At 43.7% G+C, this 72089-nt stretch overlaps 1 protein-coding gene across 2 annotated transcripts; it reads right to left on the reverse strand.

Annotated features, from left to right (window-relative positions):
• Nucleotides 1–39818: 39818 nt before the first annotated feature.
• SET (SET nuclear proto-oncogene) lies at nt 39819–56760 on the reverse strand. Of its 2 annotated transcripts, none has more exons than XM_068248522.1 (8): nt 56323–56760; nt 53354–53411; nt 51643–51785; nt 46001–46104; nt 45809–45922; nt 42722–42892; nt 42466–42625; nt 39819–40699 (listed from the first exon to the last, which is right to left on the reverse strand). In XM_068248522.1, coding segments are annotated over exons 1-8 (825 nt in total). In that variant the 5' UTR covers nt 56396–56760; the 3' UTR covers nt 39819–40697. The 2 variants fall into 2 exon arrangements, with proteins under 2 accessions (XP_068104623.1, XP_068104622.1); XM_068248521.1 differs by having other exon boundaries at nt 42470–42625; nt 56323–56759.
• Between the last annotated feature and the right edge of the window lie 15329 nt (nt 56761–72089).

The following is a 72089-nucleotide window of genomic DNA, read 5'->3' on the forward strand; positions in this document are numbered from 1 at the left end:
CGTCTAGATTTCCTATTGGTATCAAGCTCTGTGTTAAACAAAATACAATCAATAGAGATATTGGACATGATAATTTCTGATCATAGTCCGGTCCAGTTGGAATTGAGGGAAACCATACCACGGGGAACAGATATTATCTGGAGATTTCCTACTTATCTATATGGAGATGAAAATTTTGCAGCAATGCTGCGACAATGGTGGCTTGAGTATAGCGAGGATAACAGGGCACATATGTCAGACCCAGTACTATTTTGGGAAGCGGCCAAACCAGTTATGAGGGGTAGAATCATGGCATATGTAGGAGGAAAAAAAAACAGACACAGGAACAATACAAAAGCGCAGTAGAAAAAGTCAGAATAGCACTCAAAAACTATCAACAAAATCCCTCAATCAACAATCGCCAGCAGTGGCTTAAAACCAAAGCAGACGCAGACAGATGGATGAGGGCCAAGGAGGACATGACAAAATCATATACTGAGCTAAAGTACCGCAGGCATGGCAACAAAATTGGCAGACTGCTTAGTAACATCATAAGGGGGGAGAGATCTCAGACACAAATACCAGCCATAAAAGACACAAAAGGAAGCATAGTGACCGATCCCAAAAGCATTAACGCATGTTTACAGCGATTTTATGCAAGTTTATATACAGATAAGCCCACAAATGAAGACATAAAAAAAACAGACGATCTGCTGAAGGACATCTTTTTGCCTAAGCTATCAGAGGCCGATCTAGAATTGTTAAATGCTGATATCACCTTGGCCGAAATAAATGACACCATTAAGCATCTCACTAATCATAAATCCCCGGGCCCTGACGGCCTCTCAGCCAAATTCTTCAAATTACTATGCACAGAAATAGTTAAGCCACTACAGACCATGTTTAATTTTATCATCAAAAAAGGAGTACTCCCCCCCCCACTTCCCAAACAGCATACATTAAACTTCTCCCCAAGCCGGGCAAAGACCCGTTACTCCCAGAGGCATACAGGCCCATTTCCCTCATGAACCAGGACATTAAAATTCTAAATAAAATTATGGCCAGCCGATTAGCAGACATAATGCACAAATTAGTAAGTCCATCCCAATCTGGGTTCATTAGATCTAGGTCCGCAACTATGAACATAAGAAAGGTTCTCACAGTATTGGATTATGCAAAGTCATACCCAGCCACATGTCGTAATCAAGCTATACTGCTACTGGATGCTGAAAAAGCTTTTGACAATGTGCGCTGGGTATGGCTCATGCAAGTCTTAAAAAAAATGAATATCTCGGGGGCATTCATAAACCTAATACAAGCCATGCACATAAACCCTAGAGCCCATATCTACACACCAGGTTTTATATCCCCTAGCTTCCCTCTAGAAAAAGGGACATGCCAAGGGTGCCCCCTTTCACCCCTATTATTTGACTTGGCCCTGGAACCATTATTGAGGGTACTAGATAAAACAGTGGGGGGGATACAACTGGGAAGTGACGTGGTGAACCAAGCAGCTTTTGCGGACGATATACTGATATTCCTGGCCAAACCAAGAGAAGATCTCCCAAAAGTATTTCACACAATACAAGCAATAGGTGGCTTGAGTGGCTTCAGTGTCAATAGGGACAAAAGTGAACTGTTATTCCTGACAAGCGGGGCCGATGCAACTATAGTAGCAAGAGAACAGGGGATAGCAATTAAATCACAGGTTAGATACCTAGGCATAAAAATGACAAGGGACCCCCATTCCATATATACCCTCAATTACGACCCCTTACTTCAAAGTATAAAGCAGCAAATGCAAAGGTGGACCAATCTACCCTTGAACTTGATGGGAAGAGCTGGAGTCCTCAAGAGTGTAATTTTTGGGAGACTGCTGTACCCATTACAAACCATCCCTCTTTTGTTAAAACACAAAGACATACAAGAATTAGATAGGTTGACCATAAAATTCCTGTGGGCGGGTCATAAGCCGCGAATAGCCCTAGCCAAATTGAAACTACCCAAAGATCGGGCGGGCCTGAGTCTTCCAGATGTACGCCTTTATAATCTTGCATGCTTGTTCTGTCACATAAGAGACTGGGTGATGAAAACAAGCATTTATTCCAATACCCATTTGGAAGAAGCTTTCCTGGAACCATGGACCACCATGGCAGTCTTACATACCCCTTACAAACAATTACCCACACGACTTTGACTTAAAAGTAGCAAGACAATAATTGACACATGGGCAACCTGGAAGGCAGTAAGAAAACTTTTCAATAGGCCATATCACCTATCTAAATATATGCCACTCTGGGGGCACCCAGCTTTCCCAGCAAGCATAGCACATAAGGGGTTTTTAGAATGGGAAAAGCAAGGGATTGACAAAATAGGAAACTTGTGGTCCTTCAAGAATAATAGATGGCACTCATTTTCCGAAATAAGAGTCATGTACAAGATCCCCAAACACCATTTTCTTTATTATGCGCAACTGAAATCTTTCATAAACTCACAGACTACAGATGTCAAGTCCATTATGAGCGCGGACCCCTTTGATCGCTATTTACAGCCACAGGGGGGGAAGAAAACACTAGCAGAACTACACCAAACCCTGCAGGGGCTAGGAATAGAAACCAAAGCAAAAAACAACTTTCATAGCTGGCAGAAGGATGTAGAATCTATAGACTTAGGGACAGCCATAATAGAAGGTAATAAGTTATTTCGATCCCTGGTATTAAGCGAAAATTGGAGAGAATCCCATTATAAGCTTATACACCGAGCCAAATACACTTTCAATATAAAATACAGAAACCCACCATTACACTATAAAGCTGAATGTCCCAAATGCTCCACACCAAATGCATCATTATACCATTGTATGTGGTCTTGTAATGTGATCAATCGGTATTGGAAAAAGGTTAAAAACTATATACAAAGTATTTGCAACATTTCTATTGAACTATCTCCCCAACTATGTCTTTTTAATTATGTGGCCGAGACACCAACAACATCAATAACAACAATGGCTAAACCACCTTCCAAACTCTCTCACCTTATACTAATAGCAGCAAGGAAGGTAATTTACAACAAGTGGATTTATTCTAGTGCACCTACAACCTGGGACCTCAAGGAAGAACTAATGCACTTGTTTCATCTGGACAATCTGGAAACAAAGCTACATAAAGAGAAATCCTCCCAAAAATTCTTTGCAACCTGGGAAAAGTTCATTACATCCACCTTCACGAGCCAAGAGATCATTAACATAATGGACCCATACAAATATACATCATGGTATGCAATCAGAGACTTACAAGGCAATTTGGGAAAACTCAAGGTCTAAAAATTCCGCATATATACCATACACCCAAGGTGCAACAAAGGGTATACAAAAGAGTCGGTACAAAACACCAAGCATACTAGAGGGTCAACCTTTATAGACAATCTTCACGAACATTCAGAGAAACGGTGACGGGGAAGGGAGAGGGGGGGGGGAGGGAGGGGAAAAGGTTACAATGGAAAATTAGCCTCTTTATAAGTAAATCAAAAGGTGTTATTGATGTGTTCAGTATATTCTAGAACTAATAACTGTGTTTTTTTCTGAATTCATGACGTCTTGCTCAATATGAAGTGTTTGTAACCTTTAAAAAAAAAAAAGTTAAAACCCAAATAGAACATTGTTTTAAAAAAAAAAAAAGAAGATACCTCCACTCTTCCAGAGCCAACTTAATTGTCAGAAGTTCTTTGTCCCCTATGTCATAATTCTTCTCAGTTGGACTTAACTTCCTGGAAAAGAACGCGATCGGGTGAAGCAAGGCTTTGGGACCAAACCGCTGAGAAAGCACTGCCCCAGCAGCGGTTCCACTTCTAGAATATAGGGTTGGGTATGATCGGCATGTTTTAAAACAGGGGCAGAGGTAAAGAGTCTCTTGAGCTTTTCAAAAGCTATTTGGGCTTCCTGTGTCCATGAAAAGGTACAATGAGCTTTAGTTAATCGGGTGATGGGTCCCACAATGGCAGAGAAGTTCTTGATGAACCTGCGATAAAAGTTAGCGAATCCGATGAATCGCTGAACCCCTTTCTTATCTGAGGGGGCTGGCCACTCCAAGATGGCAGAAACCTTCTGAGGATTCATCGAGACTCCTTCCGAAGAAATGAAGAGACCTAGAAATTGAATATTTGCTTTTCCAAATTCACATTGTTCGGCTTTGGCAAACAGTCCATGCACCCGTAGTCTATTGAGGACCTTTCGTACATGTTTCCTATGTTCTTTGATACAGGAGGAAAAGATCAAGATGTCATCCAAGTACACAATCATGAATGAATCAATGAAATCTCTGAAAATGTCGTTGACCAGATGTTGAAAAGTAGCAGGGGCATTGCACAGCCCGAATGGCATGACTGTATATTGAAAATGGACGAATCTGGAGCGAAAGGCCGTCTTCCATTCATCTCCCTCCCGTATTCTTACTAAATTATAGGCACCACGGAGATCCAGTTTAGTAAACACCTTGGCTGAACGGAACTGTTGGAACAGATCAGGGATGAGCGGCAGAGGATAACGGTTCTTGATTGTGATTTTATTAAGGTCTCTATAATCTATGCAAGGACGGAGAGACTCATCCTTCTTATCCACAAAGAAGATGCCTGCACCCGCGGGAGAAGTTGAAGGACAGATAAAGCCTTTTTGTAGGTTATCATTGATATAGTTCTTGAGTACCTCAGTTTCAGGATTAGATAAAGGGTAGATACGACCAAATGGAATCTCAGCTCCAGGAAGAAGCTCAATAGGGCAATCATAGATGCGGTGTGGAGGAAGAGAGTCCGCCGCCTTCTCATCAAACACATCCAAGAAGTCTTGATATGCAGTAGGAATCAGGTCTTTATTAATGTGTTTAAGGGATAAGAGATGACCAACATGAGGTAGGCAGAAGCGTTGTCAGTATTTGGAGGTAAACTGCACCAAACCTGAAGTCCAGTCTATCTCAGGGTTGTGAGCTCGCAACCAGGGTATGCCAAGGATGATGGGGAATAGCGGAGATGGAAGCAAATCAAAGGTCAAGTACTCTTGATGTTCAGAGGGGGTCGAGAGTGAGACCAGCAGAGGTAAGGTTTCTTGTGTGATAGGTCCGGAGCAGATGGAGGACCCGTCAGCTAGTTGTATAGGAAGGGCCTGACTCTTGTTCCGGATGGGGAGGTTAAGTTGGTGAGCTAGCTCAGAGTCAATAAAGCAAGAGCAGGCCCCGGAATCCAGGATGGCTTTAATTCTTGTCACTCCTCTTGGGCCCTGTAGAGATAAAAACAAAGGAACATGAGAGGAGATCCCAACAGCTTTCTTAGCGAAAGATCCAGTGAGTTCGACTTCCTTACTTGATGGCCTCACAGGGCAGGTGTTGAGGAAGTGACCTGAAGCTCCACAGTATAAACACAAATTGGAGGTGCGGCGGCGCTGCCATTCTTCTGAGGACAACGAGAGTCTGGCTAACCCGATTTGCATCGGCTCTGGTTCCTCAGGATCTTGAGACATGGAGGGAACATTATGAGTTGGAGGGAGAGACGGTATGCCAGAGGGTGTACCCCAAGTGGGACGGACAATTCCCTTCTTCTCTTGTCGCCTTTCTCTGAAACGTCTGTCACTGGGTATGACCAGTTTAATTAAGTCTTTAAGCGTTGCCGGCATTCCTACTCGAGCCACTTCGTCTTTCAATTGACTACTGAGTCCCAGTCTGAATTGACTCTTAAGAGCAGCGTCATCCCACTGCGTATCCCCACACCATCGCCGGAAATCAGTGATGTATTCTTCCACCGGCCTTCTGCCTTGCTGGAGAGCACGCAAGGCAGCCTCAGCAGATTCTGCCCGACCAGGGTCGTCATACAGTTTGGCCAAAGCTGTAAAGAAACTGGTAACAGTGTTAACGGCAAGATCCTGATTTTCCCGTAACTGCAAGGCCCAGGCCAGAGGTTCCCCCTGGAGCAGGGATATGATGGTACCAACTTTAATGGTCTCAGTAGAATAGGTGCGGGGTTGAAGAGAGAAAAAGAGGAGGCAGGCCCCTTTAAACACTCTAAACTGTTGGCGGTCTCCTGAAAATCTTGCTGGCAAAGGGATCTTAGGTTCCCGTTCCGGAACAGGCAGGGTTACAACTGGTGCAGGTGGAGGAGTTGCCGCTAGGTCCCTCACCTGGGTCTGGAGCTGAAAACAGTCCTGCTGAACCCCTTGGACTGAAATACTTAGTTCAGCAATTTGCCGACAGAGTTGGTCAATCGGGGATTCATCTCCAGTGGTATTCATCTTATTTGCTGTTTGTATCTGTTAGGCTGAGTGGCTGAGATGGAGAAAGTCCAGAGACCAGTTGACCCTTCCACTAGGGACGAGGTTTTGCCCAGATGCGGGGTCTAAGTGACCACGGGTCTTCGCCAGTAACGACCCGAGGGGGTCGCCCTGGATTTCGCAGCCTAGTGCCCACTAGGTCGCAAACTGGGATAGCCTCACTAGTGGTTGAGAGAACTGATACCACAATATGGAGATGATGAGGTTATCCGGTAGACAGAGTAATCCGGGGTACTGGCCGAGGTCGAGGCAGGCAGCAGACAGAGTAATCCGAGGTACAGGCCGAGGTCGAGGCAGGCAGCAGACAGAGTAATCCGAGGTACAGGCCGAGGTCGAGGCAGGCAGCAGACAGAGTAATCCGAGGTAAGCAGGGTCAAGCCAAGGGTGTGGAGATCGAGAGGAGTCAAACAAGCCGGGTTGTCAACGGTAAACAGGATCAAGAGCAGGTACTTCCAGAGAAGGCGTTCACACTAGCTGTTAGAACAAACAGCACAGGACGTTGGCTGGGGGAGGTCTTTTATACCTGAAATTGGCGCCAAAACTTCCGTGCCTGCGCTCGCGCTCCCGTGCGTCATTTCCGGCGCACGAGTGTGACCTTACGCGCGGTCTGCACTGCGTCCCGCGCATGCGTGCGCGACACACCATGCACCCGCGCACGACCCTGCGCACACCCCTAGCCATAGACAACAATCCATAGCCGGAAGTGTGCGAGCGCGTGCGAGAACCGAGGGACACCGGGACAACAGAGCAACGTGAGTATTACAGCTGGTATGGTAACAGCTGGCGGGCTAACAGTTCCAAGCCAGCTGTCAGACACCGGGCAAGGGGGTGACTGGCAGACATTGGCTTCTTCCGCTCAAAGATTTCCTTCACGGACACCTGGCTGCTGCTGTGGGCAGAGGAGCAGGAACCGCTCAAGGTGAGAGGCGGAGTGGAGGAGGGTGGCTGTGAAGGTGCAAGGGAGAAAGCGGGTGAAGATGTTCCACCTGAAGGAGGAAGAGAAGGAGGGTGGCTTTGCTTTTGTGTGCTGCTTTTCCTCAGGTGGTCTTCCCATTGCAGTTTGTGCTTTTTCGCCATGTGTCTTCGTAAGGCAGTTGTCCCTACGCGGGTATTGGTCTTTCCATGGCTCAATTTGTGGTGGCAGAGAGTACAGATGGCATTGCTCTTATCTGAGGCAGACACACAAAAAAAAATTCCACACCGCTGAGCCCTGGGATGATGGCATTTTTATGGTGGCGTCAGCAACTGACGTTGAAGGATATGTTGGCTGGCTGTCCATAGGTGGCGATACATGCCGCCGGACACTGCCACAAGCTGTTTCTGATGACGAGCTCCCCCTGCTTCTTTCAGCAACTCGTCTCCTCCTACTCCTTTCTGACTCCCCCTCTGAACTGTCCCCCTGTTCATCATGTCTATTCGGATCCCACGTGACATCCATGGCAGTATCATCATTATCGTCAACATCATAATCATCCTCCACAGCGTCGCTTGTATCAGACACCTCATAAACTGCACCAACAGCAGGTACTCCATCATCCTCACACCTTACGTTCATAGTGACGCCTAACTCAGACATATGAGGTGGTGTAACTTGCTTAGCGCCTTCATCTTTTTGTAACAATAATAGCCGTGAATCAGTTAATTCCCCATCAAATAAATCCTGCGAAGTGTCAAATGGAGCGGATGTGGTGCTTGTAGTAGCGCTGGTGGCTGCGGAAGATGAGGTGTTCTGTGTTAAATAGTCAACTACGTCCTGACAATCTTCAATCTTGGGAGTTGATGGCACGTGCCTTCTGAACACTGTACTTTGGCCTAGGGCTGCATGAAATCACGTCAGCACGACCTCGAACAAACCTGCCGGGTGGCCTGCCTCTTGTTTTGTCCATATTGGGGGGGGGATGAAGTGAAAGGGATACACTGACTTGACTAATACAATGTGCACTCACACAGGTGCAGTGAAAAGGTATACAGTGATTGCTGGTATAACAGCGCGCGGTCCCACAGGTGCAGTGAACAGGTATACACGGACTAGTATATAAAACTGCGTGCTGTCACACAGGTGCAGTGAAAGGTATACAGTGACTGGTATTACAATACAATGTGCAGCTGTCACACACACAGGTGCAGTTAAAAGGTAGGCCCTGAATGTGCTGGGCCTGGCACAGTATTGCAATTAGCAAGGGCCATCTGCGACAGATACAGCTGTATATGCAGTGTCAGTGGGCCACACACAAAAAAAAAACAGCACAAGAACATTAGCTCTCAAAAAAGCTGTTTTGGTGGTGCTTTTCAGCAACAAATATCAGCAAGGAGCAAGTTAACAGACCACCTAACTATCATTTTCCTTATCTCTCCAATGTCTCTCCCTTCTCTCACTGCAGCACACAGAGTGAGAACATGGCCGACGCTGCTGCCTTTTATAAGGGGGTGGGAGGGGGCCTCCAGGAGGTAGTGCAGCCTGACTGGCTGCCATGTGTCTGTTGACTGTGATGTAGAGGGTCAAAGTTTAGCCCAATGATGTAGTATAGGGGGCAGGACGAACTCGTCTTAAGTTTGCGTTCCCACAATGTTCGCGTGAACAAGGTCGCCGGCGAACCGTTCAGGCCATGTCTAACCTGGAGTAACATAAAGAATGGGGAAATACTTGGGTATATACAGTACTAACCCTATTTAGGACATGTTGTTTATTCTATGCTGGCCTTACACTAGTAGACTGATCAGGCACATTTATTGCGTATGAGAGAATTTACCGCCAAGAGACTTGGGCGCAGGATGCTGCCAGTATGGCTTATCCTGCTGCTGCACAAGTCCCGGCCGTGTTAAATACTATCCCCCCCCCTCTAGGTCCAAGTGGATAGTGGGGAATGAAATAATTTCACAGGGAATGGATGTGGGGAGTTTTGCACCAGCGCTAATTCTCTGCAGTGTGATGTTGCGAGCCCTGATATTTTGGTACCAGTAGTCTCTGGTCCTTAAGGGGCCAGTGAGCATTGGTACTGAAGTGGTTAAAGTACATCTGAACTGAGATATGGTAACTGCCATATTTATTCCTTTGGAAACAAAACCAGGTGCCTGGCACCGTTGATCTATTTGGCTGCAGTAGCATCTGAAATAAACACCTGAAACAAGCATGCAGCTAATCTTGTCAGATCTGACACCAATATCAGAAACACTTGACCTGCATATGCTTGTTTAGGGTCTATGGCAGCGATGGCGAACCTATGGCACGCTTGCCAGACCCGGCACGCGTAGCCTCATCTGCAGGCACGACATCGCTGCTGCGCTATGTCCCGGGAAATTTAACTGGCCGCGGCGTCTAATAGACCCCGCTCTAGTTCATAGCACAAAGCCCCGCTCCAGCCTGCAGAGTCTTCCAGCAGGCAGAGCAAGGCTACGGGAAGATGGCGTCCGAAGCCCTGTACTGGAGACTATTTGTGTCTCCAGTAGAGGGCTTTGGGCGCTATCTTCCCGAAGCCCTGCTATTGCATTCAGCGCGGGAGACTGCAGGAGGATCATCCGGGGAGCTGCACGCCAGAGGCTGGCCGGATGAGGAGACTTCTGTCAGGTGAGTAAATTCTTTTTTCTGGTGAAATGCTGCACTCATTGCATTTATTTTCTGGTGAAATGCTGCACTCATTGCATTTATTTTCTGGTGAAATGTTGCCCACATTGCGTTTATTTTCTGGTGTCTGGGGTAACTGTTGCTGCATTTATTATTTTATGGTCATAGTTGGCTATATTTGCTGCTTTGGGGTTACAGCGGGTATACTAATAAATAGCATCACACAGTTTCTGCACACCCATAATGCGAATCCTCATTTCACCACATCATGGCAGAAACACTGCTTTCTTATGCCTCGCTGTTACATCATTACATTAGCTCCACCCATACAATGTCATGGCCATGCCCATTTTTCAGCGCACCTCACACATACACCACCAACCTTTCCAGGATCAAACATGGCGGCATACAACTAGGTTTAGCCCCACCCCCTAAACCCGGAGGACAGTCCACTACAAAAGCTTGAACCACTTCCCCCTCGCCATTCTTTTCTTCCTATCCTCGCTGGACAAGTTCACTTTTTCTTCCCCCCCAGGCCTGCTCGTTTTTTCCCCCCTACCTCTTTGAGCAGTACGCTGTGCGGGTTCAGCCTCTCCCGCACAGCCTGAGTGCACATCACAGTCTCTAAATGAGACTAAGAATGTAGCCACCGGCAGGATAAAGATAGAGCTGCAACCGGATTGGCTCTGCAACACTCGCAAGAGGCGGGCTCCGCCTGATTGGCCGCCTGGCGCTTATGGATGCGGCTTCTTCCGGCGTCTAGCGTGGAGAGCTGGAGAAGAGGCTGATCCGAGCTGGGAGTGGCAAGGGAAAAATCCGTTCGGCGTCTCCTCTGAGGTCTGATCCGAGGGAGAGGAGATACTCAAGGAGAAACTTACTAGCATTTGGGGCGAAGGTAGGATTGCATTTTCCTGATTTGCCCAGAGATTGCTGGATTGCTTACTACGTGCTGGCATGAAGTGGATACATTTACAGCCATCTGTTTATGCTTTCAGGTATTTAATATGCAAGCCAATAGTGCGTCTGAGGATCCCAGGTATGGGGTGCGCTATGCATCCTTATTTGTATATCTTTCACTGGGTGATCCCTTTGTTTATATGTGTCACTGGGGTTTTTAAAAGAGTGCAGCGACCTTTCATAGTTCTTATCAAGGTCTTTTGTGAACACATAGCCTTTTTCTTTTTTTATGTCTTCACAGTCCGCATGGAGGTTTGCAGGGACAAAGGGGGTCTTAAAGGACTCCAGTCCCTATGAACAGACTATCGATCAAGATCTAAAGAGGGCACATCTTCTTACCGACACACTACACGTGGAAGATCGCCCAGAAGACGCTCACAAGAGAGACATTCTTCAGGCAGAGATTCGTCTGTTTCCTCTTACTCAAGAGACTATTTCAGACTTAGTCCAAGGAGGATATCCTCAAAGGACTTTTACTACAGAAAAGATGCTTCTGATTATTATAGGAGAAGATCTAATAGACGTTATTTTAAAAATGATTCCCCTCAGAGATATCGTGCAAGTGAAGGTGCCTCAAGGAGGCATCATAAATCAGTATCTCCTGCTCCTGTGAGACATGTAAGGCCGGACAAGACTCTCTGTTGGTCTTGCGGGCAGCCAGCTATGCCTGATAAGATGGTTTGCGAACTATGCTTTGGGGAGTTAAGGAGAGATAAGAAGCGAACAACCGTCAGGTGTTGAGCTTCATTCAGCAGGCTGTTCAAGACACCTTTCAGAAGTTATCGACATCCCAATCGGCCTCAGCTTCTGTATTTGTCCCTCAGGGGGAAGAGGTGTCAGTGCAGGGGGCGGAAGCACATCAGATTTGATTTGACTTTGCCCTTGTTCCTGCCTTTCTCACCGCTATTAAATCCGCAATTGAGTGGGAAAAGGACAAAGAGTCGGAGGATAAACAAGACAAATATTATCCCCATCAATACACAACCAAACTCCTTTCCGTTAATGAAGGTGATAAAGGAGGTTATGATTAAGGAGTGGAAAAACGTAGACCAAAAACCTTCTCTGAGTAATCGGTTTTCCAAACTGTATCCATTGAGTGAGGAGGATTCAAAGTTAGTGGATTCCGCTCCCTTTTGTAGATGCTTCCATTATGAGGCTCGCTAAACATGTTACTTTGCCTAAGGAGAAAGCGGTATTTTTCAAAGACCCTTTAGATAGGAAAATTGATTTAGACATGAAAAAGGCTTTTCTGTCATCAGGTGCAGCCTGTAAGCCTGCAATTGCCCTAACCTCTCTTACTAAAGCTGTGAAGGTATGAGTGAATAACATCGAGACAGCTGTCAATTCCGATCTGGAGAAACAGGAAATAATAAAGGAACTAGATGAGCTTAAATTAGCAGGAGATTATATAGGGGAAGCTGCGATAGATACGATAAGTTCTTCTGCAAGAGCCATGCTGTACAATGTAACGGCGAAGAGAGCCCTATGGCTAAAACCCTGGTTGGCGGATCCGTCCTCTTGTAATAACTGGTGCAAGATTCCTTTCGACGGTATTCATCTGTTCGATCCGGAGATGGACGAAGCAATTGCCAAGGTGACGGGGGGAAAATCAGGATTGATTCCGCAGGATCAGAAACCTCGACAATCTTTTCAGCATCCTAAGAAGACGTACACAAATAGATTACAAGAAGCAAGGTCGTAAAGGCCTGGGAAACCCTTTAATCGTAATTGGACGGGCACTTAGTCTTCATTTCTCAAGGCTAGCAAGTCAAAATAAGTCTCTTAGTCTTCCCAACAAGGTCAGAAGTCCTTTTGAGGGGATATCCACCCAGGTATCTCCAGTCGGTGCCAGATTAGGTCTCTTCTGGACGGCCTGGTGGATGTTGTGAAAGATCCATGGGTAAAGAGAACCATACAAAGGAGACACTCTTGGAGTTTCAAAAGAAAACCTCCTCGTACAAGATTTGTGGCAAAAAAGATTCCTGTTCAACCCTTAAAGAGACAGGTACTCTTCAGGCAAACAATGCAATAATCCCAGTCCCGGGGCATCAACACTTCTCTGGAATCTATTCTCCATTGTTCGTGGTCCCAAAGGCCTCAGGGGGTTGGCGGACGATTCTGGATCTAAAATTCCTCAACAGGTTTGTAAATATTCGTCATTACAAGATGATACTCAAGACAACAGACAATTGTGAAGCAAGTGCAGATTCAGGATTGGATGTGTACAATCGATCTTCAAGACGCCTACCTTCATATACCAATTGCCAAAGGATTTCAAAGATATCTCAGATTTGCGGTGAATGGGCAACACTTTCAATTCCAGTGCCTTCCATTCGGCATATCCACAGCGCCACGAACCTTTTCCAAGGTACTGCTACCAGCTATTGCAGTTCTCAGGTTGAGAGGAATCCGAGTGTTTCATTAACTCGACGACGTCCTAGTGCTACACCAGAACCGGGAGATCCTTCTACAACATCAGAGTATAGTCTTGGACTTCCTCCAGTCTCTCGGATGGATTATAAATGTTTCAAAAAGCCAATTGACCCCTGCCCAGGATATGATCTACCTGGAAACAAGATTTATGACGGCACAGAACAGGTTGTGTCTACCGGATCAGAAGAGGTTATCTTTAATTCAGAAGATCAGATGGGTTCTTTCTCGCAGTTATCTGACAGCCTCACAGTGCTTGAGCATCCGGGGGTCTTTATCAACAACCATCCCCATGGTCAAGTGGGCTCACTGGAACTTTCGGGTACTATAGAATTTTTTCCTAAAGAATTGGAACAAGGCGGATATGTCACAGAGACTAATTTTACCCCAGGATGTGAAGAAGTCCTTGGCATGATGGCTCGAACCGACACATCTCGAGAACTCCCATAAGATTGTATAGGACAAGCCAGTAGTAATAACTACAGACGCCAGTCAGGAAGGATGGGGAGCCCATTGCAAGGGAGCTTGTGTGCAAAGGATCCCACTTTTTCTGCGCAATTTTTTTGTGTGCAAAGGAGATGGAATGTGCCTCAGTGCGGGGTTCCATCAAACCTGCTAGAACTTCGTGCAACCTTTCTGGCCCTGAAATCCTCTCACGAGATCCGGGACAAGATGGTACTCCTGAGCATAGACAATACTTCGGCAGTATCTTATATAAACAGGCAGGGGGGAACCAGGAGTCTGTCGAGGTTTCCATATGGCGGGATATCATTTTTCCAATAAACTGAACTGTGTACGATCAGATACACATAGACCTAATAATTTCCTTTCCTTAGGTTACAGAAGACAAAGACTTCTTAATGTAGGGTGATTATAGGTTAACATATACATTGATCATTGAGAAAGGCAGAGCATATTTTAATATGGCGATGTAATATTGCCATGCAAGGCTGACTTGTATGTGTCTCTAAAGGAAGGTCAGATGTTGAACAACAGGCAGTCAGCTGATGTGCTATTTGCAATGGGTAATCCCATTCACCTTACTGGGAACAATGATATCAGACCATTCTTTGTTTTAGGTCAAAACACTTGACAAGATAGCAAACAAGAGGAGTCTGAGTGACAATAGTGTGTTTAAAAATGGACTAATATCTGTATACAATGGCTCAAACCTGGCTACATTGAATGTGAAACCAAAACCCATGCAAGGTTTCTATGCAATATTTGTGTTTCCAAAGTCCAGACACAAACACAAGGCTTAGGAAATACCTTTATTTTTCTTATAGCTGGGCAAACCAGTAACAATATGAAAATGTTATTGAAAATGTATACGTGTTAATATAAAGATTCCCTGAATGAATATATCCAGAATGGTATAGAAATGTTATATGGTTACCAGTGTTGTATATTAAACAATGATGTTAGAGATATAAAACTCTGCAGACAGCACAATGTGTTATAATGAGAGATCCATGGTGGTTTTAAGCATGCCAATGATTTTTGGATCAAATCCAATCTATTTTAAATATGGTAGAAAAGGCCACTGTATAATAAATAATAACCAGTGATTCCAGCAAGGTCAGCTATCCATAGAGGAATTATAACATTGATTTATTCACTGTTGGGTTATAATAAAACATGATTTTTGTTTTTAGTTTGCCAAATATCCCAGTAAGTCTGTGATTAGTTAGCCAACAGCACCTACAAAGGGTGAAAGCCAGTATTACACTTGGGTTAAACATTAGTCACAGAAAGCTCCCATTGGTCACTCCCACTGCCCAGTGATAGGCTAGAAGATTTAATCTCCTGGGCAGGACCATAGGTAGTGAGGGGAATAAGATGAGAGGGGTCATTCAATGAGGAGAAGAATCAGACCATCAAGAGATCTGAGCAGACCAGGACATAGAGGATTCATGCCATCTGAACACAGCCACGCCTAAGAGGAACACGCCCAGAGGCCATCTTGGTGACTATACTTGAACCCAGTTCTGATTTTCTTGTTAGTTAGACGGCTTATTACAGCGCAGAATATCTGAACATATGATGTATTGATTGAATTTCATTGGTTGATATTTTAAAAAGGGGTGAGCTTTTCCAAAGTTGCAAGTTGGAAACAACTCACCTAAGTTCTACCATATGTTCATTGATAACTGGCTGTTTAACTCAGTCTTGGATAAAAAACTAGACCTTTCAAGCTACCTCCTCTAGATATTTTGATACTTTGCCGCAGCATGTGCAAGCCACACCTAGCCAAATTTAGGACGACTCAATAGGTATCTTATTCCAAAATTATATGTATTTTACCCGCTTGCTCTGTGTAGTATCACAGGCCAGCGGAGGTTAAAGTGTAGACAGAAGTAAAATTCCTGTCATTTATAGTTGATTGCATAGAAATTGTGGGGCAACGCCCAGTCGTCAGATCCACTGAGTCATCCTAAATTTGTTATATTGAATGGTATAGCTGACATCAGCCAGTTTATTTTGGATAGCGCATTTTTGATTTTGGACTGCACCATTTTGTTTTTGATAGCCACCATTTTGTTTTTGATAGTCACCATTTTGTTTTTGATAGCAGCCATTTTGATTTTGATAACAGCCATTTTGTTGTCGTTCAATTCATCCATTTTGTCTCCAGAGACCCTGTGGTAAATTGAGTAACAGGGCCGACGGCCATATTTGATGAGTCATAACTCTGCACTGTATTTGAGTTGACTGCTAATTGGTTTAAGCCTTTTGTATTGGTGAATAAGTATAATAACATTTTGATGTTTTACTGAAATTATTATCCAGCTCATTGCTTATTATAAGAATGACCTTATGAGTTTTGTTTTATATCAAAAGTGCAATATTATATTGTTTTGATATTGTAATATTTATTCGATATTAAATTGATATTTTTATAAATTGGTCCACATTTATTTGCATGTTTAAACCAGTACTGTAAAACCTCGGAAAACAAGCTCACACAGTTAGGCGTATGTTTGTATTTTAGCTCCTCCTATTTTCCCAGGAGCGTTACATTTACATTTTTGATTTTATATTTATTTTTAAACAAGTTATACAAACATTGACAAAACGCCCGACATAAGATTGGAGGCCCTAGTGAGATCCGTTTACTTTCCATTACTGGTTTAAACAGTGTAAAAACGTTTTATTGAGCTGGTTTTATTGCATTGGCTATTGAATCATGAGTGCTACAGGTAGTGATTCAGAACTGCATTTGGAACAGACGTTCCGAAAAATTGTGGAATTTATATTTATACAACTAAAACATAATGAGGAAGTAGATGAATGGATAGGCAGAATGAGGAAAAGTGTAAAACAGGAAGCTGATTGTATATTTCAATCTAAAGGTATGGTTGATCATTATCTTTCATGTATGACCACAATAACCTCGGATTCCGAACTGAAGAAGAGGTTGTTAGGCGCCCTACCCTCTGTGTTATATGGGTTATTAGAGGTAGATATTCTTGCACAATCTAGGAAAAAAGAGATTGTACAGTTGAGATCCCAATTGCAAGGAACAGAGGGAAACATCCAATCATTGAACTCCCAGTTACGGGATGTGGAATCAGATCTTCAAATTATAAGGGCTGATAGAGACCAATTAATGATTGATATTTCAGACAGGGAGGTAGCGATCAAAAGTCTGGAAAGAGACGCCGAACGGAATCGTGAAGCGCATCGCAGACTTAAACAGGATTTTGAAGAACTACAACAGCAGTACTTCAAAATCCAACAGGCAGGTAGACTCGATAGATCATCCAGCCCTTGCCCGCCAATACTCACTCCATATGACCTAAAATGGCAAGGCATGTTGGATCGTATGGAGACGGTATGTAAGACTATGAATACCATAATCGATGACAGTACAAGGGTCCCTAAAGATCAACATTTGGATTCCTCTCCAGAGAGAGATATGCAAATGAGGGCCCCTAGGTATGATGATTCCCATAAAGGTCACGACTCCCTTGCTGATATTGATTCAGATGAATTGGAGGCTGATGAGAGAAAGCGAGAATCCAGCCCTATCCCAAGAAGGGGGAAAGGTACGTATAGGGGGGAGTCAAATAGGGGAAATAATCAGTACTCCCAGGAAAAGCAGAGCTCGGCCAGCATCATAAAATTCTTAAACACCGCTGTGCCAAAATTCACTAAAAAGGGTTCAGCACAAATCGCATCCCACTTGGAGTTATATGAATCCACTATGGATTCTTTAAATCTGTCTGAAGCAGACAGGATCAGATTTCTCCCATGGGTTTTTGATGACAGATACCGCCACTATTTCACCTCATTTAAGGAGCGGGGTATCATTAGATGGCAAGAAGTTTCACACGAAGTGAAGCTTGAGTTTGGGCCGTATCGCACTATCTCAGAAGCAAAACGAGATGTGTATCGACTTACTTGTCGACCCGATCAGAGCCCCCGAGAATTCCTTTCCGTGCTAAAAAACTCTTACAGTTTAGCATATCGGAATCCTAACTGGGAGTCTCTTGATTTTAAACAGGCATATTACGATGCATTGCCTACCCAAATAAAGTTAAGCATGGCCAATGAGTTAGACTTCGGAAACTCCCTAGAGAAAATGGTTACCTCAGCGACACTGCTGTTCAATATCAGTGGGAGTTCCAACGTAAGTGGGAGGAACAACAGAAAGTACCCAGAGCACAGAGTAGAAGAAACCAAAGTGAAAGCGGACCTAAACCTTGAATCCCAACAGAAGAAAATACCTCCTGCAAAAGTACCTATCCAGCAGGGCCAAAGACAGCAACAAAACCCTAATCAAAACAGACCACAAAATCCTAAAGGGTCAGATAGGGATAGCTCAGGTTCTGAGAACCAGGTCTACCGTCCTCGGTTCAATCGCAGGTATCAAGGATACCAGGGTTACCAAGGAAACCAGGGTAGTCAAAGGTATAGAGGTTACCAGGGATATAGAGAACCCCAGGGGTACAGACGTCCCCAAAGATATAGACAATGGGATAACCGACCCAGGCAGCAGTGGGAAAGGAGACAGCACCCACCTAATTCACCTAGGGGTAGATCACCACCTAACTCACCTAGGAGTGGATCACCCGCAGGGAACAGATATGATCCCAGGAACCAGAACCCTCGCCGACCTAATAGGTTTGATCAGCTTGTTGATCAAGTGAACAAATTGAGTGACATGATGGGTAAGTTGGCTCAGGGATCTGCAGGAAGACAGCATGAGGATTTTTTAGCTGGGGAGGCAGGGCCCAGCTCTGCCAATTAAAGGAAACCGAGACAAATCACTATACGGAAATGGATATGGCAATACTAAATACGAGTAATGAAAATGATGTGCAATGTACCGACCTACCCCAGGTCGAGGAAGGGAAGTCTAATGTGCTTGATATTTCACCACAAATGTGTGATACTGTGTCATGTGAGCCAGAGCGTGAAGTACCCTCTGTTCAGATTGTCCCAGTGGTAGAATCCATGGGAACCCAAATGCCTTGCAGGCAGAATCAGGAGGAACAAGTTCCTAATACCCTGGCACTGCAGAGAAATCATTCTCTGAAGCAACAAATGGAAAAACATTCCAATTTTCTTTGCAATCTTGAACAGGTAGATGGCCGGTATTTTATCGATACCCATCTACAAGATGGATGTATCGGACCGATCCCAGGTTTACTGGATACCGGTTCCCAGGTTACTATTCTGTCTTTTAACTATTACCAGCAGATCTTGGATTCATTACAAAGGAAGCCAAGATTAAAAGCCTTTGACGGTGCGCTGATAAGCGTTGGTGGTAATAGTTTACAAGTAAAAGGCACATCCTGGCTGACATATAAGATCGGTAAAAAGATCATTAAACATCCAACTTTGATTGTTGATCTTCCATATGATAGATTGATCATTGGAATCGATTTGCTCAAACGACTAAATTCCATAATTGACTTCATAAATGAAGCAATATGGGCTCAAGTCAATACTCCAATTGATTTTGAGCGCTCCAGCAATGCACAATTGCAACGCAGCTGCCATATGATTGAGGAAAGGCCTAACTCTGTTGAAATCCATTTCCGGAACAGTCAGATACCAGAAGTCACGATCCTGAAAAACGGTAAACCCGAGGAAAATGCTAACACTGCTTTTCACATCATAAATATCCGAAAGGATAAGATTGAAAAGATAGTCCTTGAAGAGGATGTGTTAACTATTTCCTTTAAAGGGGGAAACCAGGAAGTGGCAGGCATAACCAAGCATACACAGGCATTGGTTGAAATCGAGAAAATCAATGATACTGTGCTGGTTCCCGTGCAGGTAGATGATATTGCTCGGGTAAAATATGCCAAGTTGGACCTCAAATCTGAGGCCAGCTACATAGGCCTAGGACTGCTGAAGCAGGTTACAGACCCTCAGGTCATCAAATTTATTTCCACACAGGAATGGATACACGATCTGGATAACGATAACCAAAGTCATAATGTGATTGCAAAATGCATTTTATCTGTGTCTCTAGGAAACAAATCTGCAAAACATGTCTTCAATGTGTTAAAGGAGCCACAGTACCAAATGTACTTAGGAAACGACATTATTCACCGATTTGCCATACAGGTTGATCTGGTCAATAATGTTCTGTGGTCCAAATTATCCGGAAACCCAGAGGAATTCCAGGATAGAGAACAAGCCCTGAGATGGGGACAGCGAATACCATATGCAGTGGATATCACTGTCGCTGAAAAAGTAAAAGTCCCTGAAGGTTGCAAATCATTTCTTTTACCCATTCAAGTAAAGAAGGGGCAAAAGATGAGAAATGCAGATGCATTGATTTGTTTATCCAATCGGATGCAACAATTGGGGTTGAAGGTAAAACCAATTCCCCTAATAAATATTCATCAGGAACCATTATACATGGTCATGCAAAACATGAGCCCTCATAGTATCACGTTACAGGAGGATACAATGATTGGCTTAGCCATTGACTCAGAATATTATACTTTTGGATTCCAAAATGAAGTCATTGGATTAATACCTGATGAATATTTGACAGAAGAACAAATAGTGGACCAACAATATTTCTCATCACCTGAAGGATTGTTCAGCATACATTCTGTTTATCCTTTCAGTTCTGAGGAAGGTACATGTCATGTCGAGGAAACATCATTGATTTTTAACCATGAAATCAATGAAAGTGAGTATCAATCACTCCAGCAGGGTAAGGATCAAGCATGTTACACCCCAAATGACTTAACTAATAGGCTTGAAGAAGCTTATGAGGTAGGTCAACCTGAGATTTTCCCAGAATTTCAGGAACGGGTAGAAGAACAACTCTCTATAGCTGATGGATGTTCTAATGAATCAGAACGACAGCAGCTAAGGCAACTATTCTGGGATTTCCAGGAGATGTTTGCCAAGGACTCTTATGACTGTGGGGAGACTAACCTGCATGTTACGAGAATCCTGACTGATCCAGATGCACCCCCTGTGTTTATCAAACAATATCGACTTCCGCTAGCAGCCTACGAGTCATTATCGGAAATTGTTAAGAACCTGGAAAAGAAAGGTATTATCCGCCCAGTACACAGTTCCTTCAATCATCCAGTACTTGGAGTTCTCAAACCGAATGGTCAGTTCCGTCTATGCTCAGACTTGAGACAGTTAAACAAACGTGTCTACATGTCGGGTTGGCCTGTACCATACATTGACCAATGCTTGGCGCAAATCCAAGGGTCTAAAATATTCACAGCCCTTGACTGCGCACAAGGATATTGGACAATTAAAGTGGATGAAAGGGATCAATACAAACTAGCCTTCACATTCGGTAATAGACAATTTGCGTGGACCCGTACGCCTTTCGGATACATCAACGCAGGCCACGAATTTGCTGTGTTCATGCACAAAGCAATGCCTGATGCAGCTGAACGAGGTACCCTAACTTACGTCGATGATATCCTTATCAAAAGTACAATCTTTGAGGAACATATTTCAGAGTTGAGATATGTATTAAATCAACTAAAAGAAGCAGGTGTTAAACTTTCCCTACAGAAAGCTCAATGGTGCCGATCTAAGGTAAATTTCCTAGGACATGAAATTACTGCAGAAGGAATTAATCCACAGAAAAAGAAAGTGGAAGCAGTCAAAAATACGAAGTCTCCCACAAATCTCAAGGAACTGAGATCATTCCTGGGGATGATTAATTATTCTCGCAAGTTCATAGATAACTATGCTGAGATTACAAAGCCGCTATTGCAGCTGCTAAAGAAAGGAGTACAATGGGAATGGAATGAGTGCCATGAACAAGCTGTATCTGAGCTTAAAACAAAACTCATACAGGCCCCATGCCTTGCTTATCCAGAAGGTGGTAAACCCTTCTATGTTGAAACAGGTTTTACCGACAAGAGTGTAAGTGCAGTTCTTTTCCAAAAGCAAGAAAGACTGAATAAAATAATTGCTTATGCCAGTAAATCACTATCACCAGTTGAAGTCAAATTTAATAATTGCGAGAAAGCATTATTAGCAACTGTGTGGGCTTTGCAATATTTCAGAAGTTTTATTCAAGGTGAAAAGATCATTGTAGAAACTGCACACCAATCACTACAATATTTACAAAGTGATCAAATAAAAGAAGGTAACCTGTCAAACAGCAGGATAACTGCATGGACAATGTCCCTAATGGGATGGCCATTGGAAATCAAATATAAACAGGATACTAAAAATCCAGTTGCTCAAGGATTAGCTGAACTCCATGATTGCTCTCATGTGGAACATAAAGATGAGCCACCAGAAAACGATTTTCTGGAAAAGCAATCTCTATCTCCATATAAATCCTATGAAGAGGAGTACTGCAAATCACTACTGTCGGGCGTTTTGTCAATGTTTGTATAACTTGTTTAAAAATAAATATAAAATCAAAAATGTAAATGTAATGCTCCTGGGAAAATAGGAGGAGCTAAAGATACAAACATACGCCTAACTGTGTGAGCTTGTTTTCCGAGGTTTTACAGTACTGGTTTAAACATGCAAATAAATGTGGACCAATTTATAAAAATATCAATTTAATATCGAATAAATATTACAATATCAAAACAATATAAAATTGCACTTTTGATATATAACAAAACTCATAAGGTCATTCTTATAATAAGCAATGAGCTGGATAATAATTTCAGTAAAACATCAAAATGTTATTATACTTAATCACCAAATACAAAAGGCTTAAACCATTCAGCAGTCAATTCAAATACAGTGCATAGATGTGACTCCTCAAATATGGCCGTCGGCCCTGTTACTCAATTTACCACAGGGTCTCTGGAGACAAAATGGATGAATTGAACGACAACAAAATGGCTGTTATCAAAATCAAAATGGCTGCTATCAAAAACAAAATGGTGGCTATCAAAAACAAAATGGTGGCTATCAAAAATCAAAATTGCGCAGTCCAAAATCAAAAATGCGCTATCCAAAATAAACTGGCTGATGTCAGCTATACCATTCAATATAACAAATTTAGGATGACTCAGTGGATCTGACGACTGGGTGTTGCCCCACAATTTCTATGCAATCAACTATAAATGACAGGAATTTTCCCACTGTCTACACTTTAACCTCCGCTGGCCTGTGTTACTACACAGAGCAGGCGGGTAAAATACATATAATTTTGGAATAAAATATCTATTGAGTCGTCCTAAATTTGGCTAGGTGTGGCTTGCACATGCTGCGGCAAAGTATCAAAATATCTAGAGGAGGTAGCTTGAAAGGTCTAGCTTTTATCCAAAAAGAAAAATAAGTTATGGATTTCACAGTCAGCGATTCTTGAACGATTGATTGTGTCAATCTAAAGAAAAATATACCCACTGAATGGGTTTTATCAAATATGCGGAATGAGTAATTCCTGTGCACTGGAAGAACGCACTCCCTTTGGCTATAAATGACTATAAACTTAAGAAAGACAATCGTCAATAAATCAAAAGTTCAGATATTCGTGCTGTGATAAGCCATATGACTAAAAAGAAAAATCAGAACTGGGTTCAAGTATAGTCACCAAGATGGCCTCTGGGCGTGTTCCTCTTAGGCGTGGCTGTGTTCAGATGGCATGAATCCTCTATGTCCTGGTCTGCTCAGATCTCCTGATGGTCTGATCTCTCTCATTGAATCCCCTCTCATCTTATTCCCCTCACTACCTATGGTCCTGCCCAGGGGATTAAATCTTCCAGCCTATCACAAGGCAGTAGGAGTGATCAGTGGGAGTGATCAGTCACTAATCTTTAACCCAAGTGTAATGTTGGATTTCACCCTCTGGAGGTGCTGTTGGCTAACTAATCACCTTATTAATGGGATATGTGGCAAAATTAAAGACATTTTGATTGTGTTTTATTATAGCCCACAGTGAATGAATCAATGTTATAAACATTTCATATCTTATGGATAGCTGATCTGGATGGGATCACTGGTTATTATTCAGGATACAGTGACCTTTTCTACCATATTTCGGATAGATTGGATTTGATCCAAAATCATAGTGACATATTGAAAACCACCATGTTTCCTTATATAAAACATTGTTTTTGTTAGCATGGTTTTATATCTCTAACATTATTGTTTAATATACAACACTGGTAACCATATAACATTTCTATACCATTCTGGATATATTCATTCAGGGAATCTTTATATTAACACGTATACATTTTCAATAACATTTTCATATTGTTACTGGTTTGCCCAGCTATAAGAAAAATAAAGGTATTTCCTAAGCCTTGTGTTTGTGTCTGGACTTTGGAAACACAAATATTGCATAGAAACCTTGCATGGGTTTTGGTTTCACATTCAATGTAGCCAGGTTTGAGCCATTGTATACAGATATTAGTCCATTTTTAAACACACTATTGTCACTCAGACTCCTCTTGTTTGCTATCTTGTCAAGTGTTTTGACCTAAAACAAAGAATGGTCTGATATCATTGTTCCCAGTAAGGTGAATGGGATTACCCATTGCAAATAGCACATCAGCTGACTGCCTATTGTTCAACATCTGACCTTCCTTTAGAGACACATACAAGTCAGCCTTGCATGGCAATATTACATCGCCATATTAAAATATGCTCTGCCTTTCTCAATGATCAATGTATATATTAACCTACAATCACCATACATTAAAAAGTCTTTGTCTCCTGTACCTTAGGGGAAGGAAATTAATTAGGTTTATTTGTATCTGATCATATGCGGTTCAGTTTATCGGAAAAACGATATTCCGCCATATGGAAATCTCGACACTACCATGTGCATATGTTGACGGCTGTTCTTTTCACACAGAAGGAGATGAAAAGATGCTGGTTGCAGGTATCGGTATCGTATGGAATAACATATTTCCAGAGATATCTGCGGGATACAAAATTGGTCCCAAAAGTAGCCAGGTCGCAGAACTCGCTGCCGTGTATAAAGCTATACAAATGGCTATCGAACATGACCTTAAGGAATTTGTTTTGATAACAGATTCTGAGTATGTTCGGAACAGTTTTGTGGAATATTTTCCCAGTTGGAAAAGGACTAGCATGACAAGGAGTAACAAAAAGCCAGTCAAACATGGTAAATTGTTTTGTAAAATTGATGAACTGGTTAATACCCACGACCTTACCATTTATTGGAAAAAGGTAAGGGGTCATTCGAAACACCCTGGCGCCGATAAAGATGGGAACGATCTAGCAGATTCCCTCGCTAAGAAAGCAGCCATTGATGGTGAAATCTTCTATATCAATGACCTCATGGGAACTATCGAAGTAAATGTCACCACTAGGGGGCAGGCCCAAAAGGAGTCTCAACCCAGTGTAGCAATGTGGAGTCAAGATTCTCCTAATGAGGATCTCATTGCGAGCCAAAAGGGGGATCCCGTTATTGGTTTGTTTTATAAACATATTGGAAGTCCACATGATTATCCCATCACCGTGGAAGACTGCAGTGACAACGAAGAATTACGTATTCTGATGAAAGGTGTGTCACAATTTTCATTACAGGATGGATTGCTGATACGAACCTCGAAAAATGGTATTACGCAATGGGTAGTACCCGCAGCATATCGGGGTTTGATGTTGCAACATGCTCATGATGCCCCGACAGCTGGTCATCGAGGAGAGAAAATAACGTATGAGTTATTAAGAGACTACGCTTACTGGCCACACATGTTACAGGATGTCAGGACATATTGTCAAGGGTGCTTGGTATGCCCTCAATTCCAGCCACAAGGTCCCACTCACAGGGCACCGCTGATGAAAAGAGGCATAGCTATGCCATGGTCAGACATCCAGATCGATTTTATTGGTCCAGTAACAACGTCCTCAAAAGGAAACCGGTATATGTTAACCGTAACATGCCTGTTCACTAAATGGGTAGAATGTCTACCAAGTAAAACATGCAGTTCCAGTGTGTGCGCATCACTGCTCATTAACCACATATTTTCCCGATTTGGTCTTCCACAGCGCATCGAATCCGATCGCGGAAGTCACTTCACCAGTGAAGTAATGACCAAAATGTGGGAAATCCTAGGGGTAAAACGGAAGCTACACATAGCTTACCGACCAGCCTCTAGTGGTGGAGTGGAGCGTTACAATCAATCCATTGTAAATATCCTGAAAAAATTTGTTAGCGAATCAGGTAAAGACTGGGATGTCAAGCTGCCACTAGTTCTTATGGCTATTAGAGCTACTCCAAGCGCAGCAACCAAACTTTCCCCATTTGAGATGCTCACTGGTAGAAAGATGGTGTTACCCCAGCATTTGCTTTACAAAACCTCAGATCATAACTTGATGAATGCAACTACTGCACATCAATATGTGGAGAACTTACGAAAGCACCTCCAGCATGCCTTTGCATTTGCTCAAAGAAACATCGAAAAAGCCGCAGTCAGTACGAAAACGTACTATGACCTCAAAACTACACAAAAGGAGTATCAGATTGACGATAAGGTTTATCTGTATAATTTTGCAAGAGACCAGGTAAAGGAGAAGAAGCTCCTACCTTCATGGAAGGGCCCATATCCAATCACCGATAAGTTGTCTCCTGTAGTGTATAAGGTTAAGATCCCTAAGGGGGATGACTTTGTTGAAAAATGGGTGCATATTAATCAGTTGCGTATATGTCACCCTAGCTCACAGCTACGGAGAATTGAGCAATCTTGAAATGTGTCCTAACAAATTATTTTTCTCCTGACAGGTATACCTAACGATGTGTTAATCTCTACTAGAATCCATATAGACACAAAGATTCCAATCCGGCGCAAAGATGTCCCACCTGACGATTGCCATCCTTTACGCAGTCCTAATCTTGGGGAAGAGTGCCGAGCCAAGTGTGGTGCCAGATCCAGCATCCATGATGTTACCGGATACAGCGGAATTCATCATGACCAGATAGATGTTCCTATCCTAGAGGGTCCAGATGAGCCTAAACCCGCGATGTGTCGTTAAATGACGAGCTGATGTATCCGAGGTCCATTTGATGGAGATGCAAGTCTGATACCTGTTCCACACCAGATACTCACAGGAGTGAGTTATTCAAATCTTGAAGCAGATCCGGAAAATCCTTTTATTTGAACCAAAGGCCAAAGCAGTTCATCGCTGTTACAGTTGCTGTTTGCTACCTTTGCAGCAAGAGGAAACCTGTTTGTTTACATCCGGAGTATCATTTGCCAAGTTTATTTTTCTTGAAGCGTGAAACATGAACTTCAATGTGATGAAGACGATGTTTTAAAGTCCATTTTTCCCTTTCATACTTGGATTACCAATACAAAACAAAGGTTATTCACAACGCGTTCCCACGGGAATGAAGCAACGAAAAACGTTTAATAATCCTTGTTGTTCTTTTGAAATGATCACACACTGGAACATTCCAAAAGAAAAGGGGGATGTGTCGAGATTTCCATATGGCGGGATATCATTTTTCCAATAAACTGAACTGTGTACGATCAGATACACATAGACCTAATAATTTCCTTTCCTTAGGTTACAGAAGACAAAGACTTCTTAATGTAGGGTGATTATAGGTTAACATATACATTGATCATTGAGAAAGGCAGAGCATATTTTAATATGGCGATGTAATATTGCCATGCAAGGCTGACTTGTATGTGTCTCTAAAGGAAGGTCAGATGTTGAACAACAGGCAGTCAGCTGATGTGCTATTTGCAATGGGTAATCCCATTCACCTTACTGGGAACAATGATATCAGACCATTCTTTGTTTTAGGTCAAAACACTTGACAAGATAGCAAACAAGAGGAGTCTGAGTGACAATAGTGTGTTTAAAAATGGACTAATATCTGTATACAATGGCTCAAACCTGGCTACATTGAATGTGAAACCAAAACCCATGCAAGGTTTCTATGCAATATTTGTGTTTCCAAAGTCCAGACACAAACACAAGGCTTAGGAAATACCTTTATTTTTCTTATAGCTGGGCAAACCAGTAACAATATGAAAATGTTATTGAAAATGTATACGTGTTAATATAAAGATTCCCTGAATGAATATATCCAGAATGGTATAGAAATGTTATATGGTTACCAGTGTTGTATATTAAACAATGATGTTAGAGATATAAAACTCTGCAGACAGCACAATGTGTTATAATGAGAGATCCATGGTGGTTTTAAGCATGCCAATGATTTTTGGATCAAATCCAATCTATTTTAAATATGGTAGAAAAGGCCACTGTATAATAAATAATAACCAGTGATTCCAGCAAGGTCAGCTATCCATAGAGGAATTATAACATTGATTTATTCACTGTTGGGTTATAATAAAACATGATTTTTGTTTTTAGTTTGCCAAATATCCCAGTAAGTCTGTGATTAGTTAGCCAACAGCACCTACAAAGGGTGAAAGCCAGTATTACACTTGGGTTAAACATTAGTCACAGAAAGCTCCCATTGGTCACTCCCACTGCCCAGTGATAGGCTAGAAGATTTAATCTCCTGGGCAGGACCATAGGTAGTGAGGGGAATAAGATGAGAGGGGTCATTCAATGAGGAGAAGAATCAGACCATCAAGAGATCTGAGCAGACCAGGACATAGAGGATTCATGCCATCTGAACACAGCCACGCCTAAGAGGAACACGCCCAGAGGCCATCTTGGTGACTATACTTGAACCCAGTTCTGATTTTCTTGTTAGTTAGACGGCTTATTACAGCGCAGACTATCTGAACATATGATGTATTGATTGAATTTCATTGGTTGATATTTTAAAAAGGGGTGAGCTTTTCCAAAGTTGCAAGTTGGAAACAACTCACCTAAGTTCTACCATATGTTCATTGATAACTGGCTGTTTAACTCAGTCTTGGATAAAAAACTAGACCTTTCAAGCTACCTCCTCTAGATATTTTGATACTTTGCCGCAGCATGTGCAAGCCACACCTAGCCAAATTTAGGACGACTCAATAGGTATCTTATTCCAAAATTATATGTATTTTACCCGCTTGCTCTGTGTAGTATCACAGGCCAGCGGAGGTTAAAGTGTAGACAGAAGTAAAATTCCTGTCATTTATAGTTGATTGCATAGAAATTGTGGGGCAACGCCCAGTCGTCAGATCCACTGAGTCATCCTAAATTTGTTATATTGAATGGTATAGCTGACATCAGCCAGTTTATTTTGGATAGCGCATTTTTGATTTTGGACTGCACCATTTTGTTTTTGATAGCCACCATTTTGTTTTTGATAGTCACCATTTTGTTTTTGATAGCAGCCATTTTGATTTTGATAACAGCCATTTTGTTGTCGTTCAATTCATCCATTTTGTCTCCAGAGACCCTGTGGTAAATTGAGTAACAGGGCCGACGGCCATATTTGATGAGTCATAACTCTGCACTGTATTTGAGTTGACTGCTAATTGGTTTAAGCCTTTTGTATTGGTGAATAAGTATAATAACATTTTGATGTTTTACTGAAATTATTATCCAGCTCATTGCTTATTATAAGAATGACCTTATGAGTTTTGTTTTATATCAAAAGTGCAATATTATATTGTTTTGATATTGTAATATTTATTCGATATTAAATTGATATTTTTATAAATTGGTCCACATTTATTTGCATGTTTAAACCAGTACTGTAAAACCTCGGAAAACAAGCTCACACAGTTAGGCGTATGTTTGTATTTTAGCTCCTCCTATTTTCCCAGGAGCGTTACATTTACATTTTTGATTTTATATTTATTTTTAAACAAGTTATACAAACATTGACAAAACGCCCGACAAGTCGGACTCTTCTCCAAGAGAACAGCCACATAATGTTATGGGCCCAAAAGGAATTTGAGGGGATTATCTGCACTTTACATTCCAGGTCCCCAGAATCGACTTGCAGATCACAAAAGCAGACAGTTTTACAGTCCGCACGAGTGGTCCTTGAACAGAAACACTTTCCAAGACATAGTGAAAAGATGGGGGTTGCCGCAGTGCGATCTTTGGGCAGCTCCGGAGAACATGAAGCTCCCGAGATTCTTCTCTCGATTCCATCATCCCCGACCATCGGGTGTGGACTCTGTCTCAAGTTTGGACTTTCAAGCTGGGGTACACTTTCCCTCCGTTTCCACTGATACCAAAATTTCTCCAGAGACTTTCAACCGAGTTATGCACGATCATAACTATTCTTCCTTTCTGGCCGAGAAGGCCTTGGTTCTCCCTAGCCATGAGCCTCAGTGTATCTCAACCTTACAGTCTACCACTTATTCCCGATTTAATTACCCAAGGAGATCTACCGTATTTTTCGGACTATAAGACCATAAGACGCACCTAGGTTTAGAGGACAAAAATGGGTGAAAAAATAATTATACTATACCTGGTGCGTCCATGGTGCAGGGGCATCTTGTGGAGCTGGGGTGGCAAACAGCTTGCAAAATGTGAGGGATACGAGCACACAAATACCAAGTGAATACAAGGATCAACCTGAACCTGTGTCACCTGACTGCCATGGCAGATAAGCTCATTTGAAAGCACAGGGTGTGAACCCTATGTCTGTTTCCATGAAAGCAGGAAGTAGAAACAAGGAAGATATATTGTAGGATTTGTATCAGCTGTAACAAAGAAATGTTTTTCTTTAAAGTTATTATGCTTTTGGTTATCTTTTAGAGTAGAGAGGGTTCTGAGTTAAGGTTCGCTTTTTAATTAACCACTTAAGCCCAACTGGACGAGATTTCTCGTCCAGTTGGGCTGCGCGCGCTCCCTCGGGCCCCCCCGTGCGCGCCCCCGCTGCTGCCCGTTAGCCCACCGATCAGTGAAAGGGATTATAAATCCCTTTCGCTGATCGGACCCCCCCGGAGAAAAGCCGACAGCGTCTCTTCAGACGCTGCGGCTTTTCTGAGCTCTGGGCTCCTTTCTTCTGCCTGGGAGCGAAATCGATCGCTCCCAGGACTTTTTGATTCTGGCCATCTTGTGGCCAAATAGCAAATTGCACCTAAAAAGAAAAAAAAATTACAAATAAACATAAATATATTAAAAAAAAACCCTGTTTACCTCCCACACCAAAAAATACCCACATACAAGTTTACATTAAAAAAAAAAAAAAAAAAAAAAATTACAATAATAATAATAAAAAAAAAACATAAATAGTTACCTAAGGGTCTGAACTTTTTAAATATTCATGTCAAAGGAGTATATCAATACGATTTAATAAATTATGGGCTTCTAAACAGTGATGGACGCAAAACGGAAAAAATGCACCTTTATTTCCAAATAAAATATTGTCGCCATACATTGTGATAGGGACATAATTTTAACGGTGAAATACCCGGGGCATATGGGCAAATACAATACGTGAGTTTTAATTATGGAGGCATGTATTATTTTAAAACTATAATTGCTGAAAACTGAGAAATAATGAATTTTTTCCATTTTTTTCTTATTCTTCCTGTTAAAATGCATTTACAGTAAAGTGGCTCTTAGCAAAATATACCACCCACAGAAAGCCCAATTGGTGGCGAAAAAAACAAGATACAGATCAATTCATTGTGATGAGTAGTGATAGTTATTGGCAAATGAATGGGGGGTGAAAGTTGCTCGGATGTAAAAAAATTTCAACCCTTCGGGCTTAAGCACATGATACTAATCAAATACCCATGCCCAAATATGCAGCCTGAATAGAGCTGCAGCACGGCTGCCACATGAAGCTGTAAAAGTTTATGTACATGCAGGGGCAGGTGCACTTGGATACAATCACTCAATTATGGCAAACAGTTCATGCTTTTGAAATGGTGAATACCGTGGTCCGGACAGCGAGATGGAACAGCAGACAGACATGATTGGTGTATCCGGGGTCTTTATTTCCCACCTGATTGATGACTTGTGATTGGCTGCGGTGTCCCTTCAATGGCCCGCCCGCGTTTCGTAACGCAGCAACTCATAGTGCAGTCTGAGTGCTGCTCTCTGATTGGTCCTGGTGGCGGAGGTGTGCCAGTGACTCCCTTCGGATTGGCCCAGATGGCGGCGGTGCTTTTCACAATTGGTGCGCACGTAGCACAGTGAAGAACGATCCCGGGAAACTGCAGCCACATTCTAAACATTCATGCAGTCTGAGTGCTGCTCTCTGATTGGTCCTGGTGGCGGAGGTGTGCCAGTGACTCCCTTCAGATTGGCCCAGATGGCGGCGGTGTTTGCTGCAATTGGTGCGCACGTAGCACAGTGAAGAACGATCCCGGAAGCTGCAGCCGCATTCTAAACATTCCACTCTGATCGTTCCTGGGTTCCGCCTCCTCCCCGTCTGACTCGGAAGATGCCAGTCAGACGGGCAGGAGGCGGAACCCAGGAACGATCAGAGAGGAATGTTTAGAATGCGGCTGCAGTTTTCCGGGATCGTTCTTCACTGTGCTAGGTGCGCACCAATTGTGGAAAACACCGCCGCCATCTGGGCCAATCCGAAGGGAGTCACTGGCACACCTCCGCTACCAGGACCAATCAGAGAGCAGCACTCAGACTGCACTATGAGTTGCTGCGTAACCTATGTGGGCAGGTCATTGAAGGGACACCGCAGCCAATCAGGTGGGAAAGAAAGACTAAGAGACGCCAATCACGTCTGTCTGCTACTCCGTCTCGGGGTCCCTGCAACACATGACGAGGTAAATGATTAATCATTTAAAAGCGCAAGGTCTATTGCAGCACATTCGGACCATAAGACGCACACACATTTTTCCCCTCTGTTTGGGGAATAAAAACTGCGTCTTATGGTCCGAAAAATACGGTACTTTACCCTGACCTGGAGAAGCTCAGGTTAGCGGTATGGATCTTGAGAGGGAAAGACTCTTGAGTGTGGGGTGTTCAGACCACGTAGTCACGACTTTACTAAGGTCAAGAAAGCCAACTACGAACAATACTTACCATAGGATTTGGGAGGTTTATCTGTTTTTCAATAGAGAAGGATTTTGATCCTAGAGTTCCACTAATTCATAATATATTGGAATTTCTGCAATCCGCTATGGATAAGAGCTTGAGCCTGGCCGCAATTAAGGTTCAGATATCAGCCTTGTCCGCATTGACGGGGAGGAAATGGGCACAGCATCCACTAGTCATACAGTTTGTACAAGCAGTCACAAAGATCCGTCCTCCAAGGAAGCCTTTTTTCCCGCAGTGGGACTTGTCCTTAGTTCTGGAAGTATAAGCCTCTCGTCCATTTCATCCGGTGGAATCTGCCTCGGTGGAGCAAATTACATTGAAAGCGGTTTTTCTGGTGGCCATCGCATCAGCGAAAAGGGTGTCGGATCTTCAGTCCTTGGGGTGTACGGGCAATCTGCTGGAGTTTTTCCCGGATAGAGTAGTCATTAGGCCGGTCCTTCATCACATACCGAAAGTCTCCACTTCGTTTCATATAAACCAGGTACTCACATTGCCAACCTTTTCCTCAGATGAAGGTTTACATCCCTTGGACATAGGAAGATGTCTTAAAGCTTATATGGCAGCTACAGCACTGTTTAGGTCTTCAGGAAACTTGTTTATTAACCATCAGGGGTGTAAAAGGGGGCAGTCAGTATCCTCCAGAACGATTTCAGCCTGGTTAGTGAAGATCATTCAGCAGTGTTATCAGTTAACCTGCTGAGCGGTCTGGACGAGCTCAGCTCATCCAACACCGCCAGAGGCTGCCGCTCAGGCTCTGCTGGGTCGATTTACGTCAAATAAAAAGCAGCACACGCAGCCGGCACTTTGCCAGCCGCGTGTGCTGCCTGATCGCCGCCGCTCTGCGGCGATCCGCCGCGAGCAGCGGCGAAAGAGGGTCCCCCCAGCCGCCTGAGCCCAGCGTAGCCGGAACAAAAAGTTCCGGCCAGCGCTAAGGGCTGGATCGGAGGCGGCTGACGTCACTCCGCTCGTCGCTATGGCGACGATGTAAGCAAAACAAGGAAGGCCGCTCATTGCGGCCTTCCTTGTTTATTCTGGGCGCCGGAGGCGATCGGAAGAACGCCTCCGGAGCGCCCTCTAGTGGGCTTTCATGCAGCCAACTTTCAGTTGGCTGCATGAAATAGTTTTTTTTTAATTTAAAAAAAAACCCTCCCGCAGCCACCCTGGCGATTTAATCAGAACGCCAGGGTGGTTAAGGGGTTTGCAAGTACCTAAGGAAATCCAAGCCCATTCCACCAGGGGAATAGCAACCTCTTGGGCATCGTTTTCTTAGATGTCAGTTGATACAATATGCAAGGCAGTGAGTTGGTCCTGTTAACACATTCATGTCGCATTATCATGTCAATCCTACCTGTCTTACTAAGTTTTGGAGAATCTGTTATTTCTGCAGCCAAAATAAAATTCATTTATGTTTACAGTAGATCCCTCCCTGGTGTGTGATTTTTTTTATATCCCAGTAGTATGCCACCATGTTTGATCCAGGAAATTGGAAAATTGTATACTTACCTTCCGTAATTTTCCTTTCCTGTATCAAACGATGGCGGCATACGAATCCCTCCCTCCTTGTCCATTCAAGGACTTATTTTTACGAGAATGGCGAGGGGGGGAGTGGTTCAAGCTTTTGTAGTGGACTGCCCTCCCTCCAGGTTTAGGGGTTGGGGCTAAACCCAGTAGTATGCCACCATCGTTTGATCCAGGAAAGGAAAATTACGGAAGGTAAGTATACAATTTTCCAATTCCCACCCCGCGTTAAACCCAGAAAAATATGGTCACTGTAGGTTTGAGGGCCTGGTATTTGTTATCTCTTCTGAGAGAGGAGGGGGGGGGGGGGGTGTCATTTTGTTCAAATTGGCGTGTTGGCACTTTACGAGAGACAAGACTAGGTCTCAAACAGGTTTGCCACCATTGGTCTATGGCTAAAAGTATTTGAGGCAGAGCTCAGCAAGACAACCAGGCACTGTTTTATGTTTAACCTCCTAGGCAGTAATCCTGAGCTAGGGGTGGAAAACCGAAGCTCAGAGCAGTAATCTCGACCTCTGCTCGGGGAAGCCGCCAGAGGCTGTGTGCATTTTTACATACCTCCCGGGGGATCCCAACGTTGGCTGCCATTCTTCTTCCTCTTCTCCGGAGCTCTGCTTCCTCCTGGTGAGATCCCCAGCTGTCATGACCACAGCCAGCAATTTCACTTTAGAGTTACAGCACCACCCAGAGGATGAAGGCATGACTGCAGCACTATAGTCAGGGAGGTGGATGTAAACAACTGCTGCAGATCAATGGCAGCATGATTTTTTTTTTTCAGGTTTTAAGGTCTGAAAGGGCGCAAAAAAAATTGCACCACTTTTACACCCTAAAAATCTGGAAAGAATCATAACGCCAAGAGGGGTTAAAAGGAAATAAAATAGGTCAGCCACCATGTTCCTCTCAGTTTAGTTTTTAGACCTTAACAGGACTGGACTGGGTAAAAGCAATTACGAATTCTTAAGACAGAGTGGGTGAAATTCCACACAGCAGAAATACAGTATACAAAATTATTAGACACTACAATTAGGACCAGTTCACACTAGGCATGCATTTACAGACAGGGTCCAGGACTCGTCCAACGCTCCAGAAACAGTGGGGGTGCTTGTATCATGTTTTTAGCAGCGTTTGCGCAATCCCAATTTTACCCATTTCAGGCAACCCTGGACACTTCATGAGGCATCCAGGGTCGATTACCGCCACCTCTTCATGTCCCCCTACAGGGACAAAAACACTGACAGGAAAGCCACCAAAACCCCAAATGAGAACGCAAAAATCCAGAAGAAACCCGTGTGAACCAGCCCTAATACACATAATAAAAATCAATTCAGCAAATCTGGGTTGGGGAATTTAAATTTGGACTTTTATATTTATTTTAAAAATCACATCAGTCAAAACAGTAAGGATATCTAATCAACAAAATAACCACTGATGAGGCATAAGCTCAACACACCATACAATCTTGGTTGTACAGATTTACTAAATCTATGTAGTATAAGGGCCAACAGATTGAAAATACCTTGAATGATTGATTGGATAAGCTCTTATACTACTACAAGATTGTGTGGTGTGTGTTGAGCTTAGGCTGGGTTCACATTGCACCAGATTCAAAAAGGTGTTTACAGCATATCCTGTAGTCCATCGCCTTGTTCACGGACACACCGTTGTGCATTTGATCCGCAGGCGCAGCTACCCATCCCATTAAATCCCACTACCCTGACTGTCCACTGCAGGGGAGAAGCGCAGGTATAGATAGATCAGAGCTCTGGCAAAAGCATTATGGTACTCCCCACTGGACTGCAGACAACCAATGGTAAGCCTCCCTTCACCAGGTAGGATTCTTATTGGTCCACTACATGAAAATCCTCCCTAGGGAGAGAGGATTACCATTGGTCATTTGCAATCCAATGGAGAGCCTCATGCTTCCACTGGGGCTCCAATCTGTATGCCAGCACTTCTCCCTGCAGTTCGCCTCTGTGGCAGTGGCAAACTTATAATGCAACCAGCCAGGTGAGACCGGGCGCTGTCTGTTCTCATAGGCTTCCATTGACATCTGCAGTACAGTTATTGTGCAAAATTGTTGGTCACAGTTGATCTGATGAAAAATCCGGTGTGTCCATCCAGGTAATCGGATGACCATCGCGGCACATTGTTACTATCGTCATTGGTTTCGGTCTGAAAAAGATACTGTTCATCGAATCGGAGGAGGCACTCCGCAGGCTTAAAAAACAATTCATTTAGCGCGTTATTGCAGAGGTTACAGGGCCTAACCTTATTAGCAGGTTGGACCTCGTAACTTAAAGAGACTCCAAGACAAGATATAGTACAGCTCTGACACTTACCCGGGGTTTCCTCCCACCCCATAAACACATCCAAGTCCCACGCCATCCTCCCCCGGGTCTGCCGTTCAGCTGCGGTGAGCTGTTACCAGCCTCAGTGACAGCAGTCCAGGTCTACTGCGCATGAGGGCTGCGCATGCATAACAGATAACCGCGGCTGAATGGCAGACTGCGGGAGGACAGCGTGGGACTTAGATGTGTTAATGGGGCGGGAGGAAGCCCAGGGTAAGTATCAGAGCTGTACTTTATCTGGTCTGAATCTCTGAGTCACTTTAATATATAGTAACAAGCTTAATAAATTTAAGTTTGAAAGCCTGAATGATTCCTTGCGTTGAATTCATAGTACTTACTGAAACAAGGTGGAGGTGGTAAGACAATGCGCAATATGCTCTGGAATAAATGTTGTCTGGATTTATGCTGGATACACAATGCAATTTTAACATCAAATAAACTGATCATTAACTTCCAGCATGACTAATCTGCTTCCGATCCAAGAAAGGGATTTTTTTGTGTACAGATCTCAAAATCTATCCCCCTTCTCGATCAGAAGCAGATTGGACATACTGGAAATTATTGAACGATGACACAAAAATTGCATCGTTTTAGGCTTAAAGTGGACCTGAACTCAGAACTCCTCTCTGTTCTAAAAGATACACAACAGCATAATAACCTTTAAAAACATTTGTTATACGAATCCTAAAATATAATTTGCACAATTTCTACTTCCGGATTTACAGCAGCAGACATTGTTTACAGCCTGTGCTTTCAAATGCGCTTATCTGCCATAGGTCATGTGACATAAGGGGGAGATCAAATTACAACTAGTGATTAGACATAAATGAGGGGGAATTACACTAAACTCTCTAAATACATACAGGGTACATTTCTCTAAGTTTTCCGTCTGTCCTGAGCAAGAGTTCAGCTCCACTTTAAGTGAAGGAACTATTGCTTTATTTGCATCCCATAGATAGCATAAAGCCATTCAACACTTCCATTTATCCACTTGTCCCCACTGCAGAACAGGTATGGCTCCAAAAGCAATGCTTATACCTTCCACTACTCAACATGGTTGCTTTGAGATGTTGCTCAGCAAGTTTCAGATTAGTTGGGCTTTAAACGCATTAGTATTTCTAGAATAAGTTTCAAAAAAAACTTTAGGAGAGATTCTTGCTCCTCAGAAAGCAGTACAGGTATTATCGGCAAAACTACAGCTTTTCATAGAAAATTACATGACTAAAATCAAACCTGAAGTCAGAGGGATATGGAGGCTGACAATTTCCGTTTTTAAATTTTAAACATTTCAGCCTGTGGGGATTTTTCAACTTATGCATCAGAGCAATTTCACCTCCCATTCATTCGCTAATAACTTTGTCACTAATCACAATTTATTGATTTATCTAGATTGTGGTTTTTTGCACCACTAATTAGGATTTCTTTGGGTGGTACATTTTGCTAAGAATTTTTTTTGTAAAAGCATTTTAACCGGAATATTAAGAAAAAAAAAAATCTGTTTTCGGCCATTATCGCTTTAAAATAATACATGCTACCATAATGAAAACCTATGTATTTTATTTTCCCATTCGTCCCGCTTATTACACCATTTAAATTATGTCCCTATCGCAATTCATGGCACCAATATTTTATTTGGAAATAAAGGTGCATTTTTTCAGTTTTGCGTCTATCACCATTTACAAGCTTATAATTTTAAAAAATGTTCATAGTATCCCCCCTTCACATGCATATTTAAAAAGTTCAGGCACTTAGGTAACTACTTGTTTTTATTGTAATTTTCTTTTTCCATTTTATTTGGGTAATTTTTTGGTATTGGGAAATAGTTAATTTTAAATGTTGGGAGTAAATATGCCTTGTAAACGTAGGTAGATGTAGTTTTACTATTTTGCCACAAGATGGTCACATTGAGGTTTTTTTTTTAAATGTCCTCCTCGCTTCCCGGAAGCATGAGGACGGAAAACTTTTCAGAAAGACTGGCCTCCGATAAGAGTCCGTCGGTTTTTCTACTGGGGACTTAGATCGGTGACTGGAAACTGATCTCAGGACTACCGGGGAACAGCACGGGGGTGCGATCGCGCACACCACTGCAGCAGAGCAGTCCGGGCGGCTGAAATGGTTAGACATTGCCTGGCCATCCTGCTGATCCTCTGCCTTTAATACTTTTAGCCAGTGAGCACACTTCCGCTGTGTTTTGCCAAACAAAAAAATACGTGGAATAGCATCATAATAGTCTATGGAGCCGATGTGTTTTCCAGATGCATACAAGATTCCGCAATGCGTAAAAAAATGCTGTTTCAGGTGAGTGAATCAGACACCATGGCAGTCAAGATCAGTGGACTGCCAGGCAACTGGTATTATTTAGAAGGTAATAAAATATGGCAGCTTCCAAATGTTTGAAGCTTACAAATGATTCTTTTGAATAGTGTTAGCGCTGTGCAAAATTCCAGTTCAACCCAGGGGAGTAGAGCAAGAGAAACTGCTTACTGAATTACACATTGCAACTGTTAAGTTTTCCTTTAACAGATTTTAGAAACCACTATGAAGCATCCTTCTAGATAAAATTCTCTTTAAAGGATCCGAGATGAAAAACTAACTAACCAGTAACTTGTCTATATATCTTATCTAAAGTTTAGATAATTTACACAGCACATCTAGCTGCAATCAGCTTCAACAGTTTATGATTATTTATTCCTGTGATACGAGGGCAGCCATGCTCTGTCACATTACACACAGGCAAGCTGATCTGTATCTCCAGCTCTCAGCCTGTGAAAACTTCACCCCCCTCTCCTCTGCAATCTCCTCATCAGACTGAGCACCCATAAGCCCTTGCTACATGGGTCTCAGAGTGCCAAGGCACTGGAGAAGCCGTGTTGGCTTGAGGAGTGTCCTAAAACTATATGAAAAGGAACAATTATGCAATGAGTAAGTTTATCTCGGATACACTTTAAACACTCTCTAGCTAGTCACTCATTTAGTGTCCGGAAGATGTCCTAAGGGTATAAACTGTGACAATGGACATACAGATCACACCAATTACTTTATTCATAGTGTTGATTGACAGGCAAATATCTGACAGCAGAATGCAGGTTTAAACAGACTAAGAATCAGATTAAGTGCCTACAAACCTTCGCCAAGCAAGTTACAAAAATTACCACAAAACCTCCACATTTTGGTGGAGCGCTTTAGCTGGCTGCAAATTAGATCACAACCAGCGACTATGTGCCTCTGGCTTGGCTGGTTAGTTCTGAAAGTTACTACAAAATGCCCTGTATCAAAAAACATTAAATATCAGCCTGAGAGGTAAAACAAAAACAAAAAAACTGAGTGTGAGAACATACAGGCAGGGAAGAAAAGCAGCGTCTGAGTGAAAACCAGCAGTCCCTTTGTGTACACATGTAGTTTTATTGTAACAAAGCAACTTGTACACTTTAACGTTTTAAAACTGAGCATTATTTCCTTTCCAGAGAAAAAAAAAATATTGACAATGTCCGTTTCTGTGTCAGGGCCGTGAGCCATCCAGGAGATTTATTTCAGCTTTTAACTTTTTTTTTAATAAGTGTCTTAAACTGCATGGATGTCTTCAAAAACATCACAAACATGCCAGAGAAAAGCCTTTATTTCCAAAATGCCCAACCTGCCCCCCCACCCCCTCCCTGCTGACTCTGAAAACCCTCCCCTCTTACTATCCCCCACAGTATTTTTTTTTCCATTTTTCATACATTTTTATAACAAGAAAAAAAAAAAAAATAGACCGATACATGTTGGTAACTGCTACCTGTTTGCTGCATGGAAACAGTAACCTCTGAGCCCAATATACACAGAAGGGGGGAAAATATAAATGGAAAGGCTAGACTGCTATGCACTATTCACACAGGGTCTAACAATCCTCAGCTCCCACAGCCAAGTGGCACGAGGGTGCTGTGCACACCTATGATGTTACAGGTTGTGTGTTGAGGAGAATGGACTTAGGAACGTAATTAGGTTAGAGATTTCAACTGTATTTTTACTCAGTTCTTACCTCTCCCCCCTCCCAAAAAATAAAATAAAATTATGAACCATGGTATAAAGAGAAGGGGGAAGGGACCAAGAACAAGGCGACCGATCACACAAAATAAAAAGAAAGCAAAAATAAGTGAAAAAAAACAAAAACAAAAAAAAAAAAACACAACAGCATCTTGCTCCCAGGGATTGGATTAAAAAAAAAGGAAAAAAAGGGTGGAATCCAAACAATGCAATCGCTTAATCGTCTTCTCCTTCATCCTCCTGCAAAGGAAAGGGAAAAATGTAAGTTGTAAGCAACTTTAAAAAAATAAATACAATTGCAGCTTAAATGTTTCTAATACAGTTTTGTGAAGGACAGTGAAAAGGATAACTATTTTAGGTTTGTGGAATTTCCATATTCAGTGCAATTGGATTCACAAGCCCCTGTAGTTTTCTAGCTTTAAGCCTTGCATACATGTATGATGACCGCCACCCGCAGGGATTGGGGCTTCATGCCTCATGCGGTAGTTCAGAGGGAAAGGTACGATAAAGAGGCACAGTGGATATGCGCAGTCGAGACAATCCACTGGGCTGATCACTTGCCCACACATTGAGGGGCTGCTGTACACACGCTAAGTTCTGGTGCATGGCGGCCAAAAATCTGACGTGTACAGCAGGGTCCCTCGATGCATCAACTAGATTCAGCCAGCCAAATCATCCCACCCGAAAGCAGTTCCCTCTCCGCACGGAATTACCCTTTGTGCTCCATAGAAACAGATGTGCTTGTAAAACACTCTACCCTGAACTGGTACTCGAAGGGTCAAGTCCCAATTTCCGTGTGAGAAAAGTGGGGCCCTGTGTTACTTATCTGGGGCTTCTGGCCCCCAGTCTTTAAGGTCCCTCGTTATCATCCAGGTCGCCTTTGTTTTGCTGGCAGCACAACTGTGCATTACACAGCATATGCTGTCCCAGTCACCAACTCCCTGCTCATGATCCCGTGGCCAGGAGCGTTCTGCAAATGTGCAATTTGTAAAGACTCGTAGCCGCTCATGCGCAGAAAGCTACTGCCCACAGGAGCACAATAGAGGAGGCATGTGGCTGGGACCCAGATTGCGGACTATAATCAGGCTGACGTAACAACGGTTGGGGCAAGGACGCCAAGGGACCTCTAAGACTGGGAGGGCTGGAAGAAGACCAAAGTAAATAAATAATTTTCCACTGCATCAGGTTTCTCGTAAGTTTCCAATTGATGGAGAAAAACATACCCCTTTGTAAAAAATGCCTCTAAACCCAACAAGGTCAAAAGAACAGGACGAGAGCAGCAACATATCCAGGAATAAAATCATACATAGTGGTGCATCCTAGGCAAGTAGTCCCAGGAGAGGGGTATTGATTTGACACTAGGTGGAAGAGATCACAGAGATTACGGTGTGTTCTGTCACTCAAGCTTTGTACATAAGATGGACTAAACTCAGGCGTGGTGGCCATCTCAGCCAAGGATCTTCTAGCATTAGCACAGGTTTCCCCAGAAGTTACGGTATGTCTAGTCTTTACACGACTGACTTAAGGGCATCATTCACCCTCCCTACACTGCCCAGAGGCTTACCATCGTGCCTTCCCATAGAAATATACAACAAGTCACTCAACTGCAGCCGCAGGATCATTCGTACAAAGATCGTACACCGCATTAGCCCCCTAAGGATCGAGCTTGATCCAGATGGCTACACCAGTCGGGTGTGTACGTAGCTTCACACAACCTGGCTCCACATTCATGGAGATCGCTAGTAAGTTCAGCTGTAATGCTTAGCCATTGACCTATGCACCAATGCAAAGAATGGAGTATGGTCAAATGGGGCAGGAGAAATTGCAAGCAGTGCAGCTCCAGTGGAATCCTTGAAATTTCTAAAACCGATCATAGCTAACCAAGGCACTGTTAGGAAGTAATGCTGCCATTAAGTGTAGCTCTTCCCTACTCTGTTGTGCTCATTTTGAGAATCATGGTGTGTACTGTGCTTTGTATGCAATAGAGTAATAAAAGATTTACGTACATACCTCTGCTTCTTCTCCCTCCTCATCTTCATCATCCTCCTCCTCTCCTTCGACCTCATCTTCATCACCTTCCTCGTCTATGTCCTCTAACCCTTCTTCCTCTTCATCATCGTCGTCATCTTCCTCTCCCTCAGCTTCTTCATCTTCCATATCCGGAACCTAACCAATAAAGTACATTCATCAGCATTACTGAGCTAATTACTGAGCTACTTGTAAAGCAGACACAACCGAATGATGCAAGTAGATTTCACTTACCAGGTAGTACTGTAAGGGATTTGGCCAAATGTCATCCTTAATAACCTCTCCTAATTCGTCTGCTCCTGCATCAGAATGATCCGTGAACCAAGTGAAAAAGCTTTCTGGTTCTTCGTGTTGCCTCTTTCGGCTGGCTTTATTCTGTGTTTGGCTAGAACGCTTCGTCAAGTCCTAGGTAAAAGAAACCACACAAGTTAGATTAATATCCAATATTTCAATAAAGAGACCTACTAAAAAGGTCCAAATTTTGTGAGTTTTAAAAGCTTAACATATCCCAACCCCAACAGAAAGCCTGGAAACGTGCAACTACTAAGAAAACATGCTTTTACCCATTTTCAAAACCATTGGTCATGTCACTCCACCGTATAGCACACTGTCTTGCAGAGCCAAATCCCCTCTCTAATAAGGCCCTGGCGGTGTAAACAGCACAGTATCTGAGTGCAAATGGAGTAGAGGTGCTGTATCTTAGGTCTGCCTGAACTTATTTTTGAGGACCACAACTGAGAACAATTTGTAAAATGCATACAAGATGTACATTTGTCTCAGACTGAAATGCAATAAAGTATAAATTAATTTGACCCCATGTTATCACTTACAGTAGGTAGTAAAAAAACCAGATTAATCTATTTTGGACTAATCCATTTACTTATGAGAGATTCTCAGTTTTCTTAGTTTTCAAAAGCACTTACTGTAAAGCAATTGGCTAAGTTTAACTGTGAAAATAAAATGTGCAAGTAGGGTGAAGGGAAAGCAACATATGCATCTCTATAGATACATTCCAGAGAATGTTTTTGTAAAGAATAAAGGAAATACAGAGAATCCCTTATGAGGAGATTAACTAGTACAAAACCAGACTGATTTGTCAGGTTTTTTTTATTTACAACCTACTGTGACAGCAACATAGAAAAAGAAATTTGGTGTATTTCACTCAGAGTAATGTATGACTTTACAATTCTTGACCTGCAACTGGAATACATATAATGCATTTGAGCTGGATAACCCGATTTAGAATTCAGTTCAATTGAGGCTTGTGCACATGCATAATAGACAACCAAACCAAGTCTAGAGCACGTATGTAGCCATGTCAGTTCAAACATTACTGCTGCAATGCATAAGCCGCAAACATGAAGTCACCATTTATATTTTCAGCACTGCATAACCATTACTGGACAATTAACTAGTGTCACGTCGATTCATTATTCATACACAGCAAAAATATGAAGTCCTGTTTCCTGCACGTCTGCCTGTGTAGTCAAGCAGCAATTCTCATAACTATTACGACCTCCTCGCTTATGATAAGCCAACATTCACCAAGTGCCACCTTTTGTAGTAACATCTGATCACGTATCTATGACGTTATAATCAGGTATGAATGCTTTTCAGATATCCTGTTTTATATTTAAAAATTGATGAACTCCCTACATTCATATGAGTTCCCTAAGGACTCAAACACACCTTGCTAGGTACATTAGTCGTCCTTAAACTGTGGTAGGAACATTAGCTGAAAGGATGGAACTTATTTGATGCCACCACTACAGACCAATGGCTGCAATCCCCATTCATCCGACACTACCAACTAAACGCCAAAATGAACATAACCCATAAAGAGCAGTTCAAGGTACAGCCAGACTTAACCACTTCAGCCTAACCGGATGAAAATTTTCGTCCAGTTAGGCTGTGTGCGCTCCCGCTGGGGTCCATTAGCCCAGCGATCAATGAAAGGGGTTATAAATTCCTTTCACTGATCGGACCCCCCTCCCCCTGGAGAAAAGCAGACAGCGTCTCTTCAGACGCTGCGGCTTTTCTAAAATCAAAAAGTTCCCCGTCTTCATACTTCTTCCTGGGAGCGAGATCGATCGCTCCCAGGATTTTTTGACTGTGGCCATCTTGTGGCCAAATCGCAAACTACACCAACAAACACTTTACATTGAATAAATACATTTTGAAACATTTAAAATCCCCTGTTTACCTCCCACACCAAAAAATACCCACATACAAGTTTTAATAAAATATAAAATAGAAGTTTACAACAACAAAAAAACCAAATAGTTACCTTAAGGGTCTAAACTTTTTAAATATTCATGTCAAAGGAGTAGATCAATATGATTTATTAAAAAGAACCCAAGGTGTGTTTAAAGAATGTTATCTGCATACAGAGGCTGGATCTGCCTATACAGCCCAGTTTCTGTTGCTATCCCAAACCCCACTAAGGTCCCCCCTGCACTATGCAATCATAAATCATAGTCATGCTGTGAGGCTGTGTTTACATCTGTAGTGTCAGTCTCAGCTGCTCCCCCGCCTCCTGCATAGCTCCGGTCCCTGCCCCCGTCCCTTCCCTCCAATCAGCAGGGAGGGAAGGGATGCAGGCGGGGGACTGGAGTTCTGCAGGAGGCGGGGAGAGCAGCAGACTGACACTATAGAGAAACAAAGCCAGCTCTGACAAGCTGTTTGTCAGCAGCAGGGCTGTGATTTGAGGGATTGCAGAGTGCAGGGGGACCTTAGGGGGGTTTGGGATAGCAACAGAGGCTGGGCTGTATAGGCAGATCCAGCCTCTGTATGTAGATAATATTCTTCAAACCCACCTCGGGTTCTCTTTAAATTATGGGCTTCTAAATAGTGATTGACGCAAATTGAAAAAAAGTACCTTTTTTTCAAATTAAATATCGGCATCATACGTTGTGTTAAGGACATAATTTAAATGGTGTAATAAGCGGGAGAAATTGGTAAATAAAGTACATAGGTTTTAATTATGGCAGCATGTATTAATTTCAAACTAATGGCCAAAAGCTGAGCATTTATGATTTTTTTCCATTTCTTTCTTAATATTCCTGTTAAAATTAGTTTAGAATAAATTAATTCTCAGCAAAATGTATCACCCACAGAAAGCCTAATTGGTGGCGGGAAAAACAAGATATAGATCAATTCATTGTGATGAGTAGTGATAAAGTTATTGGCAAATGAATGGGAGGCGAAAGTTGCTCAGATGTAAAAAAAAATCTCAACCCTGTAGGCTGAAGTGGTTAAAAACTATTCGTCAAATAGAAGTGGAAAGTCAAAACTAAAAATACAGAGCAAAATGTGTATTACCTTTCCAGCTTTCCATTTTATCTCTGTTGACTTTGAAGATGGATCTCCGCTCTCATTTAAGTGGAACTCTTTAGAGAGGACTTTGTTCTCAAAGTAGGGGTTTTCATCAAAATTCTGCAAGAGAAAATATCGTCAGCAGTCACACACGACAATGGTCACCGATGGACACACTGCACACTTCACAATACTTACAAAATCTATTCTGTAGCCAGACTTTATGTCTTCAAACTCTGTCACTTCCACTCGAGTGAGATAGTGAAGCGCCTCCTCATCTTCTTCGCCCAACAGCGCAGAGACTGCAAAAAGGAATGCATTTGATTAGATTCTACCAAGTGAAAATGCTTGGTTTTATACTTAACATGTACATTTATATGCTGGCAAACATGGTGAATTATTTGACATGAATAAGTTATGTTGTGATCTAAAAGCAAATTCCACTAGTGGGGGCCCAAAAAAACAAAAACAAACCGATACACTATAGCTATACACTGCAATGGCAAACTTAATTTCAGCTATGTGTTGAGCTGAAACAATGGATTTGTCAAAATCTGATTCCATTTACTCATTTGGAATAGGCGTGCTAAAAGTAACAGGAAGTTTATGCAGGCATATTGGTAGTGTGTATTCCAAAGTACTGTTGCCATTGCGGCATATTGCAGCTGTCTGAGCTGTTATGCTGGGAACACAATGCAATTTCCGGTCCAATCGACAGGAATCAGGTGATTATTTGACATATCCAATCTGTTTACAATAGAAAAAGGGAATATAATTTGTAACGTTATCGGACAATAGATTCCTTTATCGATCAGGAGAAGTTTGGACATGTACACACGATACAACTTCCAATCTGATCACCCCTCGATTGAACGGGAAACTGCATCTTGTGTTCCAAGTATTATGCTTTGTAAAAATATCTGTCTGCAAGTAGAAATCAAAAAACTGACCAGAACCCATTTTTCTTACATCTTATTTACCGTACTTGTTAAAGTAAAAGTTCTCATTACAGTAATTGCTTAGTGGATCTCTGACCAGCCTTTTTTGATTATCCTTAAAGCTGTGTTCACACTATGAACGTTTAGTTAACAGTGTGAAACAAGCCTTAAATGGCTCTTGAGCGCAAGTGAAGTCTGCTAACGTCAATGCACTTCCAGGTAAATCGAGCAGTCATGCTCCTGCCAATGTTTTCCACCAATGCAAAGGACATGTGATGTGTGGGACAGCATGAAGAAGCATTTTTCAACCTAAACTACAGTGGTTGTGTACACATCAAACATTGATTGGCCAATATTAACACCTCCATATAGCATAAGAGCTTACCTAAAGAATCTGTTCATTGTATTCAAAATAAGCGTTACAAAAAAAACAACAACAAAAAAAATTAGATGTGTATGCAATCCAATTAACCACTTAAAGACCGCCTAACGCCGATAGGTGTCGGCGGGTCGTTAGTGGTATAGCATGGATTTTCCATGCCAGTTCACGGAGGCTGTCTCCGCGAACAGCCGGAGAGCCGCCGATCGCGTCTCGCCAGCGAAATGTAAACAGCAGCACCGTGACGTAGATCGGCGATCCCCGGCCTCTGATTGCCCGGGTATCGCCGGCATATGATAGGCTGAAGCCTATCCTTCAATGCGCAGGACGGATATCCGTCCTGCGCAGCCAATGGAGGGAGAGGGAGGGACAGAAAGGCAGGGAGAGCGCCGAAAAAGCTGCGGAGGGGGGCTTTGAAGAGCCCCCCACTCCCCCCGCAGATCACAAACAGCTGGCGGCAATCAGACCCCCCCCCCAGCAGGACATCCCCTAGTGGAGAAAAGGGGGGGTTAGGGAAGTCTGATCGCCAAGGCTCAATCCTGATCGGTGCTGCGGGCTGGAGAGCCCACGCAGCACCGATCACTGCAGAAAGCCCTGGTCCTTAAGTGGTTAAGTTATAAATGGCCACAAATTCCAAGAAGTTAAGGCTGCATAGTACAGAGCCTTACGACTGGTTCACATCGCAAGAGCTTCTTCTAAACGCTTGCTTTGAGTTTGTTCTCACTTGAGCAATGTGATTTTATAAAAATCACCCATAGCATTGCATTAGCACTAAACAAAAAAAAAAAAAAAAAAAACCTCTTGCAGTGTGAACCAGGCCTTACCTCTTTACAGTGATCCACTAATGTTGCTGTTATGGGAATGTTAGGAAGACCACACCTTTCAGACAGCTTTGAAAGCTGCCAGCCCAACAAATGCTAGTTTGCTATCTGAAATGCTGATTCTCTGGCTAGAATATACTTGATCACTCACTTGAAAAACAAGTAAACAACGGTTGTACATATGCCTGCGTTCTGGTTTCAAGCAAACAACAAGCAATATATTGCACTAAACAAGCATTTATTTCATAAAGTTGCCAAGACTGCAGCCTCCATAGATCACAGAACACACCAAACCATTTTCTTTCCAGAAATAAATAAATTCCCTTTCAGTCTGCAGCAGCTATTTTCTAATGCTTGGAAATAATCCATATGAAGGTAGCACGAAACTATGGCAACAGTATATCATTTTGTGTCAGACTTTACAAAATTCTCATTTCAGTGTTGCCATCTCAGGGATTAACCCAAAATCCACAAAACTAGCCCATATAAGATTTATGGCATCAAATTATGAAGGCTTTAAAAAAAAAAAAAAAAAAAAAAAAAAAAAAAAAAAGACATTAATTTCAGAGGCATTAGTCTGAGGGGATGCCACAGTTCTATACACAGGACCTCTTGCCACTTCCTGCCAGGAAGTTATTCAAATACATGAATTGGTCACCTTCAGAGAACAAAAAAAAAAAGTTGCATCTGTTATGCTGGGCATTCACGATTAGCCGCCGGATCGACTCCCGCTGCATCCCCACTCGTCCGGTGTATTCCCGGATCAATTCCCGCTCGTCCCTGCCATAGCCCGCCTGCGGGTATCGAGCACGGAATCTCGATCCCCGTGGTCATCGGACACGTCGGATGTTATCAATTGAGCCATTAGCGACTTGATAAGCCTGCGTCAAGCCGTGTATGCCCAGCATACTACAGCTTATCAAAATACTTGCAATGTAAAATGTCCTAGTGTGCTAACTGTAGAATTACTTTGAAAATGGCTTTTTAAACAAAAAAAGGGAAACAATTTTAAAAAGTGTTTCTGCAACCCTGCGCCGGCAGAAATAAATCAAAAAGCTATTTGCGGCCGCACTGCGCAAGTATGGATGTGTCTGCACAGTAACATGGAGCGACTCATGGACAAGCAGATTGCTGAACAGACAGCTGTACTCACAAGATGCAGCATTGGCAGCCACTTGTATACGGTGGGGAGCACAACCAGAATATCCAACAACCTCTTCATATGTGTTCAGAGGATCCGTGTGTTTATTTCTTTCTGGCCCAGGTTTACTTCCGGGCCACCACAGTTTCCACGAGACCCTTCCAGTTGTGCGAGTTACACAGCCGAATCCCAGATGCCATGTTATGCAAGGCTATGGTGTTTGCTGCCACTCGCGCGGGAAAATGCTGCAATGTAGTCCGAATTGCTATGGCAAGCGATTCGGACAGCTGCTGCATTATCCCCCATGACCCAATTCCCTGTGCAATCTCCCTGCAGGGACACACTGCGGATGCAGCCCAATCTCCATGCTAGTGGAAATGGGCCCTTAAAGAGACTAACAATTTTTTCAGCCTTAGTTCTTCTATCCTATGAGTTCCTATGCCTGTTCTAATGTGCTGGGGCTTACTGCAGCTCTTCCGAATTACACTGTCTCTGTAATAAATCAATGTATCTTTCCTCTGTCCTGTTTGTCGGGCTAAGGCTTTGATTGTGTGGAATGTGCAGGGCTGCTTGTGATTGGTAGAAGCGATACACACCCTCTGCAGGCCCCCTGCATACTCACACACTATGCTTAGCTGAGCCTATTAGAAGCTGGTTAGTTTGTTTGTAAACATTGCCTAAAACTGTTAATTACAAGCCAGGATTGCAGCAGAGAGTGGCAGAAACAGCACAGAGGGGCACAGGAGAAAATAAGGAATAGAATGGTATGCTTTTTAGTGTAACAATATTAGTGTACAGATTCTCTTTAAAGGATACCTCAACTGAAATGTGACATAATGAGATAGACATGTGTATGTACAGTGCCTAGCACACAGATAACTATGCTGTGTTCCTTTTTTTCTTTCTCTGCCGGGAAAATGCTGCAATGTAGTCCGAATTGCTATGGCAAGCAATTCGGACAGCTGCTGCATTATCCCCCATGACCGATTCCCTGTGCAATCTCCCTGCAGGGGACACACTGCGGATGCAGCCAAATCTCCATGCTAGTGGAAATGGGCCCTTAAAGGATACCTCAACTGAAATGTGACATAATGAGATAGACATGTGTATGTACAGTGCCTAGCACACAGATAACTATGCTGTGTTCCTTTTTTTCCTTTCTCGGTCTGAAAGAGTTAAATATCAGGTATGTAAGTGGCTGACTCAGTCCTGACTCAGACAGGAAGTGACTACAGTGTGACCCTCACTGATAAGAAATTCCAACTATAAAACACTTTCCTAGCAGAAAATGGCTTCTGAGAGCAAGAAAGAGGTAAAAGAGGGGGATTTCTTATCAGTGAGGGTCACACTGTAGTCACTTCCTGTCTGAGTCAGGACTGAGTCAGCCACTTACATACCTGATATTTAACTCTTTCAGACAGAGAAAGAAAAAAAGGAACACAGCATAGTTATCTGTGTGCTAGGCACTGTACATACACATGTCCATCTTATGTCACATTTCAGTTGGGGTATCCTTTAAAGAAAACAAACTGAGAAGGATATGGATTTTTCCTTTTTAAAATACCAGTTGCCCGACTCTCCTGTTGACCCCGCGTCTCTAATACTTTTAGCCTCAGCCCCTCAAGCATGCAGATCAGTTGCTCTGAATGAAGTCAGACTGGATTAGTGGCATGCTTGTTTCAGGTGTGTGATTTAGCCACTACTGCAGCCAACGGGATCAGTAGGACTGAAGCAACTGGTATTGTTTAAAAAAAGATACATCCATATCCATCTCAGTTAAGGTTCCCTTTAAAGAATACCTGAAGTGACATGATGAGATAAACATGTGTATGTACAGTGCCTAGCACACAAATAACTATGCAGTGTCCCTTTTTTTCTTTCTCCGTCTGAAAGAGTTAAATATCAGGTATGTAAGTGGCTGACTTAGTCCTGACTCAGACAAGGAAGTGACTACAATGTGACCCTCAGATAAGAAATTCCCCTTTTTATCTCTTTCTTGCTCTCGTAAGCCATTTTCTGCTAGGAAAGTGTTTTATGGTTGGATTTCTTATCAGTGAGGGTTACACTGTAGTCAATTCCTGTCTGAGTCAGGACTGAGTCAACCACTTACATACCTGATAATTAACTCTTACAGGCAGAGAAAGAAAAAAGGAACACAGCAGTTATTTCCGTGCTAAGCACTATCTATACATATACGTGTCTATCACGTGTCACTTCAGGTATCCTTTAAGTACACAGTTCTACCAGAAGCATGGCTGGATCAAGTACTGTATTAGATGTTAAATATCAATGGACACTCATTCTCTTTGCCAATCCTATCAGTAAATTAAAAAAATAAACCAACCCCCCCCCCCCCCCCCCCCCAACAAATTTACTCAAATCAATCCGATCTGAGTAAGAAAATGAAAAAAGTAAACTTTCCTATACAACGAATGAGCTTTCAACACAGGTACACATTCTGCAGCTTTCATCAAGCTTATGTCTAAATATTAAACAGACAGCAAGGGTTGGTTGCAAACAAACCAAAACTATTAACCCTTTAAAAATATAAAAAAAATTACCTTGTGGGTGATTGACAAATGTTGTGACCCAAAAGTTTGGGATTTTGGCGATCAATTCTGACCTCTTCTGAAAGAATGGCTGGCGAAGTTTGTTGTATTTCTGTTCTACTTTCAATATTTCCTCACTGGCCTGTTCGTTCAGTCTGCAGGAAGAAATGGTTGTAGAGAGAAATTAAAGTTAACTATTGAACCACAGTGCAAATAGGCTTAATAGAAAATGTGCCAAATTATTTTATTGGCCATGGAAATGTTTGGCTGCTTATTTATTAAAAGGAGATTTGTTGGCTGTTTTAATAAATAAAAACCGCCACTTACCTGGGGCTTCTATCGACCCCCTGCAGCTGAAATGTCCCGCGATGTCCGTCCAATCAGCCGTCTGATTAAACTGCAGCTGCGTGGCTATGGCCACGCACTCGCTCCATCGGTCTTGCTAGACAAATACTACAACGGGACTGGCTGCGGGCAACGTAGTTTCGGAGGACGGCGTGGGACATTTCAGCTGCTTTGGGCGCGATAGAAGCCCCAGGAAAGTGGTGGGTTTTGTTTATTGAAACAGTCCACATAACCCCTTTAAATAAGCATATGTAATGCAAATAGGCTTTTTAATTTTGCCATGTGCTTTTTATGAAACAAAGTGACTGCTCCACTTGTAGTTACCCAACATGAATGGCACCAGTAGTTAGACATTTATACTTGGTTACTACAGGTGGCGTGCACACTAACAAATCTCTGATGAAATTGACAAATCAAAGCAAAATGGAGCATATGGATTAAAGTAGCATAAATGCACTGGCATCACAATGAAAATGGCTACAAGTAATTCTACTTCGATACATTACATAAATGCTATGGTTTTCATCCAGATTGTCAGAAGAGGCAGCATTTTTTCAGCCTCTTGGGCAAGGTTTTAAGTGTACTCATTAATACCACTCTCAGACACCTTGGGCTCAAAGCTTTTCAACCTCTAAATAGCATATAAAGCAGTAACAGGACAAATAAAAAGCTGATTATCTGTATCTGAAAGCAGTTCCCTAGCAACATTCTTCAGTAAACATTAGCACATGGATAGAGGGAAAGGCTTGACTACCTCCCTTATTTGAGCTGCTGCAACACCTAGAGTGACCAGTGACTAGAACTCTCTGCTATGGGAGCTAAAATGAATCCTCCTGTATTAATTAGCTCTGAATAATTATTCTACTGGAGCCAAATTTTGGAATGTCTGTACAAGGTTTAAAGTGCCAGGCCAAAACACGTACAAATAGTACATCAACTTAGTAGTTTGCAACATAGCCTTAAAAGTAAACAAACACAAGGTGAGACATATGGAGGCTGCCATATTTATTTTAAACAATACCAGTCACCTGGCTTGCTGTTGATCTTTCTGGTCAGTGGTGCCTGAATCATACCTGAAACAAACATGCAGCTAATCTTGTTAGAAAGATCTGAGCTACATGCTACTTTCAGAGTCTATTGGTAATATTTACATGTAAAAGGATCAAGACAGCCAGGCAATGTGCATTGTTTAAAAGGAAATACACAAGTCAGTCTCCATACGTCTTACCCTTCTGGTCCCTTTAAATCTTGCTCCTGGATTAAGACACAAGTTACATTACATAAATGCCTGCTAAAGTATTTTGGATCCATAAAAATACTTTAGCTTTCAATTCAACATTCAAAACATAGTACATGGTATAGTAAAACCAGAAATTACCTGTCTATTTCATTCTGTACTTCATCAATATGTTCAATTGCTTCCTGTTGCTCCTTTTCTAAAACAGAATGTGAAAGTAATTATAGCATGTCCCAGCAGTAATGAATCACAACATTACACAAACAGCTTACAGAAAAATCATAATTTTGTTTCAAATCTGATCTCGTGGATCATTAAATTGACCAACTACAGAGTGTGACATTCTAAGCAAACGTTCCTTTAACACCAGTTACCCACCTAAGGGAGGACAGTTCTGCATGCACAATCTTGCTCAGTTTTAGTAATTATTTGTAGACCACACACACATATATATATATATATATATATATATATATATATATATATATATATACATATATATACACACACACACACACACACACACACACACACACACACACACACACACAAAAATATGTAATCAAGATAGTTGGTTATAAATTTGCACAACACGGTACATTACTTTGGATAGCTGGAAGGATTACATATATTTCATCTAACAGAAAAAACATTAACAGGCATAAGGGACCCTGCACACTATATTTGTGCTTTGCATTACTTTGTAATGCAATGCACAGTCCATCCAGACTAGCATGGCTGCCACAGTCAAGAATGGCAGGAGTTTGCGCTATCCAGAAAACCGCACGCAGTGCACTTAAGGCAATACAGTGGAGCAAGTGGGAAAGGACCAATTAAAACAATGGGTCCATTTTACACTATCCACCATGACCAAAGGAGCCTAAAAGAGGACAACAAACCCAGCCATTCAAAGCTACTACATTTGTGTATATATATATAAAAAAAAGTTCCTATAACGACACCTTTTACCTACCTAGATTTTCTGTCCTTAATTGCTGAAGTGTAAACGTCCAACTTATCCATTTGTTCTATAAAACTATACTGCTATAGTAATTCTTACATTTAGCCTGTCTGCAATGCTGAACACTCAAAGACGGACTAAGCAATCCGGGTGTAAGGTACAACGACACTTGTCAATTGTGGGAGGTTGACTGTATCCCCTAAAAATCAGTACCAGAATGTGGTAACTGTAGTATTTGAGGCAAAGGATACCAGGACAGCCAGGCAATGTGCATTATTTTTAAAAAGAAAAAACATGTCAGCCTCTATATCCCTTTCACCTCATTTGCTAGAAAACAATGGCAATTTTTTTTCAGACTTGGATGTGTCCTTAGTGGAAACAGGCCCTTGCACATGCATGTTTCAAATTATTTTTTAGGCCCGGTTCACATTAGCGGTGGCCATCCGGAATCGCCGTGCCGGAGCCGGACCGCTTGCAGAACGGACGGAACGGACGCACGGCAATAGCAATGAAAGCCTATGCGTCCGTTCACATGCGTCCGTTCTGCCGGACCGGATCCGGACTCCGGCGTCCGTTCCAACATGCGCTATTTTTTGGTCCGGCTCCTCCGGCAGCCGTATCCGGGGCGGAGCCGGACTGCACCATCCGGCCAATACAAAGTAATGAGAACCGGAGAGCGCACAACACACTGGCTACAAAAACCGGACGTTCTACCCCACTTCCTATGCATTTTGGATGGGGACCACATGGAGTTCACAGAGTGGGGCAGCAGCGATTTCATGCTGGAGCTCTAGGCAGCAACATGTCTGATATAAGTCTGATAACGAGGAGGCGAACAACAGAGAATTCCCAGGTATACGAAAAATGCCTGGATCCATGGTCCCAACTGCAGTCTCTGTATCCACAGATGGTCTCCACACGTCCACCTGTCTCCAACAATGACCCCAGACCCTTCTGCTGACCTCCCAGACCCCAGGTATTTACAGGTTGTTATCTCCTTAAGAAACCGGATCCGGACCGCAACCGTGTTCACACTGCACGGAAACCGGATGCAAACGGACCGGATCCGGACAGGAACCGTACGGATCAGGTCCGATACGGTGCGGTCCGGACATCCGGTGCGGTTTTGACAAAACCGCAAGTGTGAACGGGGCCTTAGGATGGCACTTTATATCCAAGATTGCACAACCTAAAAACCTTTTCCTCCTTTGACTGATGCAGCTTTTCTAAACTTCTGCATTATCACCTATAGATTGATCAATCTCTATTTGCATTTTAGTAAGGGGCTTTTACTCTAGCAAGATACACATTGCTACTACTGCTGTTATTTTAAAATGGTCAACAATTCTTCTAAAAAAAAACATCAGGCTGGTCACAGCTTCAAACCACCACACTGAATGTTTTAAAAATAAATGAAATCAATCTGCAAACTCTGCATAAAAAAAATCTGATTAAACCTTATTTGAAAAGTGTTGAATATTCCATTGGCAGAACCTAACTCATCTGTGCATCTAGTTATACAGATCTGTGCCTCGAGCTATCAAGAATCTTTGTCTCATTGAGCTCCTCCAGCAATCTGTGCCCTTCATCTACGGCCACCACAGCGGGGACGCCTGACATAAACAATGCCCGTTGCCAGCACAGAGCACCTGCATAAAGGGCCCGGCCGGCTCGTCTCACACACGTGGGGAGGATGCCGGAGCTGTGGCGGCCCATGAGGCAGAGGACATGACAGGAAGTGCAGGGGAGGGAGGAGGCCTGCGCTGCTGCTTCTGAGTACAGCGGGAAGGACAAAACGCGGCGGGCCGGGGGGACCCACGTGGCCAGCGCGGACACCCATTCATCGCTCCGCGGCCCTCCCGCTACTCAGATCGCCGTCCCCGCGGCCTCCCACCTCCGCCATCCTCCTGCGCCATGCGGATCCGGACGGAAGCATCATGGCGGAGGACAATGAGGCCGCGGCCAGCTGCGCCACCACAGCCAGCCGCAGCACTTTCCCGCCCTCCCGGCTGCCCCCCCTGCCGGCCAGCATGCCCCGGGCCCTCCTCGTGTGCCCGCCGGCCTCGTCCCCCGGGCCTGCCCGGCCAGCGCGCCTTGTGTGCAGGAAAATGGCCGCCCTCCTCCCCCCGCGTCCCCCTCCCCGGCTTACCTGAGGTCTCGTCTGCTCCGTCGTGGTTGGAGTTCACCTCCTTTTTACTGACTTTGGCCGCCGGCGCCGACATGCTGTGAGGGGGAAGAGAGACAGAGAGAGAGGCGAGGAGAGCGGAGGTGGGCTGCAGGCTCGGGCCTGGCTGCTGAGGGGAGGAGAGAGGAAGCTCCTCGGTGAGTGAGTAAGGCGGCCGCTCCTGGGAAGGGAGGGAGGGGGGGACGCAGCGCCTCAGCAGTAATCCCCTCCTTCCGGCGGTGACGGTAGCGGGACGGGCAGCGGACTGGCCGGGGCTCCTGAGCGCTCTGAGGTAAAATCTCGCTCGCGACCAGAGTGTGTGTGTGAGAGAGAGAAAGGAGGGGGAGGGACGCACTGCGCTCGGCACCAACACGCGCTCCCGCTCTTGGGATCGAGGCAGCACCACCTCCTGGAGAAAGGGGGGCGCTAACAGGTGGGCGGGACGTTCAGCGCCAGTGTTCGCGAGAGATCCCGCCCACCTCCCCCTGGAGTCACTGAGGAGGGTGGAGCGAGCCGAGGAGGTGGGCGTCACGCCGCGCTGTAGGGGGAATGAGTGGGGAATTGGGATAGAAGGCGCGCCGTTTTCTGGGTCACGTGGGCTTATAGCTGGATGGAGGAGGAGACAGAAGAAAGCTGTTGCGGTGGAGGCGCTCTCAGTTCCCGCCGCACGCGGCGATGGGAAGGTTGAACGTGTTGTCTGTGAGAGAGAATGCCTGGCTTGTGATGATTAGTCTCCCTCCGCGGCTGCATAATGGTGGGGGACTAGTTATGGAACACCAGTTAATGGACTGTCTCCTTGATCAAAATGATTCCAGCTTGTAACGTTTCACGGATGGTGTTTAAAAAGTACAACCTCTTGTTGGTGCTGCATATCTGTAGTTGGCTAACTAGAAACAATAAAAGGATCATATTTTCCAGCAATTTTATTTAAAACAAAAACAAAACGGTTGTACAGAAAAATTGGAAGCTTTTTCTTTGTTTGAGAAATCTGATCAAATCAGATTTCTGTTTTATTTTTAATTTAAAGTGAACCTGAACTAAAAATTAAAAGTCAAAACAAACCTCTTTTTCCTCTCCCTCCTCTTGTTTTTTTCACTGTGATCAATGGAATGCTCTGTCCTCCATTTTGAAAATGGTCATTACCCCATAACAGCTTCCTGGTCAGCATACTGTTTATAAGCTGTATAAAATATAGAGAAACCGAGAGCCCAATATAGTGTAGTATGTTAAAACATAAACGAAGTAAGGCAAATCAGTGAGAAGATAAGCAGGTGAGGAGATTAGACCTGTCCTAACTCAGGATTAAGAAGTCGCTCTCTGTAGATGAGAAAAAGGGGTAGATCACCCCAGAGGCGGGACAAGGTCCTCCAGCACCCAAGGCTGAGACACCAAAGTGCGCCCCTCCATCCCTCCCACCCCAGCCGTCACACACTGATTGCTATTAGACTAAGAGGTGCCACAGGGCCCACAACCTCCCCAACACCTTAATCTCTAGTTATCTGGCTTGCAGTCACTGTCATGTATCCCCTTTTCTTATTTATTTCTGCTTCAAACACTATTAGGAATGACAGCTAAATGAATTCTGCGCCCCCTCCTGCACTGCGCCCTGAGGCTGGAGCCTCTCCAGCCTCTGCCTCGGCCCGGCCCTGGATCACCCCTCCACCAGGGGCGGACACGATTTTGCAGTAGGAGAACAGAGGCACCAGCAGAATAAAAGTGGATAAAACCTTTAAAATTTGCTTGGAGGAAGTGGTGGACTTACCTCCATAAAGCAGACACAAAAGACTGTCTGAAAAGTAGCAATCACATTTATTATATGGTACCCCAAAAGTGCAATGCGTTTCGCAGGCCGAGCCCGCTTCATCAGGCAATAAAGTGAGGACAAAACAGAATTCCAGCAGTAGCAGGTGTAGCGCCTCTGTTATAAGCTGTGATATTGCCCAGTTGAGCCATAGAGAAACTTGGACATTACCTTGCTCAACTGTTGTCTTTTCAGTTATAACTGTCAGCAACTGATATGTAACTGATAGAAACTGATTTTTTTCAGTTATGATTTTTTTTTGTGTTTTTAGAATTGAATGGTGTAGGAGTAGGGCAGATCGGCAGCTTCTTGACATACAGTATAAACACAAGCAATTTTCTCAGAGTTTTCTTTATTGGGGAAAAGTTGAACACGTGTGATACATTAGTCAGGTTTTTAAAATGTTACAGGGCTCTTTTACACTATTTACAATTTTGTTATGATTTTTATATGTGATTCTGATTTTTAATACAATTAAAAGTCCTGCATGCGGCATTTTTTTGTTGTTGTTTTTATGCTTGCGTTGCTAGCATCCAGTGAAAATCTGAATTGCGATTTGCAGTGTAGAAGTGGCTTCTCATAAAATCTGATTTTAAATCTTGAATGGAGAAGAAATATAAAACAAATTGTCCAGACGCCTAAAGCCTTTCACATGGTGCATCAAACCTTGCCTAATTCCCATCTGAAAGTGGATCCGAGATAAACTTTTACTCATTGCATAATTGTTTTCCTTTCATATAGTTTATATGGCATTCCTAAATCCAAATACTTTTTTTGTTTTGTTTTAATACTCTAATTCCCTGTAAACTAAATAAGCCTCGCCCACAGCTTCTCCAGAGTGCCTTGGCACTGTAGCAAGGGCTTATGGGAGCTCAGTCTGGGCAGGAGGAGGTTACTAGCCATTGATTTCAGAGGCAGAGGGAAGGAGGAAAGGGGACTGAATTTACTCACAGGCAAGCTGATAGCATCTCCAGCCCTCAGCCTGTGACAAGCAGAACATGGTTGCCCTCATTGTACCACAGGAATTAATTATCATAAACTGTTGAAGCTGTTGGCAGCTAGATATGCTGTGTAAACTATCTAAATTTTAGATAAGATTTATAGACAAGTTACTTGCTATAGTTAGTTTTTCATCTCGGATCCGCTTGAAAGTTGAAGGTGCCCATTAATGATACAATCTTAGCACTTCTATGTACAGAAAAATCAGTAATTAAAAGACAAAGGACAGAGTTAATGTAACAGGAGTTTATTACTGTAGTAGTGACCTTAGCCCACACACGCCCAGCCGGCCTCCTGGCTGTCCTGCTCCTGTCCCAGGCTGTCCCTGCAGCACATGCACAGTAGTGCAAACGCAAGGACACACACGGACATGGGACACAGAGACAACGGAAAATTGTATACTTACCTAACGGTAATTTTCCTTTCCCGATGCCTACATGTCAACACCTGTGGGTAGATGCCCCGCCCACTCTACCCCGGAGGACCAATCTATAAAAAGTCTAAAATAAGCCACCTCCCTAGTCTTATGTAAACCTCAGACTCCCCGAAGTTGAAGGGAGGGAATCCCAGTGTTGACATGTAGGCATCTGGAAAGGAAAATTACCGTTAGGTAAGTATACAATTTTCCGTTTTCCCTATGCCTCCATGTCAAAACCTGTGGGATGTAACTAGAAATTTGAAGAAGGGAGAGAGACTGTAGACTTTGTGCAAATACATTTTTTTTTAATTTAAGAAGGTTGTCCAGTTAATACAACTTTCCAAAAGTTAAGTGAAGAATTGGCCGCCGTATCAACTCTATAATGTTGCATGAATGTATTTATCGTCGTCCAGTTAGCTGCCTGGCAGATGGTCTCTGCTGAAACCCTGTTCATGGCTACCCAGGAAGTAGAAATGCTTCTAGTCGTATGCGCCGTAAGTTGTCCGGGAGGCTCCAGGTTGAGAGACTTGTAACAGTCCTGAATTATTCTTACAAGCCAGGAAGATATTGTTCTAGTGGTGGCGGCCTGCCCCATTCTATATCCGAATGGAATTATCCACAATCTCTCTGACTTGCGAATATCTTTCGTCATGTCCGTGTATGCTCTTAAAGGGAAGGTTCAGGGACTAGCTAAAAAAAATAAAAATCCATTTCCACTTACCTGGGGCTTCCTCCAGCCCGTGGCAGGCAGGAGGTGCCCTCGACGCCGCTCCGCAGGCTCCCGGTGGTCTCCGGTGGCCGACCCGACCTGGCCAGGTCGGGCCTCTTCTGCGCTCCATGGTGCGTTCCACGCCGGCGCGCTGACGTCATCGGACGTCCTCCGGGTTGTACTGCGCAGGCTCAGAACTACTGAGCCTGCGCAGTACAGCCTGGAGGACATCCGATGACGTCAGCGCGCCGGCGTGGAACGCACCATGGAGCGCAGAAGAGGCCCGACCTGGCCGCCGGCCTGGCCAGGTCGGGTCGGCCACCAGGAGCCTGCGGAGCGGCGCCGAGGGCACCTCCTGCCTGCCACGGGCTGGAGGAAACCCCAGGTAAGTGGAAATGGATTTTTATTTTTTTTCCAATAAAATTTTTATTTCAGAACAATGGTACAGAGTATCAGTATATTGCTGTACAATTTTTTTGTTTATATATGACAACTGACAATTGAAAGGCAGAATAGACAGTATAGACCGTATACTTAGACAAATAAACATGCAGTGAGATAAAATCCACAGTTATCTATCCCAGGCTGGAATAAGATTGCTTATCTCCTGCCACTACCCATGGTGATGGGTGGAGGGAGAGAGGCAGTATTCCCAGCTGTTCATGGAGAAGGGCTCAGGGGTAGGAGACCTACCCTTCTCATAGCTAAAGATATCAAATTTTAGGGATATTAAAATGAGATTTTGCTGTTGTCTTGTCTGAATTATCTTCTATAACGTATTTCTATATTCTGTCTATGACGTATTCATATTTAAGGCATACCATTTTCTGAATTTTAGTGTGGATAAATTATATGAAATAAAGATAGTCTTGAGTATAACACTGATATGTTGATTTTAGGGATGTTAATTATGACTTTAGAGGGAGAGAAATAAACAAACCCATAGGGGGTAACATAAAACTAGTTCCACTTGTGTGATTTTTGATATTTATCATTATTGCCTCAGAGGACTTTATTATACCATAGCTACGAGGATATATGTGTTTATTGTTGCATTGTTGAGGAAATCCTTGATCTAATGTATTTTTCCATGGTGAGGTTGCTTTTAGAGATTGATAGTGCTTGGTGATTTTTATTTTTTTTAGCTAGTCCCTGAACCTTCCCTTTAATGCTTGGGCTACGTCCAATGGATGAACTGTCTCTGATGCTGGATCTGTTAAAGTGGGTAACGCCCAGTCTTGGTTCAGATGATATGTAGAAGCAACCTTAGGTATGAATTTTTGTACTGGTCTTAATACTACCCTATCCGGGTAGAAAGTTAAGTAAGGTTCTGTTGAGCCTAAGGCTTGGAGTTCAGAGACTCTTCTGGCGGATGAAACTGCGACCAGAAATATAGTTTTTAAAGTCAAGTTCCATAACGTACAGTTCTCTAATGGATGGTACGGTGCTTTAGATAATGCTTCCAGAACTAGAGAGAGGTCCCATTTGGGAAACATGGTCCTTCTAGGAGGTTTTATCTTCAAGACTCCCTTTATGAACTTCTTCACTACCGGGAGTGAGGCCCAAGTTATTCCTGTAAATGCTGACAAGGCTGAAATTTGTCCCATTATCGAGTAGTAGCTTAAACCCTTCTCTACTCCTGTCTGCAAAAATCCCAGAATATGCTGTTGCTCTGGTTTTGAGGGATCAAAGTTCTGTAGTGTGGAGTATTCCTTGAACTTCTGCCAAATATTGTTATATTTGGTGTTGGTACTATGTTTTCTTGATCTCATAATTGTGCCAATGACAGCTTCCGAGCATCCCAGACCTCTTAGCCTCTGCCCTTCAACTTCCAGGCCATCAGCCTTAGACTGTGTGGGTTGGGATGAAAAATCACTCCTTGGTTCAGTAGGTCTGGTCTGTCTGGCAATGAAATTGGAGCCTGGGTCCTCATCTCCCAGAGTAGTGGGAACCAATGTCATCGTGGCCAGTGAGGTATATTCGCTATTAGCGAAACCTTCTCTCTCAACAACCTCAACAGGATGCAGTGTATCATAGGAGTTGGTGGATATACATAGCCAAGTGTGAAGTCCCACTGGGTTGTAATCGCATCCACCGCCTCCGACTGATGAAATCGGTACCTGGAGTAGAATCGGCTGCATTTCCTGTTGTAAGGTGTTGCCATCAAGTCCAGGACTGGACTTCCCAACCTCTTGCAGATCATCTGAAACACTTCTTGGTTCAGACTCCACTCGTTGTTGTCGACTGTGTGGCGACTTAGATAATCTGCTTTGAGATTCTGTTGGCCCGGAATATATGAGACAGTGACGTTCCATAGATTCTGTTCTGCGAATTGGAATATCTTGGAAACTTCCTGAAGCAGAGCGAGACTCCTTGTGCCGCCCTGTCCCCGGAAATACGAAACAGCTGTCTTGTTATCCATCATTAGTAAGACGCTCTTCCCCTGTATGAGGTGTTGGAAGCTGAGTAACGCCATATATGCTGCCCTGATTTCCAGAATGTTGGCGGGCATATTGCCCTGTTCTGTGTCCCAAATCCCTTGGGCTGTTAAATGTCCATAGTGGGCTCCCCACCCTGTGCAACTCGCGTCGGTAGTTATGACCAGGGGATGATCTGGTTGAATCTGATGGTGCTTCTCTAGATTGTCTTTATTCATCCACCATTTCAGACTGTTCTTCATCAACCCCGTCACCTCTATCCATTGGTGCATACTTGAATTGTCCCATTGTCTGAGAAAGCCCCATTGGAAGGGTCTGGAGTGCCAGTGGGCCCATCTCACCACCAGAAAGGTTGATGAAAACGTTCCTAGAATGCTGAGACATTGTCTGGCCTGAAGATGACTTGCTGAATGAATCTGACGAACTCTGCTGATCACTGAGTGAATCTTGTCTGTTGGGAGTCTTATTACATTGTCCGCTGTCTGTATCTGTGCTCCAAGATATATCAAGTTCTGCGTTGGAGTCAGCTTGCTCTTCTCTAGGTTTATTATCCACCCGAAGGTTTGGAGTGTAGACATTAGAATCTGCTTGTGTTCCTCTAGAGTTTGGACATCCTCTGCTAGGAGTAGGAGGTCGTCTAGGTAGTGGTATAACCTCAGGTTACTTAGCCGCAGTAACTCCACTACTGCGACTAACACCTTCGTAAAGGTTCTGGGTGCTGTAGCAATTCCGAAGGGTAGGCAGGTGAATTGAAGATGTGTCTGATCTATTGCAAAGCGTAGATATTTCTGGAATTGTCTGTGTATCGGGATATGCAAGTATGCATCCTCTAGATCCAGGGAAAGCATATAGTCGCATCTCCTTATAGCCTGAGTTACTGTCTGAAGGGTCTCCATCTTGAATTTCTGCCCCTTTATAGTGCTGTTTAGTTCTCTCAAATCTAGGACTGGCCTCCAGTCTCCTGTCTTCTTTAGAACGAAGAATAATGGGGAGTAGATCCCCCTTCCTCTGTCTCTTTGCGGTACTGGTGTCACTGCTTTCTTCTGTAATAGGGTGTTTACGTATTCGTGTAGAATCCTTCTTTTCTCTGAGTTTTGGGGAATTCTTGTCTGGATAAAAAGATCTGGAGGAGGACTGCTCTTGAACTTCCAACGATGTCCGTAAGTCACAGTGTTGGCTACCCACTTGTTGTGAACGTGTTCCGTCCAAATTTGACTGAAAGCCTGCAGCCTTCCGCCAACTGGCCAAATCTGGGCGGACACCTCCTCAAAAGGGCTTTTGCTGACCTGAGGAAACATTAGAAGTTTTCTGCTTGGTTAGTCTCTGAAGGTTGTTCTGAGAACTCTGCCAGTTTCTCCTATAATCCCGTCCTGGTTTATAGGACCTGGCATTCTTGAACTGATTCTGTTGGAACTGTGCATTCTGTTGTGGATTTTGTCTTCTTGATTTTCTATCTTGGGGAATTAACCCAGATCTTCCGCCTGTGACTCTCTTTATAGCAGAATCCATTTCCTCTCCAAAGCGGTGCTTGCCATCAAAAGGTATCTTGCACCAGTCTTGACGTGAAGCTAAGTCAGCTGACCATCCTCTCAACCACAACGCTCACTTAGCGACGACTGAAAATATCATGTTTCTGGCTGAACATCTAACGATGTCCACTGCGGCCTCTCCTATAAAGTCTGCTGTGATCTTGAAATCCCGTAGTGCTGAAAGAATAGCTTCCTTGGGCTTGATTCACAAAGCGGTGCTAACCTACTTAGCACGTCTAAAGTCTTAAGACGTGCTAACCAGGGTGCTAAGTGGGTTAGCACCGGATTTCTCAATCAGATCGCGCGCTAAGTCCCATAGGCTTTAATGGGCACTTCGCGCGGAGCGCCCTGCGCTCTGTGCAGTGTGCACGTAAAGTTTTACACGCGTTAAGTTTTACACGCATAAAGTTTTATGCGCGAAAAGCTCGTTTTGACGTGCTAAGGGGGTTTTCACAGGCGTGCTAACAGTTAGCACCGCTTTGTGAATCAAGCCCCTTGTCTGTACCTGCCAGTATAGCATCCTCTATGTTAAGCGTCCAGGCATGTAGAGCCTTCGCCACTGCAGTCAATGCCACTGCCGGTCTGTCATTACCTCCTGAAGTTGTATAAATCTTCTTTAGTTCATTATCGACCTTCCTCTCTAAGGGATCTTTAAAATTCGTAGAGTTTTCCCTGGGAAGGGTCATATGGCGTGCTAATCTGACCACTGATGCGTCAACTGATGGTGAATTGTCCAGATCCTTTACTTCTTCCTCACCAAGTGGATATAGCTTGGAAAATCTATTCCCTAAGGGAGGCTTCTTTTCAACTTTTTCCCATTCTTCCTTTATTATGCCCTTGATTTCTTCCATAAATGGAAATGGTATCCTCTTCTTCTTAAGGTGTGTGTAATACTCTCTTCTTTTCTTTACCTTGTCATCGACCTGTTCCTCCTCCTCCTCCCATTCTAATGCTTCCCGCACTGCTCTGACATACGGCTGGACAAGTGCGAAATCGAATCCTACCGCCAATTGATCTGGTTCGGGTTCAATTCTTTGCTGCGGTATTGCATTGTCAGTCGATGTTCCTTCTCCTGGAGGTAGTGACTCCAAGTATTCTCTCATGGAGTCCTGAACCGCTTGCTTTATCATTTCAGAAATGTCCATTAGTTGTTGCTGTGGCTCTGAAGGCATCTCTCCAAAGCATCTCCTACATACAAGTTTTCCGGGTATAACTTCGTTTCCACATGCCCAGCATTTCTTAGGGATCTGATAAGAGGTCACATGCTCGTGTATAGGTGATCGGCTTCTTCCCCGACTCTGGCTGGCGGAAGTATGCCTTTTGGAATCCGATTTTTTCTTGGATGACTTCTTCTTGTGCTTTCTGTGTCTGAAATGAGAATACTGTAATTAGTCTTTAGCTCCTTAGGTGTTTAAAAGAACCTACCTCAAAAGCCCCTACCTCTCAACCTGTTGCTGGTCTATGGAAGGCGCTTGTGGATCCATAGGGCAGCCAAATGAGGCTGTAGAAATGAAACAAAGTGAGAATAATAAGAAGTGTGTACCAGACAAATCACCTAAACAACGCCTGCGGCCCCCTGTATTACACCTAAACCACTTACATTGTAAGTATATGTAAACCTTATCTGTTTTAACACCGCGCCGTCTCTTATTGAGGGATAGCTCCGCTCCCTCCTGGCGTCATAGCTACCCAGCGTCCTTAGCTTCTGGAACGCAGCGCTCCGGCAGCCTCTATGATATGCTGAGGCGCACGCCAACCCGGACCGGAAGTGCCCTGCACGCTGAGAACGCCGGTTCCCGCAGTACACAGAGGGGAGCGACAGAGGGGAAAGGATCCAGGCGCACAGAACACACGCATTTAGCGTGAGAACCCGGAGCTTCAGGAGCGATCGTCCTCGGTGCAACACCGATACCCCCAAGACCAGCAGAGTGGGGTAAGCATGTAGGTTAATTTATAACCTATATAGCATCGCTAGGCGAGCCAACCTAGCGGGTAGCTGGAAGAGCCAGCTGAGGTAGGGGAAAAATAAAAAATTTATAGGCACAAAGGCCCAGGTGGTCTTCCGAGGCGAGTATGAGGACATAAAAAAGACTAGGGAGGTGGCTTATTTCAGACTTTTTATAGATTGGTCCTCCGGGGTAGAGTGGGCGGGGCATCTACCCACAGGTGTTGACATGGAGGCATAGGGAAACAGGGGTTTTATTAGGTAGGATTAAGAGATGTATACTGTGGGGTGAAAATTCTTGAAAATTCTTCAATAAAACTTATTTAAAAAAAAAAAGAGATGTATACTGCATACTGCGAGGCCAGGATTTTTTTCAGGTTGCTTGAGAATTCTGGGTAACTGAGTTCTAGAGCTTGCTTCCACTAGCTTCTGCTGTGTGCGGCGGCACTTCCTGCGAATCCCAGAAGCTGTGCTATGCACGGCTATGGGATTTGTTGCCTCCTGCATAAAACAATGCTGCAATTTTGGCCCGATTCGATAATGCAAGCGATTCGGACGGCTGCAGCATTATCCCCTATGACAGAGTTCCCCCGTGCGATTTTCTTGCGGGCAAGCTCTGCGGATTCTGCCCGATTTCAACAGCAGTGGAAACGGGCCCTTACTGTATTATGAGGATGCAGCTAAACTATCCAAAGTCTATTCACTCAGTTTGCCCTTCTACTACATAGATTTGGTAAGACTTTACTATCAAGACTGTGTCATTGATGGGCAGATTCAGTCTGCTAAAAATTTGTGTGTTTTAGCAACTTCCAAGCATTTTCATATGCTGAATATACACAATGCAGTTTCCTGTCCGAATGACGGAAAATGTCCGATCTGCTCCTATTTGTTTTCTGAAGTTATCATAGGAAAATAGATCCCTTTTTTTTGCATTTTAACATGTCACAGGTTTACTTTAAAGTGGACCTGAACTCTTGCACAGGACAGAAGGAAACAGAGAAATGCAACCAGGGCCGGTTCTAGCTAAAATGGGGCCCCGGGGCAAAAGTAACCTGGGGGCTCCCCCGCCACCTACCCCTGGCAACAACCCCCTCCCCCCAGGCCCTGAGACAAGTCAGGAGGAGACCTAGCAGGGCCAAGCGCGTCGCTAGCGGTGTTCGAGTGCCCGACGACCGACGCAATAGAGCGGCAATACATTACCTGCTCCGCCGGCGCGACTGCCCCCGGTCACCGCTGCTCCGTCTCCGCTCTGGTCTCCGGCATGCTTCAGTTCCTCCTGCCCGGCAGGAAGTTTAAACAGTAGAGGGCGCTCTACTGTTTAAACTTCCTGCCGGGCAGGAAGAAGTAAAGCATGCCGGACCTGGAGACCAGAGCGGAGACGGAGCAGCTGTGACCGGGGGCAGTCGTTCCGGCGGAGCAGGTAATGTATGCGGGCATGCGGGCGGGGGGAGCGGCGGCAGCAGCACCACCACAACAGATTGTGAACGGTTTCAGGCTGAAATCGGTTCACAATCTGTTTGCAGTAAAGGTAGCCATACGATCCCTCTCTGATCAGATTCGATCAGAGAGGGATCTATCTGTTGGTCGAATCTGATGGCAAATCGACCAGTGTATGGCTACCTTAAATAATGTTTAAATCTGAAAACTTAAATAAATTGACTGTGACAAGTTCAGGTAACCCAGCTGAAATACCCCATGGGGTAAATGAACTGCTTATTAAACCCTAGGTTGTTAAACGCATCCTGCTTGCGATTGTTTTGCAGTAATACTGTAGTACCATATACAGGTATTGATTGATCAAAGGAATTTGGAGCAGCTAGTCAGGTTTCAAGGACAACTGGAAAGAGAAGAATATGGAGGCTGCCATATTTATTTCCTTGTAAACAATGCCAGTTGCCTGGCAGTCCTGCTGATCTTTTTGGCTGCTGTAGTGTTTGAATCACACCAGAAACAAGTATGCAGCTAATCTTGTCAGATCTGACAATGTCAGAAACACCTGATCTGCTGCATGCTTGTTCAGGGGCTATGGCGCAAAGTATTAAGCCCTATCTACACGTAGCGTTCCGGCGGCTCGATTAGCCGTCGGATCGCCTCTTCCGCGTCCCCGCTCGCCCGCGCGTGTGCCGGATTCAATACCCGCTCGTCCCCACGCCGCGCCGCTTATCTTCCGCTCGATTCCCTGCCATTGTCCCCTCGCGGGGAGCAAGCAGGGAATCGGCGGTAGCAAGATCTGACCTGTCGGATCTTATCAATCGAGCCTCATGACCAGCTCGATTGATAACACACATTGGAGCCTCATCTACACGTGTAGATGAGGCTTTAGAGGCAGAGGATCAGCAGGACAGCCAGGCAACTGGTATTGCTTGAAAGAAAATAAATATGACAGCCTCCATATCACTTTCACTTCAGTTGTCCTTTCAGCTGAAATAAGGATTTTGATTAAACAACTGAAAACATAAACAGGCTCCAATTAAAATATGAATATAGGATATGTTTATTGAATCTACATAACACCATTCCCAATGTAGCACAATGAAGACATTTGACCATGGCTGGGCTGCTCAGCCAGGATTCTGATTTGTTGTTCTTTGCAGCTAGTGGAGTGTGCACAGATTCTCCCCCATACTTCTCTACCTATTCAGTACTTCCTTCTCAGAACTGCATTCAGTTCAACTAGAACCTCCCAAATACAGCATCTCACAAAAGTTAGCACATCTCTCACATTTGTGCAAATATTTATATGTCTTTTCATGGGACAACACTGAAGATATGACACTTTTATAAAATATAAAGTAGTTAAAGAGAACCCGAGGTGGGATTTTATTATGCTAGTGGGGCACAGAGGCTGGTTGTGCACAGTAACACCAGCCTCTGTTGCCACATGCTGTGCCTCCAGGACCCCCCTGTGCGCCGCTATACCCCCCGCAGTGCTGGCGACACGCAGCGTGTCGCCAGCACAATGTTTACCTAAGCGCTGTCTGTCAGCGCCGCTCCCCCGCCTCCTCCGCATCGGTGCTACCCGCCCGTGTCCCTTCCCTCCCGCTGATTGGAGGTAAGTGACGCGGCGGGTAGCGCCAAGGCGGGGGAGCGGCGCTAACAGACAGCGCTTAGGTAAACATTGTGCTGGCGACACGCTGCGTGTCGCCAGTACTGCGGGGGGTATAGTGGCGCACAGGGGGGTCTTGGAGGCACAGCATGGGGCAACAGAGGCTGGTGTTACTGTGCACAACCAGCCTCTGTGCCCCACTAGCATAATAAAATCCCACCTCGTGTTCTCGTTAATGTTCAGCTTGTATAACAGTATACATTTTCTGTCCCATGAAAATAACTCAACACACAGCCTAGGTTTGAGCCACTGGCAAAAACTGGGTTCTTCCACATCACAGCTTGCATTTGGAAAAGCTAAAAGCATGTGTTTTGCTGTTTGCGTTTTTAATGCGTTTTCAATCCGTTACAGCACATAGGAAAACGCAGGTGACGTTATTGTTTTTTTACTTTCAACTGTAACTGTGTGCGTTGAAACGTTTTAAAAAAGCATGCTCTTCTTGGTGCTTGCGTTCTACATTGATTTACTTTGCAACGCAAGCATTGGACGATTGAAAGCTCCGGGGAGGGTCGAAACGCAACACACAAAAACGTTAAATGTGAAAGGTAAAATGAAAGTCTATGGACAGTGAGTTGCATTGAAGAAAGAGGAGACTTGTGGGACGTCACGCACGCTGTGCCTGGAACATAAGGAATAGGTGAGTTAATTATTCCCCGCCCACTGCTGCTCCATCAACACGCTGGCCTACAAACGGGGGGTGGGGGGCGGAGTGCGGGGGGGGGGGGGGACCCAGTTGAGGGAGGGGGATCCAACCCCGCTCCTCACCATTGTGCCCACTGCCTCCCCTTTCTGGCTGCTACCCCCTCCAACTCAGCAGGGATCCGGAGACTGCAAATGTGGAACAAAGTGAAGGAGGTGACCCAGCATCAGTTGCGGGTAGGGGCAGGGCCAGCGACATCTCGCGCACTGTAGTTCCACCCACTTTGCAAATGTGCCAGCATAATTTCATTATTGCGCTGCATGCTGCTAGAGGATATCAAAGTGTCAGTCTTTGTTCATCACTTTGATCCATATAGGAAGAAGCCATGCAAGACCAGATCACCCTGCGATGGGGCATAATGCGTCAGACCAACAGGAAAGATGGCCGGCAGCGATTAGAGCATCAGACATTGGCCTCAATTCACTAAACTTATCTCCTGTCTTTAATAACTCTTCTAGAGTTGTTACCATGGTGATAAGGCATGTAGTATTCAGGAAACATTTTACCTCAGGCAAGCCTAAAGTTAACTCTTCTGTCTTTAAATTAACTCTCCAATCCTTAAAATAACTCCAGAGTTAAAGACAGGCTGTTAATTAGCTGCATGTGAAAATAACTACAGAGGAGGTAAATTAACTACAGAGGAGGTAAAATAACTACAGAGGAGGTAAATTAGCTACAGGAGAGGTAACTTAAAGAGACTCCGTAACAAAAATTGCATCCTGTTTTTTATCATCCTACAAGTTCCAAAAGCTATTCTAATGTGTTCTGGCTTACTGCAGCACTTTCTGCTATCACCATCTCTGTAATAAATCAACGTATCTCTCTCTTGTCAGACTTGTCAGGCCTGTGTCTGGAAGGCTGCCAAGTTCTTCAGTGTTGTGGTTCTGCTATGAACTCCCCCATCCAGGCCCCTCTCTGCACACTGCCTGTGTGATATTTAGATTAGTGCAGCTTCTCTCTGTTCTATTATCTTTTACAAGCTGGATAAATCCTCCTCTGAGTTGGCTGGGCTTTCACATACTGAGGAATTACATACAGGCACAGCTGTCTGCACTCTGCAGGAAGAAACAGCCTGACACTTCAGTGGAAGATAGCTGCAGGGGGAAAGAAACATACAAATGATCTCTTGAGATTCAAAAGGAAGGGTGTATACAGCCTGCTTGTGTATGGATGCATTTTCTATGTGTGGACATACTGTACATCAATCTACTTCCTGTTTTGGTGGCCATTTTGTTTGTTTATAAACAAACTTTTTAAAACTGTTTTTAACCACTTTTAATGCGGCGGGGAGCGGCAAAATTGTGACAGAGGGTAATAGGAGATGTCCCCTAACGCACTGGTATGTTTACTTTTGTGCGATTTTAACAATACAGATTCTCTTTAAGGAATGAAGAGGTAAGATAACTCTCTCACGTGTGGAGGTAAGTTTTCTCTTGCCTTATTATCTCCAGCATGATCTTAGTGAATTGAGGCCAATTAGGTAGTGCACCAGCGCAGAGCGCTCCCAGCCGCGGGCGTGCAATCAAGGACATGCGATGCTGGACAGCACCTGTGCAGCCAGCTGCAACCACCCCGACCATGACGTAAGTTCGCGGGGTTGCTAGGCTGTACTGGAGGGGGACGGAGGAGAACGGGGGAGTGGTGGGCACTAAATATGCCTGCTCCACCTAGGTCAAAGAGTAATAGCCTCACTCGACGCTGAAAAGGCTTTTGACTCTGTGGAGTGGGGCTATCTTTACGCCAACCCTACAGCACGCATAAAAACGGGAAATGTTATCTCACAAACCTTTAGATTGGAAAGAGGAACTAGACAGGGTTGCCCTCTATCCCCGACGCTCTTCGCTCTAGCAATGGTACCTATCGCAACTTATATTAGGATTTCAACGGCTGTACATGGTCTAAGGATTGGTAATCTGGTGGAAAAAATGTCCTTATATGCGGATGATGTTTTACTTTACCTTAATGACTCAAATTCCTCTTTACAGGAAGCTTTATGACTTTTCACTGAATTCAGTTCTTATTCTGGTATCAAAGTCAATTGGTCCAAGTCAATACTAATTCCCTTTAGATGACAATCCTCAGGACTATTTTAAACTCTAATTCACCA

Source organism: Hyperolius riggenbachi, chromosome 8 (assembly GCF_040937935.1).
Source record: "Hyperolius riggenbachi isolate aHypRig1 chromosome 8, aHypRig1.pri, whole genome shotgun sequence".
In the NCBI taxonomy this organism is placed as follows: Eukaryota; Metazoa; Chordata; class Amphibia; order Anura; family Hyperoliidae; genus Hyperolius; species Hyperolius riggenbachi.

Bases quoted from the DNA above. Each gene is read 5' to 3' on its own strand.
- SET (XM_068248521.1), bottom strand. From the start codon at position 56,395: ATGTCGGCGCCGGCGGCCAAAGTCAGTAAAAAGGAGGTGAACTCCAAC. The intron at 42,626-42,721 runs GTAAGTGAAATC...TTTATTGGTTAG, and splicing joins ATCCCTTACAGTACTACCTG to GTTCCGGATATGGAAGATGA. The intron at 40,700-42,469 runs GTATGTACGTAA...TTTCCTTTGCAG, and splicing joins AGGAGGGAGAAGAAGCAGAG to GAGGATGAAGGAGAAGACGA.